Genomic DNA, 56,873 nt, shown 5'->3' on the forward strand with positions numbered 1-56,873 from the left:
TCATCCTGCTGCTGTAGATATTCACTTGAGCACCAAATGTGTATCAATCCGCAAATGGAAATAGTCCCTGAAAAATCCACTATAAACTACTAAAACAATATCTTTCCTTTTGTTTACAATAGTAACAATGGCCTTGGGGATTACAGACACGGTTTGGAAGTTGGAAGTGGGGTTGTCAAAATTGGCAAAAGTGATGTTCGAGTATTTTCTTCAAAACAAACTAAACTATTCCATATCCATTTTTGCACATTATTTCTATAAAAGGGCAAACCAATACAAGAGACAGAACAACTTCTATATTTAGTTTACCCTAAAGTCTTTTAAAAGAGCTATATACCTACACATTCAAAAATAAACAAAAAAAAATTATCCTTTTACCGTAAAAAAAACTTGATGAACCATGGACCATTCTTTTTCTGCGAAATGGTTGGTGCTAGAATGAGAACTGAGCATGCTAGCTAGCTACTAGCCAGCTGCTAAATAAGCTGGCTCGTGAAAATTTAACCAAATAATGCTGCATCCACACATAGTGATGGTCCGCTGACACTTGAAGCTCCGACACATGCGCGGTAGCTCATGAAGCAAACGTCCCGAAGCACTGTGCCGAGGTGTGGTTTGGTCACGTGACTCGTGACGTTCAGCAAAGTGCTTCGAACATCACCGAATCACCAACACTATTGTGGAAGTGAACCGCTACCTCGCTGATCTCTTTCCCCATCCACCCATGAACCTCTTTACCAATGAACCCCAAAACATTCTTTGCCAAAATCCATAATATAATCTGTATTTGCACCAGCCCCGTGTGAAAATGTATGAATGTAGCAGCACTATTTAAATGTTTCATAACACAAAAGTGAAGTCTATATAGGGTAACAGACATGTCAAATAAGAAACATGGTCTTCAATAGTTAATGTCTTTATTAATACTGGCAATCATTTTTTTTTTTAAGATTATTTTTTTGGCATTTTTCATGCTTTATTGAAAGTAATAGATAGAAAGGGGTAGACAAAAGGGAGGATATGCGTCAAAAGGAACTCAGGCCAGATTCGAACCCGGGTTCGCCGCAGCAAGGACTCAGCCTTAATGGTGCGCGCTCTACCAGTGTGAGCCACCGGGACACCCCGTTACAAGCAATATTGTTGTTGTATCCACTCGAAACATACAGTCAACTAGTGTAGTTGAAAACAAATCCATGAACCAATCAATGACACGTCTCGATTGCACTTCATTTTATTGACCACTAGATGTCCTACTGGAGTACTGTGTGTCATTGAAGCTTCTAGTAATGAACCATGTTTTGTATAAAGTGTCGAAGCTTCAACAAAGCCTCGATCAGCCATCACTATCCTCACACTGTTGTCCCAGCATATGAAAGTGCATTGCTATTGCCAAATGAGAGACTTTGTTTGACATTCATTTTCTGTAAACAGTCTGCAACATTAGCAAGCGAGCTAACTAGCTAACCATGTGTCTCCAGAGCTCCTGTCGTCTGTCAGCGGTAGGGAGTGAGGCGAGGGAATGTAGGATGCGCTAGCTAGCAAGCTATTCTTGTCTTATACGTGGTCCAATAAACAGTAAACAAAGTTTTTCCTCAGATCTTCTCCTGACTGGATGTGAGATGTGTATTAAATTAAATCTTGGATGGGTCCTAAGAAGAACACATTATCTTAAACAGAGATCAGTGTGGTCTGGAGAGGAGAAACAGTACCAAGCGTGCTGCCGAAAGTTTTATTTAGCCAGAAATTTAGAGCCTTTCTTCTAATACTATTGCATAACACGTTGAGTTCCTCCAGACCAGACTGAGAATAAAGGGCTTTTGATGAGATTATAGTGCCATCTGAAGTTATTTATGATGGTTTGTGTTGGACAAATATTATGGGAGAGTCATTTGGATAGTGATGAACCTGTCATAGAGGGGGGAAATCATTTTCGTTTCTTAGAAAGAATGCGGGCCCTCACGGCTTTTTAAAAATAAGGCTTCTTACTTAAGATCAGTCTGGGGGATAGATCACAAGAGGTGGACAAACTCCAAGACTAGTATAGTTACCAAAGTTTCACAGAATGAAGTGACAGTTAACCTCATTAACAACTGTTATGATACTTTGTCTGTCTCAACAATTATCTGAAGGATTTTCCACCTGACCACCTCTACAAACTCTAGTTAATGGACCAAACTATGATCTGTCTGCTTCCGTCCATTGCTGTTACACCATTTCCAGGATCCTCTTTGGAACAATAAATTAGATTTGACTTCTGCAGTGCAAAAGAAGACTGGTGGCCTTGTTGAAAAAGCATTGTCCCTCTCCAGAAATGTCTTCAGTTATGCAATAGTTTAAGTTAAGTAAGATATTGAAGTGGAATCTGCAGATGTGCAAACTCAGCAATGACTCTACAGCCATTTTCCTGACAATTTAAAATTGGCTCATATCCACATGTTACACAAGAGAAATGAACTGAAGCATGGTTTTGCAAAACAAAATGCCAGACAAGTGAAGTACCCACAATTGCCTCATTTGTCACACAACTTAAAATCTCTGTTTTATCGCCAATAAAATTGAACACTGGAGATTCAGATTCCTTCAGCGTTAAAGAATTCCTCTCAGTTCATTCAAGATCAGATTCAGGCTGCTCATATTTATGTAAGGATTGTAGGCCTGCAGTGGATGTACTGTATGACATGTGGGATGAATTAATATATTTTTATATTTTTCCTATTTGGTAAAGGTCCATTTCTTTCATGCTTTTGCTCCACTGGCAGCAGAAAAGAGTGATATACTGATGCCAGACAGGATAACTCCACTGCAGTGTCCAAAAACCTGGGAAGATTAGGGTGCAAGGATTTTTTTTTCTAGTGCTGTTCGTGTGTTTGCAGATGGTAGACCTTGTCTGAAAAGTGTCTGGGATATTCTGTCCACAGTGTAAAGCCTCTTGTGGCAAATTTGTAAAATGCATAATAAATAAAATAGATTTTCATCCCCAGAGCTAGATTTTATCTCATGCCTATCCAGTATATTAGGCTATAGCCCAGATACGTAGCCAGTAATGGGCTTTTGCGGCACTGACCCGCCCACTTTACTCACTGGCCCACCCAGCCAAGTTTCATAAAATATATTTTTTTTACAAAAAAATACAAACATGTATGTAAGAAAGGAAATAAATTAATTATTTGTCTTCTGATTCAAACAGAACTGATGAATGAAGTTGTCAGAAGCTTCCGGAACTTAATTAATTAGTTCCTATGGTTCCGACAGGAAGACTGGGCTTTCTAGATTGTTAGCTCTCAGCTGATATAGTTAATATCACCAAAGCAATGGCTGTGCAAAGTTTGTTTATGTGTTATTTTAAGAAAGCAAGAGTTGAGGAAGAAGACAGGCCATTGCCTCCATCAACAGAGTCCAGCCAGCCCAGTTCTTCGGAGTCATTAGCCCACAAAAAGGTTAGCCCATACCCGGATATTTGCTCCATGGCACCAGTGCTATCTCCGGGTCTTTAACGCGGGTTTACTCGTTAATTTGTCTGCTGATTTGAAGCATCTTCACAGCCAAATTTAAAGGTATTTTCCTGCACTGTCAAGAATGGGAAATCAAGGTGCTTCTCAACATAGTGGTACGGAAAGTTTTCTTGGTTGAAGTACAGTGTAAATAAGGACCTTGTTTTGTAGGTCATGAGAGCAGCAAAGGTGGGCCTGTTGCTTTACTAATTTTTTTACTGCTTCATATTTTATTTAAATTTAAATGTTAAGGAATTTAATGTTAACTAATGGTGTGATGTGAATTAGCCATATGGACCAGCTGTGCTTAATTGTTTTGAGTAGCTCATTTTTTTGCACAGAAGCCAAATTTCAACCAGACTTCATTGTATATGGTCGATTTAATATAAATGAAAGCGTGCTCTTTTTCATACTTCATACATCGGCTGGGTGTTTTCATTCTTTGGTTTGCGTTTCTGGCAAATTGGTATGATGATTTTCTGTTACTCATGAACTGACCATAGTACTGAAGCAACAATCGTCCTTAATGTGACAATTCTGTCTGATGCAGGACTATGTTGTGTTGTGCTTTAACACCTTATCTACTGTTTGGGTTTACCTGTCTTGACACTTCATTGCAAATTGACATGGTTTGTCTATACTGTTGTATTGTGCACAGCCTTTATAGAGCTCTGTTGGGAGAGCTTTTGTTATAGGCAGTGTTTTGCTGTCATTTCCTTTGTAATGCATAATGTTGCAAAGTAAAATAGTCACTGTTTTTCCAGTTTGTCTATATTTGTCATTTTTATCGTTTTAAGTTTTTATGAGTCCTTTTTCTGGGAAAAGATGTCCCATTCACTTTTGTACTGGCCCACCAAAATATTATTTCTGACTACGCCACTGCTATAGCCGATAAGCTTAGCTTAAGATTGTATCAGTGTATCAGCTAGCTAAAGTTGTTTTTACATTTTAGATTTTTACCAGATTAAGCAAACGGTGGTGGTTGGTAGATAGTTGACATAGACAGGCTAGCAGTGTTGCCCCATTACTGATCGTTGCTAACCAGGTGCCAGCTATAGCTTCCTATTTATCTTACAGATGTGTGGTATCAGTCTTCTCATTCCACTGTCAGCAAGAAAGCAAATAAACGCATTTTCCAAAAATGTTAAACTATTCCTTAGATGACAGCGTAGGAAGTTAAAATGTCTTACAAGCATCTACAAGCGCTAGCGTCATTGTTTTACACCCACCATTTAAAGTTTAAAATGGGAAAACACTAACAAGAGGAAGTGTAATCAAACATGTACAAATGTGTGGGCCATGATGAGAGCTATGTGTACACTGTAATCAGCAAACATGATAGTAATCATTTTTCAGGTTGACTCCCAGCTAGTTTACTTATGCATCTCAGCTGCAGAGGCAGCCTTTGTTGTGGGGGCTCCACATCCATGCAGACAAGCCGTTAAACATACGAGATGATTGACAGTCAGCAATCAGAGAAAACCGGGGGGCCCCGTTTCTGAAACAGATGCCAAAAATAAATGCGTCAAGCGCAGCTGAAGGAAAAACATTGGAAAGTTTTGCAGGGAAGCTAACCGCACGATAAGCATCTGAACATTAAAAGCAAAGAGACCTATAATTACATTTAGGCTTTAATTTGGAGTTCTGTTTACTTTCACAAGCATCCACAGAGTGCACCTGCCAGAGAGCAGACATGTTACACTCAAACATGACATCACTCCACGTGTCCCCATCTGCCCCTTCCTCCAGCTTCCTCAACGCCTAATGTCAACTCTCAAGCCACGGCAACAATTTTTTCAAACTTTTCCTTCTAGAGGAGGCCGTCAAATCTCCCGTCCTGCAAAGCGTCAGAATCCAAAGAAGTTAGCAATAAAACCATCACATTCCACCGTCTTGGACTTGGCCTCCCTTGACCTGTGCATGGCATCTGAGCCAGGTGTTGTGAGGTTGTGAACACATGTCAGCGTTATGATGGAGGGAATCCCTTCTTTTGAACTTCTCTGGTCTTTCTCGTCCAGCATGGATGCACTACTCATTGTTTCCTGTAGAGACTGAACTGAGATGAACACAGCATCTTATATGGAGCATGTCTGAACTTGAAAGAAAATTACTGTATTTTTATACTGGCTAGATCTGTGGAGAGCAGAGATGAAAACTATTCCACCCTTCCGTGTTTTTACAGGTATATTTACAAATGTTGCGTGTCAGTTGCTGGCTTCAATACCTCTGTGGTTTTAATTACAGATATCCTCTTTATTATAGCTGTTACAGTTTGTCATGACAAGCTATTGCTGCAGATTAAACCACTTTAATTTCGTCTGAGTTAAGGTTAAACAAACTTTTAGAAGTTTTTTTTACCCATGAAGTACCATGTAATCATCCAGTTGAGGTTCAAACACTGATGTTAAGAATAACTGATATTTGAGTTAAATTAGGCTGGATTACCAACTGACAGCATTGTAGTCGAGTCACCAATTCTCCAGTCCGAGTCAGTCTCGAGTCTTGAGTCTGAGTCCGAGTCCGAGTCTAATTCACCAAAGAGGAGTTGAGTTGAGTTATCAATACTTGAGTTGGAGTAAGAGTCCCCACTGTTTATGTCCAAAATGTCACCAAAAAGTGTCTGAGTCAAATCATCATTACTTGAGTCAAATCAAGAGTCATCAAGGTTGAGCCTGAATCGAGTTCCAAGATTGTCTCAAGTTCTCCATTCTGGCACATTCAAAGAGCTAAAATACAAATAAAAAAGGTCTAACAGTAAACATTATGACACAATGTCACATTTCGGAATTGAAATCCCAAAAATCCCGAAATCAACCACTGGCCCCAAAATCCACAAAACTGGGGGAAAAAAATACAATAACATCCCAAAGTCAAGTCTTTTATAATGTTCCATTTCTTTATATGCTTTGTTGAGGAAGTAATTTTATAAATATGTTCTTGAGTCCGAGTCCAAGTCTGAGTCATCGTGCACCAGAATGCATGAATCTGAGTCATCAGAGTGCAAGTCCAAGTCGAGTCACGAATAATTGGGCTTCGAAGCTAACGCCAGACTATATCACAAATGAGATCTAGTCTGGCCACCACCACCTATTCATTTTCCTGTACCTCCAGAGCCATTTATTGGGCACTATGAATGTCTATCATATGCGTCTGTACGTAGCTCTTAGCCAATCGTTATACCAGATGACGTATGTAGAGTGACAGAAATTGATGTTTACATAGCCAGACTAGCCCATCTCTACTTTGAGACTAAAATGCTCAATTCTGCTTCTCTAATGTTTTTCTGCAGCATGTTCTGACTCTGGCTGCTCATAGTCTACCGGCAGTGTGTGTGTGTGTGTGTGAGAGAGAGAGAGAGAGTGTTGCTTGCTGCTTTGCTACTCCAGTTCTCGCTTTCTGAAAGATTATTTATTTTTACGCCTTATTCCCCCCTCATGTCATTCAGCCACACACATCCACTGATTTTATGGGCAATAGACGAGTTGCTGTGTGTCTATTGGTGGCTCCGCTGTCCCCCGGCTCGTAGCCAGATCACGTCACACCTCACAGCAGTGAGCGGTAGCGGGCTAGTTGGTAGATTAGACTTTTGTCAAATCCTGTCGAATGCAAGGCTAAAACATCCTATTTCGTGGTGAAACAGGAGTGTAAAGTCAAACGTTGTTCTTCTTTTAAAATCAACTTTCGCTCTAAACTATTTAAAACGCCGTCTACAGCTAGATCAAAAGAGAGTTTCGCGTCTGCTGCAGCCATGTTGGATCCATAAGAAAACTACAAAACTACAAGCTTACATCTGCAGGTTCGAAATGAAATCGAGCGTGCAAGGCAGTATGGGTATACCCAGTCTAACTCACATGCTTAATTTAGTAATTTAGGCAGGTATAATGTTTATTCTACCATGTTGTACATGCTTACATTTTTAATAATAGCTGAGGCTTTCACAGGTTCATAATGTCATGGGTCAGCCAGAACAGAAGGTGGCAGCAGGGAGTGGAGCTGACCAGCAGCACATGGGATAGAGAAGAAGTTTGTGCAACACCTGAATCCAATCTCATTAAGGCCGCGTTCAGACTGCAGGCAAATCTGATTCAAATCAGATTCCTACTCAAATCCGATTTTTAGGGCTGACTGTCCACACTATTTTTAGCAAGTGTCCAAATCTGATATGGATATGGCTCTGTTCAGACTGGGCCACATTATTAACTGATCTGACAGGTTGCCATAGTAACGGCGTCAGACGTCATATAATTGCGACAGCGACAAGAACAACAACAAACATGAGGGAGGCAGGTCACCTCAGTATATTGGCCTTATCACTGTCCAGTAGAGGTGCAGAACATCTCAGACGCACCAGGGGAGAAACCGGGCGGATGGACGCCCCCGTCGGGCCCATATGAGCCGGGCGCGGCTGCCGGTGGACACCTTGTCTCCGCGCTACCGGCGCTACGCGTGCCGCATAGAGTGATGTCACGGACAGTCAAAACCGATCTGAGTGTTTGGAGCGGTTCAGACTGAGACGCATCTGTCCAAATGCGATCTGAAACTACCTCCCGAAGGTGGTTTTGATCCGGTTTGCAAAAATCGGATTTCATGTGATTTGTGACTGTTAAGACAATTAAGATGACTTTACAATCATACAAAAAAGGAAACATATTGTCAGAAGAGCCATCCAGTTCCAATCTGGATGGGCTAAAAATCGGATTTTGGCTGGCAGTCTGAACGCGGTCTAAGTCTTGTATTTAAAGCCCTAGTATCTGTTGCTTAGTGCTTCTTTTTTATTTAGCTTGGTGACACTGCAACAATTTGTTTCTTAACATTGCTCCAGTCTTTTGAATTTTAGAGCCTTTGCTCCAGCAAAGTTTGCTTAATTTGTTTAACAACCTACAACTTCTAAAAAATAAAGTCCTTTTGATTTTGACTGCTGTCCCTTAATTAAACAATGTAGTCGACACTAAAATTTTGACCTGCTGATGGCATGAAATGGAAAGCATTATCAAAGTCATTACAATTCATCCTAAATGGATCCTGTATTTGATGAAAAGGTTATTATTAGGGGGCCCCCTGACAGGTTATCCAACCCTGAAGTAAGGAGGTGTCACATATCCTTATAATGATTAAAGATTGTTACATTGTGTGGTACAATTAATCCTTCATGAAATGCTGAGATCAAATGCATTCCCTTTACTCAAATTCCAGAGACAAAAACAATAAACCCGTGTTTAAAAAGTGAATCTGGATTTTATGTATTCTGAAAATACTTCAAGCTGTCTTCGGTATGAAGTACAAATATCTTCCATTCCTGCAGAATGTAGACGTACAATATACAGACCCACTGAGCAGCAGATACCAGGCGCTCCTGAGGCCTCCGTAGTAATGAGCAACAGCCGCAAAAGACTCTGTCCTCACCACTGGTTGTGTTATTTCTGTCCTGAAGGCTTGGGGTCAACAAAGTAACTTCTTACCATCTGAATCATCAAGAGCGTGTTCAACAAATGGCGAAAGTTCTTTCAAGCATTACCTGTTTAAACCATGAATAAGGATGAACAGGAAAACTGACAAATCGCTGCAACATTTCCCATCATCCCTCCCTCTGCTCCCCGTTCACAGCCACAATAACACACTCACACCCACCCACCCACCCACACACCCACACACACACACACACACACACACACAAACACATAAACGTACACATGTTTTATGGCAACAAAAAATTTGGATAGAGAGCCAAAAAAGGAAGAAAAAGAGAGCTGAGAACATCTGCAACTGTCCACATAAAAATCTGTTAAAAACATTCTCTTTTATTTGTTCTTGTAACCAATAGCTCCTCACTTCTTTGAAACATGAAAAATTTACTGACGGAGTTAAGTTGTTGACAAAAATGTTATTTATACTAAGTGAATTTGCAAGCACTTTTTTCATCTTTTGTGCAATAGAAGTGCAAAGATTTTCAATTTCTTCAAACATATTTCATTTCAGAAAGAGTAAAGCTGCCTGCCTGCTCCATTCAGCAGAGGCCTGGCAGCAATGAGGCAAATCAGCAGGGAGGGTTTTTTTGCCCACAGCTTCTTCAGCGTCTGCAGAACTGCACAGACTGAGTGATCTCAGCTCCCGGATGAAAATGTGTGAAAACGGTCAAGGGAGTTTGGTGCGCTGTGTTCTGGTCAGGATCAGGTTTGACTGTTGGCTGAACGGTGTTGAGGTGCGCGGGGTGTTTTGATAGGAGCTAAGTGACATGATGCCCAAAGCCAACAGCGGATTATATATCTCGCACATCTGTAGAAACTCTTAAAGAGACGCACCAAGAATTTTGGAAATCCCGAGAGTCCCCATGCACTGAGGCCAAACTAAGCCATCTAGTTGTGTTGTGTTCCCTACACTGAATATTATGTCTGATCACCTCAATATGCATTCTGAGGAGAATTATGATACAAAAATACAACGCAAACATATTAAATTTCAATCGCTTCCACAGCTACATCAGATAAAAACAAAATGACCAAAGGTGCTGTCTGCATGTATGTGGTGGAAAGATGGAGCTTGAAATCACAGAATATTTTCCTCAACACCCTGTCAAAATAAAAGATGCAGCCATTAGGCTGTATTTAAGTATATGTTCCCGTGCTGGCAAAAATACCTGGAAAAAAAACTGAGAATGCCAAACCGAAAAACAGGCAGCGCAAGTACGAAATGTAACAAAAACCGCACACACGTGATTGGCTCAGGAGGATGAAAACGTGCTGATTTTTACTTGAGGTCTGATATATATCCATGATGTCCACATTATATTACATAGTGATGATGCTTTAAATGTTATCTTTAACACAGCCCTCATTTCTGTTCCAAAGTTAGAATCAAAGTTAGAATGCAATAAAAAAAAACCTAAAAATTACTTATAAAGTCAGAAGTTTTCTTCTCAATCCTGGATTATATCGATTTTGTTGACTAGAAAGTGAATGACAGTCTGTTTCATGATTCAGTCTCTACATTTCCCGTAAATAGATGACAAACAGGCTGTTCATCATTTTTAAAATTTATAACTGGCTCAAATCTGATTAATGCAGAAGTAGATCTATGAGTTGGCCTGAACGTCGAGTCCTCAGATGAGGCTGTGAGCCAGCAAGGCATTGACATTTCTTTGCTTTTAAGCTGTGCTGCTTTCACAATATGAATGACACTCCAAAAGAATTACCTGGGAAGATCATTAAATTGTCCTGTTTACCTTGGACGACTCAGAGGAACTCTTTCCTACCATTCTGGCAGGAGACATAAACAGGGATTGCCATTGCAGCAAATCCTTTAAATAATATTATCATACTTCATCCAATTTGTTTACAGTGGCATCAGGGTTGAAATTAAGAGATGGTTAATACATTTTTTGGGGAATATAAACAAGAAAAAGCGCCAGAGGCTGTAATTGCACAGGAAACGTTCTGTTGGTATTATCAGAGTGACTTATAGACTGGTGGCAGAAGAAGGTCGGAACTATGACGACATTCACTGGTTTTGTGTGATGGTTTAAGAACAAAACAAGTTTTTTAAAAGGCCAAGAATTTGTGATCTTTTTTCTTTTACTAGTGTGGATAAAATCTGCAAACCAAAAATGTCAATGCATCAGTCTGTAAAATTGCAATAGTAGCTGGCGATCTTCGTGGCGCCTAAGCATCTCCTCCTTCCTCCCCAGCCATTTTCGCCTCCGGTTGGTGGAACTTTCTGCTGATTGTGTGCATTCGCCCACCGGTCTCTGATTAGGCTCCAGCTTAATTTCAAATCCAGTTGAGGTGTTTCCAGTGTTTGTTCGAAGCCTCAAACAAATCTCCTGGAAATACAAGCTTTCCCATAAACCGCAGGATAGAAAACGGAGGAAAATGTTTCTGCACATGGCTGGCTTGAGGTGGGGGAGAGGCTCAGACAGTAATATATACTCAGTTTGGGTGACACTGCCAGGAACCACTGAACAACAAAAATGTATATTATGTAAAGGACTACTGAACGCCTGTCCTTATATGTGTTTTTTTTGTCCCATAGTGCCTGTGGTTATGTAATGAGCCAGTGATATAACAGTAAAACAGCTTTTCCAGGTAAAATGTCACTGAAGCTATACAAGGACGATAGACAAAAACATTTTCCTGCTAAAATTAGTGTGTTCCTGTTAGAGAATTTGACCAACTATGGTTTGCTTCAAATGATGTACAGAATGCAGTAACGGCATCATTGTTACCATTGGTAAATGAGTATATTGAAACTAAAAAAATAAGTGTTTGCTAAAAAAACAAAAATCAAACCAAAAAATAACTGAAATCTTAATGGACAGTTGTAAAAAGTGTTATTTATTTTTTATTAGGTAAAAGTAAAAATACTCAGTTGCAAGTTAAAATCTTTCAATCAAACAAATAAAGGTGCACAAGTTTTAGCATCAAAATACTCAAACATTCCTCTTCATAATGATATACATTATAATAGTAGTAATGATAATACCCTACATAACACATACTATTTTTTGTATTGTATAATTATTTTAAATTTATAATCTAAATCTGCAAAGTTACTAAGAAATGTCAGATATTCATTTTGTAGCCTTCAGTTTTACTTAAATTTAATAGGTATATTATATTCTTGATGACTGGTAGGTTACGGAGCCCCCCAGGGGACACGGGGGAAAAAAAAAAGATGGGTGAAAAAAAAAAAAAATGATGGGTGAAAAAAAAAAAAAGGGACGGACTTTTGCGAGATCCCGAGATACTTTTGCGAGATCCCGAGATAGTTTTGCGAGATCCTGAGATACTTTTGCGAGATCCTGAGATACTTTTGCGAGATCCCGAGATACTGACGAAAGAAGAGGAGCAATGGAGGAGCGATATTCGCCTATTTTCCGGCCTTCTAACTGGAATAGCGTCACGAAAACCGCACCAATTTCCCCCAGGATGGTTTTATTTTGTACAGAAAGTAAGACTGACATTTCACAGGCTTGATCAACTCCCCAAAATCAGCGAGTCTGGCGAAAGATTAAAGTAAGCGGGCCGAATATACGTCCTAGTGCCCAACGGCAGCCAGAGTGCTTAGGGACCGTCGCAAAAGTGCAACGTCTTTCTTTTCTATTTTTAATAACTCACTTGAAATTCATCTAATAAACACCAAACGACTTCTGATGTGTTCATGAACTCACTGTGGACTTCCCACACCCTTTATTTTCAATACACACCTTTTCAATTCCTTTTATTCAGTGTGTACAATATTTAATCCTTTTATTTTGTAATAGCTCTCTTGTTTATATAGATATCAACACCAAACCACTTCTGATGTGTTCATGAATTCATTGTGGATTTCCCACAACCCTTTATTGTCATTAAAAACTCTTTCAATTTTTTTAAAAGGCATAAGTAATCAGTATATATAATTATTTCATATCTTAGGCTTTTATTTTGTAATAGCTCACTTGATTTTATAGATATCAACACTAAACCACTTCTGATGTGTTCATGAACTCATTGTGGATTTCCCACAACCCTTTATTTTCAATAAACCCCCTTTTTTAAAGGCACAAGTAATATGTGTGTATAGTTCTTTCATATATAAGGCCTTTCTTATTTGATAGCTGTTTGAATCAGTCACAACCCTTTAGTTTCAAGCAAAACCTTTACAAGTTGTTTAGATATAAGGAGCAATAAGCATGTATATTCTATTCATACTTAAGGCTTTTATTTTTTAATAACTCACTTGTTTTTCTACATATCGACTTCAAAACACTTCTGATGTGTTCATGAACTCACTATGAAGCTTCCACAGCTTCTTGCTTTCCTTTAAAACCCTTACAAGATTCTTAGACATCATTCATTTCTTTACATTTCTCATTTTTTATTTTGACTTCACTGTTCTTTTTCTTCAAAATTGCTGCTGTTAATTCAGGTCAAGCATGCAAATTGTCATTCAAGCACGACACATACAACCTTTCAGGTAGTTTAGCATTAATTGCAAGCTGTTAAAGCAAAGTGAATAAACAAAAATATGATTACTACAGCCACAAGTATGCATCTGTACTTGACTATCAGCTCGTGATGCTTTCCAAAACAGAAAATCGAGAACAACTATAGCAAGCAATAGTGAGGAGTTAAAATACTAAGAGCAGTCTTTGTCTTTTGTTGAACATAGTCATATATAAATTGGGCTGCACAGTAATTAAATACGTAAATTACATTTTTATTCATTGTCTTACAGATGTCTTATGATTGGTGACACACTGGAAGGAATGGTATCTGAAATTTAAAGTGTTTGTTTTACGACAATAAAGGATGTGGGGAATCCACAATGAATTCATGAACGCATCAGAAGTGGTTTGGTGTTGATATCTATAAAAACAAGAGAGCTATTACAAAATAAAAGGCTTAAATATTGTACACACTGAATAAAAGGAATTGAAAAGGTGTGTATTGAAAATAAAGGGTGTGGGAAGTCCACAGTGAGTTCATGAACACATCAGAAGTTGTTTGGTGTTTATTAGATGAATTTCCAGTGAGTTATTAAAAATAGAAAAGAAAGACGTTGCACTTTTGCGACGGTCCCTAAGCACTCTGGCTGCCGTTGGGCACTAGGACGTATATTCGGCCCGCTTACTTTAATCTTTCGCCAGACTCGCTGATTTTGGGGAGTTGATCAAGCCTGTGAAATGTCAGTCTTAGTTTTCTGTACAAAATAAAACCATCCTGGGGGAAATAGGTGCGGTTTTCGTGACGCTATTCCAGTTAGAAGGCCGGAAAATAGGCGAATATCGCTCCTCCATTGCTCCTCTTCTTTCGTCAGTATCTCGGGATCTCGCAAAAGTATCTCGGGATCTCGCAAAACTATCTCGGGATCTCGCAAAACTATCTCGGGATCTCGCAAAAGTATCTCAGGATCTCCCAAAGTCCGTCCTTTTTTTTTTTCACCCATCATTTATTTTTTTTTTCACCCATCTTTTTTTTTCCCCGTGTCCCCTGGGGGGCTCCGTAGTAGGTAATAGTAATGGGTTCATCTTTTTTTTTTACTGTACAATATATAACAAGAATATGATATTCATTTTCAGTATATCTATGAACTTACACGAGCTACATCAGAGCTATGGCTTGCTGGCTATTAGCCACAGAGCTTATCTCAAACACAGGTTTTTCATTTAAAGCGGCATAAATAAAATTAAATATGGCCATCAATAGCTATAGTTCTCCTTTTTATTGCTGTGTATTAATAATGGCTGTTTAAAATAGAGCCCCCAGCTGATTTTGTCTGAGGCCATAATGGCGTGATGTAGAAATCACAAACAGGGTGCATCAGAACCATCCAAGTACCCTTAATCCTCCTATGCAGCTTTAAAATGTAAATATATAAAACAACAAACAAATAAACAAACAGATGTCTGCTTACAAAACAAGACATAAAATTCCCAGATGTTCGAGCGCTCAAAACACAAAAATTCACTTTGAATCCCGCGGGATAAACATTTTCCATGTGATCCTGTAATCCCTGTAATCCTCATGGCAGACAAACATCCCAGTGAAATAATTCAGCTTGCCTCTATTATATCATTAATATCCATTTGGTGCATAGGGTGTAATGATATGGCCTGATGCAGGACTGAGTAAGATCCCAGGGGTCCTGGTCCAGTGCAGGTTCAGAGTCTGGACACATTCAGTGTCTGGTGTGCTGGTTTATCTTTTGGAAAATACACATTTCTGATTCTGCTTATTTAGCAAACACGGGTGGGAGTATCTGTTATATTCCACTCTGTCACACTTTGATCTCCATTCAGCTGGCATCACACGTTTGACCACATCTAACCTCCACACTCCCAATGAACAGCTCGGGGCCTTGTGAATCTAAAGTAAAATAGGCAGGTACTTGATATGAAACACATTTACCAGTGTCTAGAAATAATATACTACTGTATATCTCAGCTGATTGAGGCCACTGGATCTCAACTAGTCATCTGAAAAGTCTTGATTTTCTCTATTGCCAAGTCATTCTGTCTAAATAACACTTTTAACGAGTTGTTTAAAGCTTTTACATCGACTGTCCCAAATATATATTATTGGGCTCTTACAGGAAAAAATCCTTTAGCAATGAGTTATATTTTTTGTTTCTGGATGAACAATTTGAACTATGTAGTTAGCACCAGTAACAGCTAAAATGGCTAAACAGAAGAAAAAAAAGAATAAAAGACTCTTCAGAAGATGGTAATATTAGGGATTAATAAAAAATAGCAATAATCACATTATGACTTTTAGCAAGAATGCTGCTTAGACACATTTATAAAACACATTTATATGCCAGGCACAGCACACAGAAATAAGGAGTATCGAAAGAAAGAACATACTGATAACGCTTTGCACATCGCCACATAATTTGGGGGCAAGCAGATAAAAAACTGAAGCACTCTTTGTGCTCCAATTCAAGGCCATGGGGCCCAGGTGGAGACTGATACTGACGAACACTAGACAAGATACAATAGTGTGCTGTTAGCTCCTTTCCTCACAGGGCGGTGACCGGAAGCTGAAGCACCAAGAGGCTAGGACTAGCCTGCATGCCAACGTAATGGGCGGGCCGAGTCTAAACCATGGTGCTGCCCCAACTGTTTTTGACCAATCAGATAGTCGCACATTCATATTATAAAACTCTGTGTAAAAGTAAGTTAGGCATCCTTTTCTGGGAGGTGGTTACAGCTAACTGTTTTGCAGCCTGTGATTTCTGAACAGAGAAGGTCGTTGTACATCATTTTACTCTTTCATTATTGTCTTAAATAAATAGTCAAAAGGATTTTATTCTCCTCTCATCTGTTCTGCAAAAAAAACAAACTCTAACAGTAATTATCTTAAAAAAGGAAAGTAACCATCTCTGAAACCTGAAGTGAACAAAATTATTTTAAAGATGAAATGACTCTACGATCATAAGTAACAAAGAGCCTTGCAGATGTGACTCTTTTACTTTTCGACTATTGGACTACATAATTTTGAGTGGTGAGTTGTCATTCTAGTCTAGGCACAACATCATGTATTTTGGCCTTACAGTACTTCTGTTGTAAGCATTGGCTCAACTTTTTTTTTGTTGGTCTAACCCTTAAAGCTACCAGGGCAGATGGGTTTTAAGCGGTTGATGTTCAAACTGATAAACCTTTGTGTTTGTAAGTATACATTCTGAATTTGATACATTCTGTTTATATTCAAGTTTTACAGAGGGTCCCAACTTCATTGGAATCAGAGTAAAATGTGTACAAGCTCAAGAACAGAAGGCAGTTGAGGGAGTTAGCATATGCTATCCTGTCAGCAGTTTAGCTGGCCAAAGATGGAAACACCTGAGCACAGCTAGGTGTGATCAGGTGTGGTCTGTTGTACCTGCTTTCTTTATGTTTATTGAATTGTTTAAAGTGTGTTTATCTTGTGATTTTTTTTCTTTTGAGTAAAACATTTTTTATTTTAAAGGGAGATAGAAAGAAAGTTTCTGAAATGTAATTAATCAATAATCAATTAATAATATATTATTAGTAGTAGTATTTTAGTTTTGGCAAAGATGTAACTTTACATTATTGCAAATAAAGTTTTTTTATTTTGTTTTTAAATTTAGAATTACATTTTTGACAATGAAGGTTTTTTTTAATTAAAAAAAAAAAAGTAGAATTCAGAATTCTATTTTGGTTTTGATCTTCTGATCTCATGATGACATCACTCTATGGAATTCTGATGACATCACTCATGTCATCAGAACATGTCATGAGAATTCTATCAATACATGGATCATATCTTGTCATTAACTTTCTGGCAACCTTTAATGTAAGAATCCAACTGGAACGTTCTTGCATTTGAAAAGTATTTGGATACATTTGACTGCCAAAATGAATTCCTTAATTTCATCTCTTAACTCCACTTCTGCACCATATGAGGCACAGAAGTGTGATATACTCATCAGCAATTCTACCAACTACCAGATAATGGACTTCAATGGAGAGGGATGCTTTGGCAAAGTTGCCAAGTGTGTCGATTTAAAGACCTCCAAAATGGTTGCGGTAAAGATCCACACAACAAGTGAGGATGACATCATTAAGAAGGAAGTGGAAATGCTAGAAGCAATCAGGGTTCTTGATCCAGAGAAAAAGAACATAGTAAGATTCATGGAACATTTTACGTTCAACAGCCTATCTTGCCTGTCCTTCGAGGTGCTCGACAGGAGCCTTCAGGACCTGATGATAGAGAGAAAATTCGCACAGTGGAGCGTTAATGAAATTCGCCCTGTGACCCGCCAGCTACTTGTAGCACTGGAAGCCCTGAAGGGTATAGGCATTCTTCACACGGACATAAAACCTGACAACATAATGCTTGTCAACCACAAGGATCAGCCCTTCAGGGTGAAGCTGATCGACTTTGGTTTGGCCCTTCCAGAGAGCAAAGTGAGGCTTGGGATGGGCATGCAGGCTAACACATACAGAGCTCCAGAGGTGGTCTTTGGCCTCCCCTTGTCCCAAGCTGTTGACATGTGGGGATTGGGATCTGTCTTGTTGTACTTGTACTTTGGCATGAATCTCTTTTCTAGAGACTATTTATATGACAGGATAAGAACTATGGTGAAACTGCTGGGTATGCCAGAAGACCACCTGGTGAGTGCTGGCCTTTACACCAAGTACTTTTTCATTAAGGAGCAGAAGCCAATCGGTTCGAAGTGGAGACTAAGGTCACAAGAGGAGTTTGAGGAGTTTACAGGCATCAAACCCCAAGTTTTGAGGTCTTGGAGGTCTTCGGCCAACAATTTGGATCAAATAGTGCAGGGATTACCACCTAAAACGGACCCTCTTGAGTTTGAAGATAGGATGGTATTTTTAAGCCTCTTAAAATCCTGTCTACATGTGGATGCTGGAAAGAGAATCACACCCAGTGAAGCACTAAAACACGATTTTGTAACAATGCGTCACCTGGATGATGCTAAGTACACCAGCTCCTATAGAGATACAGCCCGTCAGTACATGACTGTTTGTGATCATTCCTTCAGCGACACTGACTCTGAGATCAGAGATCCCAAATCCGACTCAGATGATGACAGTTCCTTGGACAAAGCTGATCTATGGCTGAAACTTAAAAAGGCCGGATCTGCTTTGTCTGACCATATCAACACTGAGAGAGTTTCAGCCCTCACAGGCTTAGGTGCAGAAGAAGATTCACCCATCTATAGTTTCACTGATGGACATTCAGAAGGTCAGATTTACAGCAAGGAAACTTCTGCCCCAATTCCCACTCAGCCAACTAAAGAAGTTTTAGCTACCATTTCTTCAAATGATGGAGCTGAAGCTGCCATTAGTCCTGCTGATGTGGATGATTACAAGGAGAAGAAAAAGAAGAGGAGGAGTCTCTCCCAGAAGACTTGCAAATTGCACAGAGGCAAGGTAAATGCTCCCGTTAAAGATTCTGCTGCTGCTACCAATTATGACACTATTGATACCGATTGTGTCCGAGGACCCCCAGCTACTAGAAGACTTGATGACGTGGATGAGGTCAAGAAGAAGAGGAGGAGTCTCTCCCAGAAGAGGAGTCCCTCCCAGAAGACTCGCAAATCCCGCAGAGGCAAGCTAAACGCTGAGATTTCCAGCAATGAACCTCCAGCAGGATCTTCAGCAGCCACTAACTTTCATGATGGAGTCACAGACAGAGCTACTCCCGTAAAAGATTCTGCTGCTGTCCGAGGACTCTCAGCTACTAGAAGACCTAATGACGTGGATGAGGTCAAGAAGAAGAAGAAGAAGAGGAGTCCCTCCCAGAGGAGGAGTCCCTCCCAGAAGACTCGCAAATCCCACAGAGGCAAGGTAAACGCTGAGATTTCTAGCAATGAACCTCCAGCAGGCTCTTCAAAAGCCACTAACTTTCATAATGGAGTCACAGACAGAGCTACTCACGTAAAAGATTCTGCTGCTGTTCGAGGACTCTCAGCTACTAGAAGACCTAATGACGTGGATGAGGTCAAGAAGAAGAAGAAGAAGAGGAGTCCCTCCCAGAAGAGGAGTCCCTCCCAGAAGACTCGCAAATCCCACAGAGGCAAGGTAAACGCTGAGATTCCCAGCAATGAACCTCCAGCAGGATCTTCAAAAGCCACTAACTTTCATGATGGAGTCACAGACAGAGCTACTCACGTAAAAGATTCTGCTGCTGTTCGAGGACTCTCAGCTACTAGAAGACCTAATGACGTGGATGAGGTCAAGAAGAAGAAGAAGAAGAGGAGTCCCTCCCAGAGGAGGAGTCCCTCCCAGAAGAGGAGTCCCTCCCAGAAGACTCGCAAATCCCGCAGATGCAAGGTAAACGCTGAGATTCCCAGCAATGAACCTCCAGCAGGATCTTCAAAAGCCACTAACTTTCATAATGGAGTCACAGACAGAGCTACTCACGTAAAAGATTCTGCTGCTGTTCGAGGACTCTCAGTTACTAGAAGACCTGATGACGTGGATGAGGTCAAGAAGAAGAAGAAGAAGAGGAGTCCCTCCCAGAGGAGGAGTCCCTCCCAGAGCAGGAGTCCCTCCCAGAAGACTCGCAAATCCCACAGAGGCAAGGTAAACGCTGAGATTCCCAGCAATGAACCTCCAGCAGGATCTTCAAAAGTCACTAACTTTCTTTATGGAGTCACAGACAGAGCTACTCACGTAAAAGATTCTGCTGCTGTTCGAGGACTCTCAGCTACTAGAAGACCTAATGACGTGGATGAGGTCAAGAAGAAGAAGAAGAAGAGGAGTCCCTCCCAGAGGAGGAGTCCCTCCCAGAAGACTCGCAAATCCCACAGAGGCAAGGTAAACGCTGAGATTTCTAGCAATGAACCTCCAGCAGGCTCTTCAAAAGCCACTAACTTTCATAATGGAGTCACAGACAGAGCTACTCACGTAAAAGATTCTGCTGCTGTTCGAGGACTCTCAGCTACTAGAAGACCTAATGACGTGGATGAGGTCAAGAAGAAGAAGAAGAAGAGGAGTCCCTCCCAGAGGAGGAGTCCCTCCCAGAAGACTCGCAAATCCCACAGAGGCAAGGTAAACGCTGAGATTTCTAGCAATGAACCTCCAGCAGGCTCTTCAAAAGCCACTAACTTTCATAATGGAGTCACAGACAGAGCTACTCACGTAAAAGATTCTGCTGCTGTTCGAGGACTCTCAGCTACTAGAAGACCTAATGACGTGGATGAGGTCAAGAAGAAGAAGAAGAAGAGGAGTCCCTCCCAGAAGAGGAGTCCCTCCCAGAAGACTCGCAAATCCCACAGAGGCAAGGTAAACGCTGAGATTCCCAGCAATGAACCTCCAGCAGGATCTTCAAAAGCCACTAACTTTCATGATGGAGTCACAGACAGAGCTACTCACGTAAAAGATTCTGCTGCTGTTCGAGGACTCTCAGCTACTAGAAGACCTAATGACGTGGATGAGGTCAAGAAGAAGAAGAAGAAGAGGAGTCCCTCCCAGAGGAGGAGTCCCTCCCAGAAGACTCGCAAATCCCACAGAGGCAAGGTAAACGCTGAGATTTCTAGCAATGAACCTCCAGCAGGCTCTTCAAAAGCCACTAACTTTAATAATGGAGTCACAGACAGAGCTACTCACGTAAAAGATTCTGCTGCTGTTCGAGGACTCTCAGCTACTAGAAGACCTGATGACTTGGATGAGGTCAAGAAGGAAAATGTGTTTGAGAAGATCAGTAAATTCTTTCACAGAGTGAAGGCTCTTTTCTGCTGTAAACACCAACAGGACTATTCAGGATATGAAAGTATAGTTGGACCCGGACTGAGCTAAATCAGTTATTTAGAATGACAAGGGCACAGTGGCGCAGTGATTAGCACTGTCGCCTCTCAGAAAGAGGGTTCTGGGCCTTTGCCTGTGTGGAGTTTGTATGTTCTCCCTGTGCCATCCTGGGTTTTCTCCGGGTACTCCGGTTTCCTCCCGCACACTTTTTAGTTTTTAATTTTTTGTAAATAATTTGTAAATAAATAAATAAAATATATATATAAATTAAAATATTAATAAAAGCATGTTATTTTTGTTTAGGAGAAATTAAGAATGCTTGTAGAGTCATGTATAGCATATTTAAAACTGTCTTCAAATCTGACCACACACAGGTCAGACAATTAAGTTGTTCTTTATCCTTCTCTGCATAGAGAGGGATAAAGAGGTGAAGTATGGACTACCTGCAAGTGTGACCTCTGTTGTCGATGTAGGGATATCTGACCATTTCTGTGTCTTTTTTACTATCACTGGTTTTATTCAGTAGGACTTTTCAGAGCAAACTGTGAGGAAGCACCATCTTAACTCTGAAGTGGCTGCAAATGTTATTGATGTTTTAAGCAAAACCACTGCAGATATTTTACCTTCATCTGGTGATTTTATTGTAGAAAGTTTTAACAGTAAACTAAGGCTTGCAATTGACAAGGTGGCTCCCCTAAGATTAAGAAAGGTAAACTCCAAACCAATACCTCCATGGAAAAATTAGAGAATTAAAGGACTACAGAGAAACTGCCGCAAAGCAGAAAGAAATTGGAGAAAGAACAAACTGATGATAAACTATGAAATATTAGGTGAACAATTGTCAATCTATAACAGGGAAATTTAACACGCAAGACAAGCACACTTTTCAAAATTGATATCCGACAACAACAATAACCCCAAATTCTTTTTTTTAGCCATTGAACGTTGAACCAATCCCCAAAGAAGCCGAGCACCTTGTCTACAACTATCAGTTGTGAAGAATTTGCAGTCCACTTCACAAACAAAGTAGATACGATTAGGTTGGATCTAGGTCAGTTCCAGTCTTCGAATAAAAACTCCCAAGATCCTTTGCTTTTATGTGAGGAAAGACTGGAGAAATTTGTCCTGGTTGATGCTGAAATGCTTGGTAAGGTTTTATCCCAGTTAAAAACCTCAACTTGTATTTTAAATCCAATCCCCACGGCCTTAAAAAAAAAGTTTTTAGTATTTCAGAAAAACAGTTGCTCACAATTGTCAATTATTCTCTTCAGACGGGTACCTTTCCCACTAGCCTAAAGACTGCCATAGTCAAGCCTCTGCTGAAGAGAAACAATCTAGATTCCTCAGTTATGAGTAATTAGAGACCAGTATCAAACTTGCCATTTTCAAGCAAAATTTTAGAGAAGCTTGATTTTAATCCAATCCAATCCAATCCACTTTATTTATATAGCACAATTTTAGCAAACACAAGGTTTCCAAAGTGCTGCACAAACAATAAATACATAACACAATACAAAGAGATGTAGTAAACAATAGATCAGTAAGATGCAATAAATTAAAAATGGGATAAAAATAAATAAAATAAAATATAAAATGTACTGCCCGCACAAAATAAAATATGCATGAATACAATAAAAACAAAAAATCATAAAATCAACATAAAATCAACATAAAATCAACACTCTACGTGGTGTTAAAAGCCAACGAGAAGAGGTGGGTTTTAAGAAGAGATTTAAAATGAGACAGTGAGGAGGCCTGTCTGATGTGCAGCGGCAATTCATTCCACAGTTTTGGAGCTGCGATGGCAAAAGCTCGTTCCCCTCTGAGCTTCAGCCTAGCTCTTGGCACTCTCAGGAGAAGCTGGTCAGCTGACCTGAGAGAGCGGGTAGGAGAGTAGGGGTGCAGCAGCTCAGAGAGGTAAGGAGGAGCAAGACCATTTAAAGCTTTAAAAGCAAATAAAATAATTTTAAAATGAATCCTAAAATGAACGGGCAGCCAGTGCAGTGAAGCTAAAACAGGTGAAATGTGCTCATACTTTCTTGTGCCAGTTAAAAGACGTGCAGCAGCATTTTGGACCAGTTGAAGGCGGGCAATGGAGGACCCACTAACCCCCATATAAAGTGCGTTACAGTAATCCAGCCGAGTGGTCACGAAGGCATGGATTACTGTCTCAAAGTGCCGTGCTTGCAGGAGTGGTTTTATTTTTGCCAGCTGCCGTAGCTGGAAGAAAGATCATTTAATCAGTTAAATGATTTTATCAACTCAAACCACATTTTTGAAAAGTTTCAATCTGGTCTTAGGGCCAATCACGGCACTAAGACAGCTCTAGTAAAGGGGGTAAATGGTCTCAGATGGAATAGGGACTTGAAAAACCCAGCATTTTAGTGTTACTCGATTTAACTCCAACAGTTGATCATTCAATTCTTTTAAATAGACTGAATAATTTGTTTGGCATCTCTGGTACTGTTTTTAACTGGGTCAAATCTTACCTGAATGACAGAGACTTTTTTGTAAGTATATGTGACTGTTCATCCAATAGATTTAAAATGAATTGTGGTGTTCCCCAAGGTTCAATTTTAGGACCAACTCTTTTTAACCTTTACATGCTGCCACTTGGGAAGGTCATCAGGAGACACGGCATTAATTTCCATAGCTATGCTGATGACACACAGCTTTACATTGCCGCGTCTCCTGATGACTCAGGGCCATTAGAGACCCTTTTTAACTGTATTTTAGACATAGTGGGGCGGATTAGCTCAATATTTTACACCAATCGTTCACTTTGTGATAAAAGCATGAAATTTGGTAGATGTGTTGGTGAATATGTTTCAAACAAATCTGGATATTGGGCCACCTCAAAAGCGCCCCTAGTAGCCGTGGCAGGCATTTGTTATAAGAATAAATCAATAATGAATAAAAACTGCCCTTTTAATGATACCAACTGGTGATGAATTGTATATTGTTGGAAAGCCTGATTAGTCACCTTTACAACGAGGTACAGCTTGTAAGGATCGTGCATTCATGGAATGAGCAACGGGGCTAAACGTGTGGGTAGCACCCCCCTAAAATGTGCATCCGGGAGGGGGAGGGGGGGGGGGGGGGGGGATTAGCTGAACAATCGTTCATTTTGTGATAAAAGCATCAAATTTGGTACACTCATTGCTGAATACATGTTTAATGAATCTGGATATTGGGCCATCGCAAAAAAAAAGGCTGATGGCTGTGGCGGCCATTTTTATTTGTTTTAGTAAGCTTTCACACCCAACAGCCACTGATACATGTTCCAAGCTAACTAGCTAGCTTAAGTACCTATTTTTGCTATCTTGCTAATTTACTTTTCCGCCAAGGCCCATGATGATTGTTTTTCTCTGTAGCCTTTATGATGTTCATAGTATATTTTATTCACAGGTGAAATAAAATATTTAGACATACCTTGATGGACAGTCCACTGCACTGCTTGTCCCAGGAAGCAAATGCTAGTTTTTTGCTAGATAGCTCGATGGCTAGCCCGATTGTGGTGGGGCAGGAAAAATAACTGAAAGAGTGTCTAATGGATATTTGTTAATTTAATGTGTATTTACACTTTTTAATTTACGTTTGTATATTTAGTTTACATTTTTTAAATATTTTAAGAAATAATTTAAATATTTTTTGTAATTTTAACGAAGAAAATGACTGCTATGGCCACTTGGGGGCGAATTTGCGATGGCCTAATATACAGATTTGTTTGAAACATATCCACCAACACATCCACCAAATTGTGTGCTTCTATCACAAAATAAACAATTCTTGTGATTTATTGAGCTAATCCGCCCCACAGGGGATGCACATTTTTGGGGAGTGCTACCCACACGTTTAGCCCCGATGCTCATTCCATGAATGCACGATCCTTACAAGCTGTAACTCGTTGTAAAGGTGACTAATCAGGCTTTCCAACAATATACAATTCATCACCAGTTGGTATTATTAAAAGGGCAGTTTTTATTCATTATTGATTTATTCGTATAACAAATGCCTGCCACGGCCACTAGGGGGCGCTTTTGAGGTGGCCCAATATCCAGATTTGTTTGAAACATATTCACCAACACATCTACCAAATTTCATGCTTTTATCACACAATGAACGATTGTTCAGCTAATCCGCCCCACTAACATGAAACAATGGATGGCAGAGAATTTTTTACAGCTCATCCAGGACAAAACCAAAGTTTTAATTATCGGTACAGAAGCACAGAGAGAGAAACTAACTATGCAACTCCAAACACTGAATTTTAACCCTTGTCAACAAGTTAAAACCTAGGAGTTATCATTGACTGTGATCTTAGCTTTGAGCCCCACATTAAAAATATTACCAAAACTTTTATCATCTTAAGAACATTGCCAAAGTACGACCGTTTCTCCCTCAAGCCAATACAGAGACATTGATGCATGCTTTTATCACCTGAAGATTTGACTATTGTAATGCTCTACTTTCTGGTCTTCCCAACAAAAAATTTGATTGATTACAGTTATTACAAAATTCAGCTGCTCGTCCGTTGACAAAGACCAGAAAGAGAGCTCATATTTCACCTACCGTATTTTCCTCAATTTAAAGCCGGGCCCCTATTAATGACCGGCCTCATTTAGTAACCGGGTGTAAAAACAATTTCAAGTTCGTGCTCTATTATGTGTTAAACTTCCCAAAACTCTTTTACTGAGCTTTGCTATGAATTTTGTCAAAAAACTGTGTATTCAACTTTATATCATCTACACTAAACAATGTAAAATTGTCCATTGCCAGCAAGTCCATTCTCCACCAACCTTAAAACTGCATAAATGAAAATAACACTCATGACAGAAGATCTAAGATTTTCACATGATTTTGTCAATTTTGTACATTTTTAAATACTATGTTGAAGTGTGACATAAAACTGTTATCCACAGAATAAGTGTCAAATATTCGGTAGTCCATTTCATCACCTGGTTTTAGTAAAGTCCATTCTCAATCAACCTTTACACTTTATGCATGAAAGTGACAGAGGAACCAACATTTTACCATAAAGAATCCACAAGGTATCGATGTTCAAAATGTACTTGATTTGCCAAAACATTCCCTCGTCAATTGCTGAGCTGTGACTCGATGCCGTCCACTTTCACAACATTCGGAGCTCTCCTAGTGAAGGCCATTTTCAAGTCTTCATCCGTCAACTGGATAGTTGAGTATGGAGTGGCAGGAACTATTCAAAACCAGAAGAAAAAAAGACAAGCAAATCAGATTAACATGATAGCCTTTCCACTATAAAATGTAATTTTACACTATATAGAATAATAAGCACATTTATTATCTACCTTGCTTGATTTTTATTGAATATTCTGTCTTTCTTTAGACATTGTATGGCTGAAATTGTTGGTTCTGATTAGAATGTGACAGTTCTGATGTGGAGTTCAGGCCCCATAATGTAAGATTTTAAATATTATTGTGCACAAATGCACTTGATAAGCATTTAATGAGCATTTAAAAAATATAGTTTTCAAATTCAGTTTATGTTGGTACCGAAGAAGTAATTTACTGGGCAATTGAATAATGGTTGAAAGCTAACAATTATATGGGACCATCCAGACAGTATTCAGCACGGCATAATTATCACTTTACTTACCTCTCACAGTATGTATGGAGTCATTATAGTACCAAAATAGCTGCACATGCATACAAAATTCATAAATGCGCAATTCAATTTGTGAATGGTACAAGAATCTGCAAATCTGTATTTAGAAAAACAGTTTGAGATGTACATTTGCAACCATTTGTAAAAATCTGATTACGCACACAAAGATTGAGATACGCATTTGCAGATCTTTTGCTACTATAATGGGTTTAAACATGAAATGAAATATTTGAAATGAATAAAGCATCCCTTTAATTTGAGATGTTTTGTTTTAAAATGTTACTTTTTTCTACCTACAATCTAAGGTTTCCTTAAATCAGGGGTCCTGTCAAGTATGTTTTGTGTTGTGAGGTCAACAAAAGATGCTTGCAGGATAGACATACCTTTATAATAAAGCACTCAATGTTCTCCTTGAAGATGTGTGGCAGAAAGATGAGGGTTGCTCTTAAGTCGATATCTGCAAGACATAAGATATACTTAAAAAAACAGCATTTGTATTTCCAACATTTTTTCTGATTCCAAAGTCTGCAAACTATGCATTTGGTCCACTGCAATTAGAATATGCTCAATTATTTAACGAGATTTATCTTAACGGCACATTCCAATGTCCTTAAGATTAGGCAGCATTATTTTTATTATTTAAAAACAGTACCTGGTAGATCCTCTGTGAGAGCCTCTGGTCTTGCTTCCAGGTAGAGTTTAGACAGTAGGGATTTCCCTCAAGCCAGATTGAGAACCTTTGATACAATACAATACAATACAATACCTTAGACATGCAAAATTAAAATTCTACAACAGTTAGCATTTCCTGTTGATATATTTAGCGCAGCAATTTCAGAAATCACACCCCAAATACATATGTAAAGTACATTACCACTACTATTACCCCTTTCAGTTAATTGTTTATTATTGATGTGAGCAATAAATTATGTCAATGTGGAACAGAGGCAGCAGATAACGTTAAAACTTTTGGGAGGCTGATTTCAAACAATGCGTTGGTTTAGAGCGTGTTTTAAAGACAACTACACGTTTTAATAAGTGTAATTTTATTCATTTTCATTAATTTGTTGGCTTAAGCCCGAGAGCCCCCGCCGGCGTGGGCAACAGCACCCCCTATAAATGAAAAACATCTCAGGGTAGTTAAACAAGCACGAATATAGTCATATAGAGAATAGAGAAAAAACTATTGAAAAATAAATTTGTAAACTGCTCCCGAGGCCACAAATGCCACTCTACATACATAATGTATACATAAAAATGTAGGAAAATTTGTCCTTTCATTCATTTGCTGAAGCTGTAAGACTTATAGTTTGGGCGTGGGACACACTGATGCTGCAGCCACACCCATACGGCCTCATAGACCGCCATGTTAAAAAGGGAAAACTCCTCCTAACAGACACTAGACCACACAAGCACACTGACAGATATTTAATGTATGGGGGCGACCATAGACGGATTATCATGACCACGGGCCCTGGACACAAACTCGCCACGGGCCCCTGCCTACACGCGCAAACAGTGCGCGCGCAACGCCGCTCTTCCCATTACGCACGCAACAACACCAGGCAACGCACAACCACAAAAAATTACTATCATTTTATGTCTGTATTGTTTAGCACCTACAGTGTACAGGATAATAAACACATAGACGGATTATCATGACCACGAGCCCCTGTCTACACACACAAACAGTGCGCGCGCAATGGCGATCTTCCCATTACGCACATAACAACACCGGGCAACACACAACCACACAAACTAACTGTCATTTTAGGTTTGTTTTGTTTGGCACCTGCCACGTACAGGACAATAAACATATTATGGGAGAGACAGCAAGCGTAAATAGCCAGCCATTGCAGTATTATGGACTAAAACACACTTTAATTAAAATATAGGTAACCATCTAAAACAAATCGTTAAAGTAATAAAGGAAACAATAATCAACATCAGTAAAGAGCCACAGCTAGGACCACACAAAACCACAGTGAAACTCACCTAAACCGCAGGCTTTTTCCTGGATTTCTTCGAGGAGAAGTCCTCTATGAGGTCATCAAAGTCCAAGTCTCGAACCAGTCCGGCCTCTATAGCCATGAGTGACAAACTGTTGAGGCGTCTCTGGGTCATTTTTGTCCTCAGTTCATTCTTTGTCCTGGCCATTTGAGAAAAGGACCGTTCTCCCTCGCAGTTTGTGACAGGAAGCGTTAGATACAGTCTTATGGCAATGTACACATTAGGAAATGTTGACTGTAATCCACAATCAAGTATTGTTTTCAGACATTTCGATGGAGACACATTCTGTCCGTCTGATCTGATGAAAGCTCTGAAGTGAATAAGTTCATTTCCAAGATTGCTGTCCAAGTCAGCGGGATAGGCAGAGGCAAGTGTGTTCGCTTTGTCAATTAACTCACGGTCAGATGCGTTTTCCGGCATGAAAAGAACACCAAACAGATCACACAGGTGCTTGTATGCATCAATTCTGTGGCTGAGACAGCTTACTAACTTATTGATAGCCACATTGAATGTTTCTATTTGGAATTTGCTTTTCCCATCAAATACCGCATCTTTTTCTGCGCTCTCATCCTCAAACCGTTTGCGCTTTCTGGTGCACTGGAGGTCATGTTTGTATGTCTGGCACACGCCTGGCACAGCTAAGGCGTCCCTTTCAAAGTCTGTGAAAAGACCTCTCTGTGCTGATACAAAATCACGCAGAGATATAAGAAGGTGCACAGCTGTCATGAGCTCTATGTCAGCTTTTTGGAGTTGTAAACTTGTCAGTTGAAATCGAGCCAGAATTGTATTCCAGAAATTAGTCATAAATGCAGTCTCCAGTTTATTTAATTTTACAGCGAGTGTGCTGGCCTCACTTCGGGTGTCTCTTTTCTCAGTTCCATCTTCAGCTATGCTCTCAAATGCCTCCCTTATTTTAACATAGTTTTGCCAAAGAGCTTTAGTAGAGTCAGCTCGGCAGCTCCACCGAGTGTTTGACAGTGATTTTAATGTTAAGTCAATATGAATATCAGAGTTCCGAAAAACTCGCTCCCACCGGTGAGTGGAGGCAGCGCAGAATGTGTACAAGGATTGTAATAAATCAAAATACTGTCCTACTTCTAGACTGCTTCCCTCTATGCTGTTTACACCCACTAAATTTAGAGAATGGGCAGCACAAGGCACATAGTGGATTAATGGGTTTCTTTGCTTCAAATGTGCCTGCAGCCCATTGTACCGGCCCGACATGTTGCTGGCATTATCGAATGATTGGCCTCTACAATTAGATAAATCCAGCCCAAGATTCTCCACCATGGCAGTCACACAATCTGCCAGACTTTGGCCTGTATGGCTCTGAATTGGCTCAAATGCCAGGAACCGCTCCACTACGTTACCTTGCTTGCTAACAAACCTGAAGATAAATGTTAACTGATCAACATGAGAGAGGTCGGGAGTGGAATCTACAATGACAGAGAAATATTTTGCATCACGGAGCTCTTCTGCAATTACTTGCCTGGTTTTTTCTCCCATCATGTCAATAAACTCTTCACATATTGTTGACGACAAATATGAGACGCTCCCTCTGCCCTTCTGGCCATATGTTTTAATATGCTCTGCCAGAAATGGGTCAAATACGGATATTAATTCTAATATCCCCAAATAGTTGCCGTTATGTGGTGATCCAATGAGCTCGTCATTCCCTCTGAATGCCAGTCCTCTTTCTCCTAAAAACTTGATCACTGCCACTACACGTCGGAGAACATCCTTCCAATATTCCCTCGCATCCCAAATTTGCTTCCTCAGGGCTGAGTCGATTGCGCCAGTTCCACTCATCCTCTGCATCAGTGTCAGCGTGTTGGACATATGGACTGGGCTCCTCTCGTGTTCTGAAATGCGATGTGGATGTTTCCAGTCGCAAAAGCCGTCCACAAATGCATTTTTTGTTCCCGCAAAAAGTTTGCAGGCAAAGCAAAACACATGGCCAGTTGATGGTGAATACATCAACCACTCTCGTGGTGCTAGTTGTCCATTAGGCAGGCGACTGCTCATCATGTCGTTGGTTAAAGAACGAACCCGACCACCTAGTCCGCAGTCTCTTGCCGATGCTGGGTATTTTCCTCTTCTGTTGTGAAATGAAGAAGGCCCTCTTTCAATGAGAACACTCTTTACTTTGTCACTGGATATATTTCCCCAACGCTGGATCAGTAACAGTTTCACACCAGGAGTCTTCATCTTCATCCCTCTGCTGTACGGCACTCTCATGTTCGATCCCGGTCGCCAACATCTCATCCTCCACTGGCGATGTGAGAGGACTTAGCTCTGGCTGGCCTAGCTCGGCCGCCGCCACCGCCCGGCTGCTGCCCGCCGTAGTTCTGCTAGCATTGTCCGGCGCTACAGTGTCTGTAGGAGGCTGCGCCGCGGCTCTACCACCACCAAATGCCTCCGGTAAACTTGAGCTAGTGGTGTTAGCATCCTGCAGGTCTTCCCCACCGTCAGTTGTAGCAGTGGCACCGCTGCTGTGGGTACCATCACCTTGCCCCATTTTTCTGATGAAAAATGTTGAGATGGATGGAATTTGCTGCAACAAAGCGACATCTTTAGCTTCTTTTTCTTTTTTTTGCTTTCTTTTAGCTGATCCACTCAGGGCGCGATTCTCCATTTTGAAAACGCACTGTACGCTTGACCCCCGGCGAACGTAGGTACGTCAATATGTGACGAGGTGAGTTGATTTGTTAATTTTTTTATTTTTTTTTATTGTATACCAAAAAAAAAAAAAAAAAACTCTGAAGGCCAAGGGCCCCCATTGGCTCTGGGGCCCTGGGCACACGCCCACTTTGCCCATGCCGTAATCCGTCTATGGGGGCGACGGGCCAGAGTCAGGCACACTCAATTTATCTAGAAATGTTCTAGTTATATGTGAATATTACATTTGATACTGAATTTGAAAGTAGGGCTAGCCTGTGAGCTAACGTTATATATTTATATCCAATCCTGCTGAGCCATTTGTGCAATTTTAATAGCTAAGACAAGAAGTTACCCCAAGGCGCCATTTTACATTTAACTAATGGACCGCAGTTGTGTATAATGCTGATTTCACCCGAGTGAGAGAAGGAACATTTTTGGAGGAAAGGCCTCCTTTTATATATATATATGTGTGTATATATGTGCCTTTTATATTATTCGACCATAGTTATTAAAAGTTGTATAAGTGTTAGCTGCGTTAGCTGCGTTAGCAGGCGGGCTATGTAACCGTTTTGATTTAGCTAGCGGCTAATGTGAAAAATGTTAGCACTCAACATTTTGTCACCTACCATTACACTGCTGTTACCTCTGAATCTCTGGGCTTCGACTTCAGTCACCATTACACCTGCCTCACCTAACTTCATTAGCAGGTCCTGGTTGTCGGCCGAATAATGTCCTGCTGGGACCAGAGGAGAAATTTCTGGAAACGGTCGGTTTTGTCAAGTGTCAGTACAGCAACCAATCACGTTTGCGCTACACGTGAAATGCACCAATCAAAAGCCGAGCTGTCTAAAGTACCCCAGCAACAGGCAAAGAGCTCTAGCATGTTAGCGTTTGCGAGTTGGCGCTGCGCCTGACGTCATGCGTTTTAACTTTGAATTTGAGACAAACACGTTAAACAAGCTGACTTTGTCCTGATTAATTTGACTGAAAAAAAAGTGTTAATGACAAGCGGAGTAAACGCAGACTTACCTGAGAGTAAAGCTGTCAGCTGTCAAAAACTCAGGAGAGACATCCATGAAGATATATCCACAGCATCAGTGTCCGTTAAATGCTGGCCGGCCGCCTGCTGCTATCACCGCACGCGTTTGACCTGCGAATGGTCTGTCAGGTAGTCACGGGGCTAATTTGAAATTAACGTTTAGGCTTCCCTGCGCTTTGTCTGCCAGGCTGTAGGTAGCTGATTTTACTGTGCATGGTTGACCGTGTGTGTGAATATCATAATAATATACAATATTGACTGGATGATTAGTAGTTTTTCATACCTGCAAATCTGCTAACAAAAAACATTTTATGTCAAGGCTACTCAAAAATGGTTAGAAGTTAAATTCTTTATTGAAGACTGAAGCAAACAGTGAAACCTTCACATTTAAAAAGTATAACTAGGCTACTGCTGAAGAAATACTAAATCATTATTTAAACAATAATTAATATTTAGGCTACTGCCATTTGTAGAGCTTAACACAGTCTAGTGTACCCCAACATGTTGAAGAAAAGGAACATATATGTACCTTTTACCACTTGGGTACATATTTGTACCTTTTTGGGCCATCAAAAAGGTACAAATATGTGCCATGTACAATAACTGGCCCTAGGGGGTACATTAGTGTAGATTGTACCTCGGGGGACAAAAAAGGACTCTTACTGTAGCCCTATTTCTGAGAGTATACTGTCAGAAAACAAGTTAATTAAATTGACAGCACAATGTTAACGTCTCTTTTTAGCCCATCATGGCTGTTTGTCTTAATGGGTCAAATTTTGGAACTCAAATTTGTAATTAAGGAATTATATTCATTTCAGAAGAATGAGAAAACCAGTTTGGTCTCGATTAGTGCTCATTTATGTCTAGGAGATGTAAATGTGACATAAAGGAGATCTCAACTTCAATTTTGCTTTGCTATGGGAAACGTCCTTCAAATAATAGCCTGCCCCTATTATTAGCCGGGTCCCAAACTGATTTTTTTATTAATAGAAGCCCCGGCTACTATTTGAGGAAATACGGTATTTTAAAGTTTCTGCATTGGCTGGCTGTGCGTTTCAGAATAGATTTTAAGATTCTTTTACTGGTTTATAAATCTCTTAATGGTCTTAGTCCAGCCTATTTATCTGATTTACTTTTATCCTATGAACCCTTGAGGACCCTCAGGTCTTCTGGGAGCGTTTTTTTAATAATACCAAAAGTTAGAACTAAAACCCACGGTGAGGCGTCATTTTCTCACTGTGGTATATATTATCATGCTCTACTTCTTAATTATTTATTTATTGTTTTATCTTTTTTTATCTATTTTTTTAAAAGCTTTTTATTATTATTTACTTTTTTCTCTTTTATTTTTTTATCTAATTCATTTCTAACCTGCCTCCAGTGTTTCTGCACTGCTCCATGTTTAGATGGCGCTTACTCAGTTTGTGTTTTGTTTTTACTAAGATGGGTGGGATGGAGGGTTGGGGATGGGCGGAGGGTGTTTGCTTGTTTCTATGTTTTGTTATTATTATTATTATTATTATTATCATCATTACTTTCTCCTTTTTTATGTAAAGCACTTTGTGTTGGGTCTCTCTTGTATGAAAAGTGCTATACAAATAAAGTCTGATTGATTGATTGATTGATTGATTGATTGATTGATTGATTGATTGATTGATTGATAGTACCAGGCATTAACTGGCACATTTGTTTTAACAAATATAATGATAAACACAAAAATAGCTCATGAGAGTTTAATGTAAGAGCTGATATCTAGCCATTTTCCATGGTTTTCTTGATAATAACCAAAATCATTATCAATATACAATAAACTCGTATGAGCTATTTTTGTTGTTATCATTATATTTGTCCGAACAAATGTACCTTTAGTTGTACCAGGCATTAAATGAACAAGAAAGCAAGGAGAAAACAATGGTGGTCTAATAATTTTTTCCATGACTGTACATCATCATGTTGGCCGTGTGGTGGTCGTTTTGTTGAAAGATCACTAACGGTCGAGAGGACTCATATCGTTACTGGGCTGTTTATGAGGGTATTGCTGATAAGGTAGCAACTAGCAACTCGAGTAATACATGTGTGCGGGGCAATTTCACCTTATGAAACTTAGGAAGTGGCGTAGGTAGTAATGAAGAAAGTGGTCAGCTGGACACTCTCGGAGACGCATCATACAAACAGGTGTAAACCCCAATGTGTCTCATCTGTCCACTTGTAATCCAATCGACCAAGAAACATTTTAAAACCAAGTGTAAACAGGATCATAGTTATGTTAAAATGTGAAGTTCAGCGATGTCTAAATCACATTGTTTACTCTTGTTTTCACATGGGACACAAACCCTGTTCTCCTGGGTGAAAGTACAAAATTTATAGTCCGCAGTCCGGAAAATATGAAATCTTAAAGTCACTCCTCGGTAAACAAAATGTGATAAATCTGCATTCTGTTCGAAAAGAATGAGAAAAGAAAGAAAGCGTTCACCACTAGTAGGTGGTACAAGCAATATTACTATTTTTTTAATTCTTTAATATAAATGTCTGAATATTTGTATTATGTGAATAAACAAACGCATCTGTTAGAAATGCTCCAAGACAACTGTCCAGGCACTGTCATCACTTAGCTGTTCATTATGGCACTCCTCCACCCCACCTCCAGTATTCTTCCATGCCGTTAACAAGAACAGAGCAGTCATTTAGTTTCCATTCCCACGCATTTAACGTCTTTGTAGTGAAAGAGAAACAATCTTATCAAGTACCTGCAAAAACTCACTCCAAAAATCTGCAGTTCATTTGCAGCTAATGTGGCCGCTGTGATGATTTGTTCCTTACGTGTATTTCGTTTCCACTGTTTATCATCTGCATTATTCATCGCACATGACTTCATAACTGGCACAAGACAACAAACAGCAAATAAACTTTGATTTTAGCAAATGCTCCGTGAACCGACACCTTTAACATAGCATCAGGGGAGAGGGTTTCACAGATAGGTCATCAAATATATCTGATGTTCTACATTCACTTTTCTCAAAGTTGATTAAAAGTGAAGGAAATTATTGTCCAAAGGGGTTTAGCGGTCAGTTCAGATTATCTCAAAATGTCATAGTCAATGTACAAGTCAGGCCCAACATCACAGATTTATTTTTGCTTACAACAAAAGGCCAGGGAAAGTCACACAAGGAAATAGAAAACTTTTGTGCGGGAACAACAGTATATTGTTAAATCTACCACACTGTTGGATAACGATTTGGTCCCACAGATATCCCCCAGTCAGTCTCCTCCTAAATAACACAATTCAATCCTCTGTGGTGAAACCCCCCACCCCCCCAACCCCATAGAAACCCCAAACATTTCTCATTTTAACTCACCCTGGACATGAGAGGCAGGTGAATGCCAAAAAAGAAAATGAAATATCTCTTTGAGCCCTGTGGATTTTTTTGTATGAATTTTACTGCTCTGGTCCTTAAATGTTTGCATAACCAATCAAAACCATTCACAGAATTACAGCCCTGAAAATCACAAGTGGTCATTGTTGTCGATCAGATAAGTGCCCTTACTCCTCTGTTGTTTTATCTATGATGCTCTTATCAAATTCTTCAGTTATACCGGCCTGACGACTTATTAACCGCAGTCATTGCTACATTTTGACTTATATAAAATTGTAACAATATAAAACTTTGACATTACCAACTTTGGCACCTTATTAAAAAGATGCTGATTCAACTATAGAATAGAATAGAATAGAATAGAACTTAATTGCCATTTGCATGGGTACAGATAGTAAAAGTACACTGGAATTTATTCAGGTTCCTTTCAGAGTCAGCCAAGGTACCAAAATATAATAATAAAAATAAAATTATACAATAAAACAGAATATAAATAACAATGTAAAAATACAAAGGTATAAATTACAAGGTACTATGCACTCCTTCCCTGACTATTTGAATTCAAGCCATTAATCTAAAAGTTTTCTAATGCAACTAACTGCAAACTGGTAACAGATGGAGGAAATTTCCATACTAATAATATTATAAATATCTGAAAATAAACAGGATGAGATGGCAGCTGCAGGATATTAAGAGAAACCTTCATTATATGAGCATGTGATGCCGTATTTTGTTGAGTCTGTCAGCTTGTTTTTGAGTCTGTAGTCTGTGTAGTGTTAACATGCAGACATTCTGTTTAGTGTCCTTGCTAGTCGGGGTCTACTTGAGAAGTTTTCATGTGTTTGGCATATGTTTTTATGAAATGTTTTCCTTTTTGCAGTGTTTGTGCCTCAACAATTCAGGCAGCAACTATTTGGCTTCTTTATACGGCTCTGTTGCCTTATGTTTCTTTGGGACTCAAAAACTTCAGGGGGACCCATTACACTCATTTTTATGTTTAATGTTCAAAATACAAGTTATTTTTGTCATACAGCCCATGGCGGCTGCACTTCTATAAGACGTAGCGCAGGTCTCTTTAAGTTCCCTTATCTCTGATTGGCTGCCTTTTCTGGGCTTTCCACATATTTGCTTTCGCCAACTTTACCACGGTCATGGTATAACTGAGCATAGCAGAACTCTATACCATGAACAAACAAACACCAATTAAAGCTTCTAAGTCAGAAACAACGAAAATATAGCAGATATACTGTATCATCCAAAACTGGGGAGAAATAAGCAGCGTCGGCAAGCAAGATAGCATATTTCCCTGACATTAGCATGTAGCTACATGTAACATTGCTTATAATGTAAACACTGCAGGAATATGCCTGGAGCAGATTACCATAGCCAAGAGTAGAGAAAAAAAACTGTTGGAAAGTGTCCTTGTCTAAAGAGCCTGCCATGTTGCACTGCCATGTTTTTTATAGTTGCCCAGAATGGACAAAACAAACAGTGGCTCTGTTCATGTAATGCTGCTTCACCCATTTTTTATCTTCTGGTTTTAAAGCTTTAAGCCCCCTTCTGGCAGTACAAATACACTGACGATGTTGACCTTGTCTCAGCTCCTCACAGCTGATAGAAAACATCTACACAAATTTCCAAATAGACTTTTTTTTTTATATAAACTGCTCACATATTAGGAATCTTTCTTGCCTGAAAAATGGAGAAACTTAATAACAGCTTACTTTAAGCTTAAAAACAGCTTTTTTGACAAGTAAAGGATAATAAAACTGTAAACGCCAAACATAGTTTGACGCAACTGACGCAAGATTTACAATTTGGAAGCAGCCTAGTTCAGGCACAGAATTAGGTAAAGAGACGTTACCTGAACGCCACTGTGGGTTCTCTACATGCTTGGAAAGGGAGGGATGGGGGGAGGGATATTCAGTAATCTGCAACCTTACTGCTGGATGCACAGAATCATACTTCCAGGACCTTTATTGTTGAAAGTTCACCATGGCTGACACCTTTGACAATCTCAAACACAGTTTTGCAGGATTTTTGTATTATAAGATTTTTTGGGGTTTTTTTGTCCACCAGGTGTTTATCAGGCAGAAGGAAGAACAAAAGATCCTCTCTCTAGTATAAAATAAACAACAATATGCCTTATTATTCCATTCATTCCACTTTTGGTTAGCTCTGTGGCTCAGTAAATCTGGGGAGGACGAGCCCGGTGGCGTGACCACCCTGTCGGACAGATTAGCATGCTTATAGCCAGGAGCAGCCTGGCAGTAATTCAGACTGTCAGCTGTGGCCAGGGCACATCTTTCTGCTAATGCTGGGGGATTATCACTGACTTATGGACGAACAGAAGAGAGAGAAAAAAAGAAATCACAACTGCCTCTGCAGCTCCATAATTCATCTGTAATTGTAGCAGCCGCGATGACTATCACTAATAGCTACAGATGTTGTTAACATGGTGTATGGTGTCTGCAGGATGATATCATTGTTGAAATCAAGCTGAATTCATTCGCCTGCCACAGACGAGTTATGCTTTTAATAACGAGAACATTTAAACAGGTTTCAAGAGGAGATGAAGTACGTATGAGGAGTGTTAGCTTTAGTAAACTTTCAAAGATGTATTTACGCTGGACCTAACAGCTTTTTACTCATTTCTGCTTTATTAGAATATAATGGAAAGGGAAAAAATACAAGAAATGATGACAAAGAGGATGATGAAAGTGTGCTGATGCTTGCCAGTTTCATACACACGTGCCATTCCACCAGGATGCCTCATTGTGGTAACATTTTTGAGAAAACCTTTAATCTTCACTTAATAAAGCAGGATTAAATGCAGTAGCCGCATTAGTCTGTGTCTCTCCAGCTCGCAGGCTTCCTCCTCTCAACTCTCAGGCACATGTGTTGTGAATTAGCCTGCTGGCAACAACTGTAATCTGGAGTCTTCCTCCGATGGACGTGGCCCAGGCAGACTTTTACTCATCCCCTGCTGACAGATCTTAGTGGAAAGTCTGTGTCCAGTTATGCTGTAAAAACACTCAAAGTCCAAACTTGACCAGAAATGATCAGCAAGAGAAACAGGTCAGTAGCTATGATACCACCCTGACATCAGGATGGGATTATTAATGTTGTTACTGTACATCAGAGCTTGAGGGGAAGAGAGCTCTCTTTATAGGAAACACAAATATTTCACCTTACGCAGACTGCCTGTCCATTAAACTAACCTGTCAGCAGTTATCAACGCTAGTGATAGCTACATTATTTCCTTGTTAGTTTTATTGTAACTTTTGCCTGATCTGTACGTCAAAGCACCTCATTAATAAAAGCTCCTTGTAGCATGTGTTTCCAATTATTCCCATCATCCACTCGCCACCGTGGTGCGTGATGTGGTGTCTTTGAAAATTCGGTGACAGCTTTATGGCCATGTTGTGAGATGCGCAAATGAGTAGGTGAGTGATGACTTATGTTCAACACACCCAGGGCCCCAAGGTTGTTCAAATGCTCTGTGCAGCCTCCAGAAGATTATAGCTCCTCCAGACACCTGCTCCTGCTGATTTACTGTTTTTAAAGTGCAGCTTACCAGAATTCATCTAATTTACTCCCAGAGTTACTGTAAGATAATGAGCGACTATAGCCAGCCAACTGAGTAAGACATGAATGTCACTGATGTCACCTTACTTGTAAGTACAGCTGCTCCTTTGGCCCAATCAGGGTGGGAATAAATAGGATAAATGACAGTAGATTCTGACAGTATCTTCTGTCAACACCAGCTTTATACTGTATAAAAAGTTCCTTCAGCTCATGAAATCCCTGCAGCATGACTGATATGATAAAGCCGCAGAAAAGATGCACTATAGGGCAGTACCATTACTATGTTTACCGTCAGTAAATGGCTTTGAAACACATTATAACCATACAGATCTACAAACTTCAGACTGCTCAGTTACAACTCGACACTCAGCTTGGTTTATGAAGAAGACCTCATGTTACAGGATTCTTTCCAACTTTCTTCATGATAACAACACCTGCTGATCCATATTCACCTTCATAGAGCTCTTAAGTCTAATTTCCACTGGGTGCAAAATATTAAACATGGAACCGTACAACAAAATTAGGCTACCTTCACTGTAGTAGACTAACTCACTCCGGCCTGTGTGCACAGCCTGAGAGCAGGACGAGAGCTTGATGATCCGCTAAATGGGCAGCAAGTCCCTAAAAGCGTCTAAAAAGTTGGTGCTTTTAATTAAACATTTGTGACTGTAGCTTGGGACGCCAGGCCGAATGCTTAGTGTCTACCAGTAGTCTAGTACCAAAAATTTGGAATTTGTGACTCTGTGAATGAGAGCGTGATTGTCTGTCTCTATGTGTCAGCTCTGCAATAGTCTGGCGACCTGTCCAGGGCGAACCCCGCCTTTCGCCCAATGTTAGCTGGGCTCCAGCCCCAGCAACTGGTGTGCGGATAAGCGGTTAAGGATAATGAATGAATGTATCTGAGTTTGTGAGAATATGTAGAATATTCTTACAGACATTCCTGTAATTTTTTGTAACGTCCCCGGTATTTTCAGATTATGTTAATTTATCAAGATCTGATCACAAGTGGTCACTAAAAATTCCTTTGATTCTAGTATGGAGACAGTGGTTAAGTACTTTGTTATTTTGTTATTTTGTCAACTTGAATGAAGCAGTTTTAGATATCACATCAAATATGAAGCCATTATCGCAATAAGACAATGGTTATAGGGATAGTGTTGATTGTGTGGGGTTGTATTAGGTACTTACCCACATCAGTGTATTAACCTGCAGGAGATGATGGTCTGTGTGTTCTCGATTTGGAGAACCAAACGCTTGCTTCAGGCAGAAACAAATGAATGTTTTGCTGCAGACCGGGACTGACACAAAATGTATTTTAACCACCTAAACAAAGCCACACCATACGAAATGTACCTTTTTATGTGTTCGCTATATTTACATGATGTCCGCCAATTTTTGTTGCTATCCACAGCCGTTTCGTTTGGCACCACTTTTGCTCAACCGTAGAACTCAACCTTATTCTTACGCATTCTGACCAAAACATAAGCTTCGCGCACTGCTGCAGATCAGCTAAGTGCACTTCTGTGTAAGAACATGGAAGTTCTACAGTGTACAGTGATATCTTTTACAACTGAATCAATCCATTGTATATACTGTGAAAAAAAGTACCTCTCTGGACTCACCTCTCCAGACAAAACATGAAAATAAACCTCAAGTATGTCAGATGACAGATAGAAGAAGACAGCAACATGTACATTACACAGCATGCACAACGTAAAAAATGTTAACTCTGAAGTTTGTGAGCATCCCAAACGTCTCTTCCACTGCTTCCCTCGATGGCCGTAACTCAGAATATCCATCCTGGCAATCACTGGGAGCAGTATGGTAATTTCATTTCTGAATCTTATGGCAAACCGCAACGCAGAAACGATCTGCGCTTGTCTGCCTTTCTCCCGTTACATGATGGTTGCTTGATGTCTACATGAACATGTGGCAACACTTAGAGATCTTTTTCCACTGGTGCGAGAATCTGTCATGCATTTTTTTTTCTTTCCACTTCATGGAGTTCAAGGCCCTTAGGGTTTACCAAATAGTATGGAAATGTAAACTTGTGTATTCTGAATATAAGTTGTTTACAAAGACACTGTGATTGCAGCATCGCTTCAGAGTCAAGCAGACCAAAGTGTACCAACAAGAACATCTTGTGATGGATAAAGATATTATTTACCTTGATCAATATCAATATCTTCATGTTTGATACTTAAAGCATTGTACTGTCTGTTGGATATTTATCGTTTTGAGTATCCAGTGTGCCATTTGTACTGTCATCTTGCTGTTCACTTCACCAAGTCAATTATTTTGTATGACCAAGGGACCTGGAAAGTGAAGCCAATGCAGAAGTGCCTCAAGCCTGCATTCCTTCGAATGGCCAGCAGGGGGCGACTCCACTGGTTGCAAAAAGAAGTCAGATTGTATAGAAGTCTATGAGAAAATTATCCTACTTTTCACTTGATTTATTACACCAATAAACATTTTCCTAATTACTTTTTGGTCTCCATCTTGAGTTTTAGTCTTCTTAAATACAGCAAGATGCTCATTTTGTAAATCATAGCCCCATATAGAGTAAAATTCTTTAATATTGACAGGTCTATATCAGGGCTACCTGTCAATAAGATAGAATGGTGGCAATGGTTATACAGGCAAGTTGCACATTTAAATAGCTGTGAAATTGTTTTTTGGTATCGGCCATGATTTTTGTCTTCAAACTTTGACCCTTTCGCAACGTTTGCACATCATCAAAGCTAACGGTACATTTGGTTGTACTAAAAGACGCTCTTAGGAGTCACATTGTATTATAACAGTGATTTCGATCTGTTCACCGAGGCAACATTTGGTCCCTATATATGGATCTGAACGCCTGCCAGACAGTTAGACTATGTTTTGCATTGTAATCTTATAATTGAAAACTAAAAAGAAAAACCAATCTCTTTAAACAGTGAAAGCTTATTTATTACTTAAAACACATAAATAATAATTGTTCACATGATTAACCGTCCTGTAAATATTATGATAAAATAGTTTGCTTCGGATCATGGAAACAGTATAACTATTGTTTGAACTTTCGGAGATTGGTTTAAGTAATCTTTATTTTTAAAATATAATCCTGTTATTGAATAAATGGAAGCTTCAGGGAGTGTTTAGTTTATTGATATTGATACATAATGCTGTTTTCATATAACAACTGTGTTTAAACACAAACAGCAGCTTTACAGGCTTGCAGTATTGTAGGTACTGTAAAGCATGTGGATAATGATTTATTGCTATGAATGTGTGTGGAAGGCATCTCATCTGTGGACATTATGAGTCACAGAGCCCAGATGGCTGTAAGATCCTGCCTCTACAGGTAGTGAGGCCCGGCGGTGGCAGAACTGGCTGTCTGGGAGAGCGGCACCATGGAAAGTGTGGTTTCGTGGTTCATTTGAAAGGACAACAGGGCAAGGCCAACAAAGGCACCTTTAGTTTTACTGGAGCTTTGGTTACAGAACACTTAGGCGAAGTCTGAATATCTTAATCCTGGAAACCCCTCCGACCTGTGGATGCCTAGATCCATAGTTCTTGATTCATGCATTGACTATTCTATCAATAATTTTTCTCTAAATCATGTGTCAACCTATGTTTTTACGGCCTACAATATATAGGTTATACAGTAGGTTCCCCTACACCCACTCCAGATCTTTTATTTTGAAAGAGCTGCCTAACTATGCCTATATAATAACAAGTGTAATATAATTTATGCACTCAGTTTTGAATTAAGTTGCTGTTTAAGGCTCTGTGGTGTTTAAATACATTGAGGAAAATGTTTGTATGAAGTGAGAGCGGTCATGGTTGCCATCATAAAGTTAGCACCACAAAAATGAGCTGTTGCCCTCAAGCTCTCTCTCTTTTTTTTTTTTTTATGAAACAATTTCCACCTATAAAATCAAGTTCCAGGAAACAACAGCATTGTTTGGAGTCAATGAATCAGAGGAATATGAGATTTTACAAGGCTGTGCAGCCGCTCATGGAAAGCAAAGTCAAGTAGCTGTTAATGCACGATGAAGACCAATGAACTATATAGTATTTACATTACATTGTTGTTGCAGTACAGTAACAGTTTATGTTAATTATTTCTCTCTAATGAAAGACTGTATGTTATGAAACTTCATATCCTCACAAGTCCACAAAGCCTGATATTAGGTCACCGTAGCAAACTGTCGCCTGCACTAATTGAAATCATCTTTTAGCAGCGAGACCAACTATGGCAGCTTTCATAAATCATCTACTTCATGTAACTACTGTATTTATTTTGTCTTTTCGTTTTACATATCAAGTTTAGAAGCCATGTCCTGTTCATTTTTCCCAGAGCTTAAGGCACTTATAGGCCACTCTCTGTATTTCCACCGGGTTGTCACACTCTGCTACTTTACTGTTGTACATTAAGAAATAATTGGATCATTATTAATGCCTGTACTCCATTTAACAGCAATAATAATAATTAAACACTGTCAGTGGACCATGGACTGTTCCAGAAACTCAACTATGTTTCTACAACTGTGTCTGCTGTGTACTTTGTAGGATTTAATCCATTAAAACATGAAGTGCTACAACAAATTATTGATATATTAACTTTCTATGTAATCCTATAACTTGGTATAGAAGTAAAGCCAAAGACTTAAACCTGCATTATTCTACAATTCTACAATGTCATTTAGCAGACACTTTTATCCAAAGCAATGTGCAAATGAGAGTTAATACAACACAAGCAAGGATGAAGTCAAGAAAAATAGCAACAGGAAGTGCTGTGGGTTAAGTTTGAGAGTCTCCAGTCTCTTCTTAAAGATTGAGAAGGACTCCACTGCTCCAACACCGGGGCACTATGAGGAGGAGAAGAGTCTGGTTTGAGACACAGGAGGAGCCAGACGTCTTTCACTCGAGGAGCGTAGTGGACGGGAGGGTTTGTGGACCTGAACAAGGGAGTTCAGATAAAAAGGGGCTGTGCCCATTGCTATTTTGTAGGCAAGAGACATTATTTCAGATTATTTCTAATGACCATCAGGGGCGACTCCACTAAAGAGTGGGATTGTATAGAAGACAATGAGAGAATTACCCTACTTCTCACTTTATTCATGACCTCAGTAGCAAACCTTTGCTTTCTTTTTTGGTCTCAATCTCTAGATTAATCTCTTTTTTTACTACAGCATAATATTCTTTTGTACAAAGCCCACTTAATGTTAAGCTGGGGAACATTGGACCCACAGATCATAGATACCATAATTTCCGTAATCAATACATCTGTATTCCACCAGGTGCATCTACCCCACATTCCATCCCACATTCTGGATGCAATACAAACCAGAAGCGGCTCTCCGTTCTGCTCCACTGAAAAACATTTTTGATGGAAGACGGGGAGCATTGCACAGGTCAGACAGGAAGTGGAATGGCTCGAGAATCCAGTAAATTTTCCAAATGAAAACCCTTCTTACTAGCATCCAAACCTTTTAAATCCTGATCGTATCGTAACACATCACATCCGTGCCCGGTGGAATACAGATGTTACACCTGCTTGGCATCAACATGTTAGCATGCTGAGGTTAGAATGCAGCTCAAAGCCTTACAGAGGTGCTTTGACCTTTAGACAGGTTTTGATCTCTGTCTGTCTCTGAAAAAATAACACGAAGCATATATTCCTAGAGGCCTGGCAGTCTGTCACCAGATGAGGGCATCTCCTCCGATGTTTTTATCCAAAACTCACAAAAGGAGAAGTTTATTGCAGAAGCTCTGACACTGATTTAAGCCAGGGCAGAAATCATAATCAATTAGGCTTTTGAGTTAAAAAGGTTCTGGAAAATGTAGGGAAGTACAACATTTAAACACTGTCAGTGGTTCTGGGCCCCACACACTGCAAACTCTCTGAGGCTGTATTTCTCCTTTACCATCTATTTCCCATTGAGTGCACAACAAAACATTCAGGCTTAAGCCCAACAGATGCTAAGATAACCATCAAAGACCAGGTTGTGTAAAAACCAATTAAGTAATCAAGACTAGACATTTCTCAAACCCAAAACTCAAGGCAGGAAAGCTGGTAGTGTTTGCCCTTGACTTGAGCACAAATTCAAACACTCTGTGCTATTTTCAGCATTAAAACCTCCTTCCTAATGCTAAATTAAAGAGTGAGTCAGGATGTGCTATTTACGCGGGGTAATGAGAAGCATTCCCCGACACTGTAGCTGACTGAAAGCCAGCAGGCTGCTAACCGCACTCTGAATGTACACGTGATGTCATGTACGGATGGATACAATCATGAGGCTTCAACTCTGCTCCTGTAGCCTCTGAAACATTTGGTCACTCAGGCCTTTTTTGAGCATGCAAACCACAATTATAATACGCAGTAATCCTCCATAATAACGATAACAGGAGGAGGTATTAGATTTTACAGCCTGTGGCATTTCGGCCATGAACAATACTGAGGATCTCTCCCACACAGTGACTCTTTATCCTTGTCACACAATGCAAGTGCAATGAGGTGCTGACATTTCTGCTAAACCTATAATTGCATGGTTGTCATGCTGGTCACTTAAACAGAAGGTTCAGATGTGAAGTGATCAACTTTCTGGCGTGTTTCATCCAAGTTTCCTTTTATGAAAGTATCAAGACACAGACCTGTTTTAGTAATGATGACTTCAAACTATGTAACAAGCTGAGACGGTCAAAAGGTCAGAGAAGAATTAGGCTCAGACCACCAGCACAGGAAAGTGTTGTTCTTTGTTCAGTTGAGTAACCTTTGTGGCCACGGTACCCATTAAACCCTGAGTATGAGCTACAACTGCCCTGAAGCTCACATGTTGCTGAGTGGCACTTTTGTGGTTGTGGTTAATGGGTAGACGGTGCTCAGAGGAAAAAAAAAAAAAAAAAAAAGACAGAGGATTGGTCATGCCTCTCGTTCTCTGTGTCGGAGCCAAAACACCAGGGATTCCTCCGTCCTGGGTGCCATGGCTCTCATTGTTAACTAGTGCTGTAATGGCTCGTAATTGCATTCGTGACTGATTTTCCCATTGTTTAAATGCTGAAGTTAACAAAATGACTGTCTGGGAAAAAACCCAGCACACAATAATGCATGTAACCCAGGGCAAGGCTTTTACTCACTCTTGGCAGTCATGAATGCATTTCAATACACATGAAGTAAAACTGTTTAGGATGACTCCTAAGCTACAAAATATTCCCCTGAATCCCAATATTGCTGAGGTTATGAAATAGTTGCATGCAGAGGAAATATGATTCAAAAGAAGGATAAGCTGAATTTTTTACGCATTTGAGCAACAATCTTATTCACCTCTCATCCTCAACATATGTGAAGTGAATGGATTTGAAAGTTTGTTGATATTAGTTACATTTCTATAAGGATTTTATTTCTTATACAATTTGTGATATTGTGTGTTTACTTTTATAAATATTTTTTATTCATATAATTCATTTAATTTGCACTTTGTAGTTTGTTTTTAATAAAAAAAAATATTTTTATTGATCGCCCTGCCCATCTTTGAATAGATAAGGCAAAAATTACCCAGTACTAATAAACCAACATTTGCATTCATTTTGAAGCTCTATTTTGGTCTCCACCAATGCTGAGGAAAATATCTGACTCAAATGCTACATTGTCTTTGTCCAAACTGGAAACAATATTCAATACATTTCATGGCTTTAATGAATATGAACCAAAACAATAAATAGTCACATGGAGGAAATATGATTCAAAAGTAGGATCATTTCACAGTTGGTCGATATTAATGACATTTGTATAAGGATTTTATTTCTGATACAATTTTTGATCATGTATGTTTTGTATGTATTTTCATTGATTATTTTGTTTTTGTTGCACTTTGTAGTTTAATAAAACACAAAAAAAACAAAAAACGGTAAATCTAATCGGACATTTTAATTTTATCTATCTATCGCCCAGTACTTCTTTTAAACAAAACGCAACCAAACAGTTGCCTATTTACATACCCAGTACTTACACAGCAACATTTGCATTCATTTTGGAGTCGTTTTAGGAAACGCTATCTTGGTCTCCACCAATCCAGAGCAAAATATCTGGCTCTTTAACTGCTGAATGCTTTGTCTAAAAATTGTTTTTTCTGTTGGTCCATCAGCTAAAGCAACCACTTTCACATTTCACACTGTCAATTGATTCATTGTTAATATAAAAAAATATTGATAAGTTCAGCTTTAAAGACATTTACAGTTTGGATTTGTCATGTAACCCAAAAAACTTCAGTAACCCCAAACTATCCAGCATGAAGACAGTTAAACCAATTCTACTCTGCTTCTCATGGACTCAGATAACCTCCGTCTTCATGCTGAGTGAGTAATAGGTCTAAAAGACTCTAATTACATGATAGCACCATTTACACAGGTGCTGTCCTGTTTTATTAGGGGAAGCAAAGGAAAAAAGCACAAAGCTGAGCGTTGGATTGAAGAAAAATGATTACTATCATGTTGGGAGGAGGTCCTTCCTTCCTCTTCCTCTCCTAAAAGCATATGGGAGCGCCAGATCTTCTCAGAGAGCGACCTCAAGTCCCGCCGGCGTCATCCCTCAAAAAGAGGTTTAAAGTAATTAGGAAAAAATTCTGGTTGTCTTTTGCTTCTGTGCCATTAAATGGTATTGGCTTGGAAGAATGTGATCTTTCACCCTCTGTTCACTGTAGCTTCAGCTAATTTGAGAAAGGAGAATAGCAAGAGCATTATGGTTAGAAACAAAAAACGTAATAATCTTGATTCCTGGCAATGGTTCTGGGAGTGTGGGTCTTTGTACCCCCATAGTTTATGGTGTAATGCTGGGGTGAGCTTTTTAATTTTCCATCAAAGACAAACCCCAAACGTCCAGAGCCATCGCATGAAACAGGAATTGGTTTGCATGTAATTACCCACAGGAAAGTTCACAGTCTCTCTTCTTTTGCATCGTTGCCATGTTCCCAGACATTTGAGTAAAGCATTAATCATATACTACTCAGGTCAAACAGGACACAGAGGTACTTACCAAAACAATTTATGACAGCATGAAAGCTAGACAAAACTGCCCTCTACTTTTTGTCAAAAGAAAACTTGTAATTTGGCTTCTGTTTTTGCTTTGCATCTACCTGCTATGTAGTTATTTTACTGGCATGATGTTATCTTGGAAGTTAAAGAATCGCCCATACCTTATTCTGACAAAAAATGACCATTTAGACATCAACAAGACTTGCAGCCTTTGACGTAAGTGTCTCTGACAGAAATCATGTAATTCAAGCTAAACCTAAATTTGCCAAAAACACAACTAACCCAAGCCTGGGAATAATAAAAAGCCATGTGAGAGTGAAAGAGCCGAATGAATGAAGGCCATTGGCCCCGTGGTTCATTTGGTACCATGCTTTACCAAAACCAAACCCAAAATGATAGAAAGCACTTGAGCCTGGTTTGACATCATTATGTAAGATCGGTGCCAAAACAATATTCACCCTTCTGCTATTTCTGGTTTCCCAAAAAAAGAGGTTTTACTGGAATGATTGCGGAAAATGACACAACAGGAACGTCTTAACTGTTTCCAATGATTCATGATTTTTTTCTCTGAAGTTTGATGTGATAGATTGTAATTACAAAGCGTCTATAAATGACCAGTTACGAGATGTTTTGACGGGGTGGAAAGAGGGGACAAATGCAATAAAAATGTGAGATACACAGCTGTGTTTCATAGGTACACATGCAAATTTGGGCCAAGGAAAAATAACAAGAGAAATACACTGCATATCCTGAACTTTCTGATCAAATCCAACAAAAGCACTGGTAGTCCTGAGCACCAGTCCTAATATAAGACACAAAAAAGTGACTACAGCATCATTATCATCCGACAGATTGCCTGGCCTTTCCCCCCTCTACCTAAATAAAGAGCAAAAAGAAAGAACTCCCTGCTCCCAAAGGCTGGAAGTTAAACTTTCATAGCAGATGGAAAATGTGAGTGGATGAAGAGCAAACAGTGGAAAAATTTCCGGCTATGGTTTGAGCATTTCTAATTGAAGCAGACAGTGCCCGACTGCACAGACAAGGATCCCATTTTCTGTACATACTTCACAGCAGGCATGGGAGCCTTTCAGGCCACGAATAAATAAATCAATAACAACTTAAAGGTGTAAAACCACTGCAGAGCGCCAAGGCAGACCTCCACTGCCACCCTGTTTAAGAGAAAGCAGACATTTTGACAAAGAATCCCATTAAAGAAAATGAAAAAGAAAAACATCTCTGCTGTTTTTTTGGCTTGTTTTTTTTGGCTAAATGACAAACAAAATGGATAGTGGGTAGAGAAAGTAAATGAAAGATGACCCTTGTTGTGTCTCTTCACAAGTCATCCCTTCATACAAATTAACCAGGTTTGTTTTTCCGAGCTCGGGCTTTCCTCACTCTCAGGTAAACTTGTTTTTGTATCATCATAATTTTTTCCATCACTCATAAAAAAATTGTACCGTCTTCTCAAAAGTGTTCCACAGCATATGAATGTAAGGACTATATTTGCTGCTATATTTTTACCATAAAACATAATAAACTTGAGCATCAATTGGATTACCACTAAAAAAAAAAATATGCACAACTCAGCTGTCTCAATGTGCCAGTGGAAATAATTTGATTTGATTTAGGTGACATAACAGTTCAGAACTCCTGATTTTATTATTGAAGTACTGGTGTTTAAAACCTGCTTGGTAAGACCAGCTCCTGCTTACACTGGAGAGGTTTCAATCTTACTTTATACTTTCCAAAAACACTCCTCTTTCCAACAAAAACTTCTGATCAAAAAAGGAGCCCAACACATGTGTCTGTGTCACACACTCACAAAGCATTAATTTTTTTGCTGATGACTGATTACAGATGTAGTATTAGACCCACACAGCATTACAGACAGGCAGTGGCTAAAGCTTAAAGCTACCATATTAAAGACATTTTATCAGGTATATCTTAAGACATCATTATTTTTATTTTATTTTCACCAATGCTTTTCCTAATATAACATGTCAAGAGGCCTTCTGTAACAAAGGCCTACTGTTATCTCTCCTTCTCTCTGTTTACATCAGCCCAACACACTAACAGAGGCCCACATTTAAAGGTGTCCTGTGGAGCTTTTCTTGTAAATGTTATGTAAGTTATGTTTACATTTTGGGCTTCCTGTGTATCACCTTGACACCTAACAAATGTGATGTGTTTTTGCATTAACATAAAACTCTTTAGAATGAAACCTATATTGTTTATATCCATGTTGGCTATTTATTTGCACATAACCGCCCTCAACTGTCAATCAACATGAAATAATGTAGTGTGTATCATCACCAATTCAGCGCAATCATAACACAAAAAAATTGCAACTAAATAATAAAACTAGATTGCTCAATAGTACTATTTATGGTCAGAAACTCTAAGGCAATTAATACTGTGCGAGGTAATGGTTCACAAATTTGCAATAATTCTGACACATCATGGACTCTTAACATGAGATGGCATAAGGGCCTCCAAACTTCAGTTTTGGACAGTGATGGTGTGTCTGTTGCTACTAGTTAGATGCACAGCTGCTTTTCAAAATAAAAGTCTGTGCTCACAGGCAACAGTTAACTATGAAACCAACTGACTAAGGTTAGGGTAAAGCCTTGAAAACAACTGCTGCACTTAAATACTGTCAAAGTATTATAGGCCATTGTCAAAACGGCCTATATGAGCGTTTGGCGGTACAGATCCAAGTGGACGATTCTGAAAATAGCACAAACATCATCACAAGGTGCGTTTCCACTATAGTCACAACAACAAGTGCCATTTTTAAAAGCCGGCAAATTCGCGAGTAGTCACAACAATAATTTTATTCTCAAAAAGAAGAAGATGGAGCAGCAGAATAATACAACAACAAGCAGAGCATAAGATCGGTAGACCGACGAAGAGGTACGGTCGAAACTATCGCTTAGCCTTTTTTTGTAATGCGGACAACGTCAAGTGAGCGGCCATTTGAGAGGGCGTGGCCTGAAACTTTCCCAGCAGCCACTTTTTACTCTAATAGAAACACGCCTTTACATACACGTATGGTTCTGCTGTTTTTTTGTATTTTTTTAAAAGGCTGCAGTTTTAGTGAAGTTAGGCTACAAAACCACTGATCTAGGTTTAGGCAAAAAAAAATCACTGGTGAGGCGTTATAAAATAAATTTAAACAGTAAATAAATGTATGTTAATGTCAGAAGTGAAGTAATCACGAAGACGACGTAACTACCAGAAGTGACATAGTTACGTGAAAACGTGATGCATGGAAGTTCAGTGACGTTTAAATCACATTGTTTACTTTTGTTTTCACAATGGACACAATCACCGTTCTCCTGGGTGAAGATTCAGGATCTGTTCAATCCAACCACCACCACTCGGACCCGCCCAGAGTGCAACTTCCATATTTTATACTTCGCCTTCATAATAACTACGGTCGCTAAAGGCAGGAGAGGCCAGTCTCAAACGTAAATATGGGTAAGGAGACCAGTCTGAGATATGATCTGCAGGATCAAAGTGTTGGGTTTGATTTACCTCTCCACAACCACTCCTTAACGCTCTTTACATTGTATCCATTACTCAAAGCATTTAATATATTTGGGTTTACATTGGGGGCATTGCGGTCCCTTAACCTTGGAACACCTACACTGTTTCCTAATCTTTTCCTTTTTTATTTCTGGTATTTCCACACACGGTGTTTAATGCACAATGACATTGACTCAATCAGTGATCAATATCTCCCCCAGGAGGTATCAGGAGGTACAGTAGAAACTTTTTGCTGCCATTTAGACAGCCACCACTAACATGCTATGCTATGTTATGTTTATATCTTTTTATTTCATGACTCTGAATAGAATAAATACTAACCCTGTGAGGTTTGGACAGCAGAGCTGGCAGCGTGGATGAGAGACAATACCTTATGTGTGACTAATCTTTTTCTGTCTGTCTCTAACACACACACGCACACACAAATACACAGATTGACTGGACTTTCCCAGTCGCTTGGAGGCAGCACTGCTCCTCCAACAAGAAATGTCTGAGTGGCCGTCATCATAAACCTGGCCTCAGTGGCCCAAACAGTGTGGCTCGCAGCCAGAGGATCCCACGCTCTGGTGGAAGTCCGCCTGCTGACTCACTGCAGAAGGACACTCAACAAACCCTCAGCCTTGACTCGCAGACAAACCAACCGAGGGGTCTCTCTACATCCATGTTAGCATCCAAAGAAAGCAGCTGCACAGATTAATAATAATAAACTACTCCTTACAGAGGTTAAGGATGTCTGGGTGGTGTGGTGCATCCAAGGACCCGACTTTGGGGTATTTCCAGCTCAAGCATAAACGCTCACACTGCTAAAAGATCAGCGTGAGTCATAGTGAATGGACTTATTGTTCTTTTGCTGTTTAACGTCAATCTGTGGTACTTAAATCATTTTTAAGAGAAAATTATCCATAATGTGCTGTCAAATTACTGCCGTATAACTGCCATAAATGTTGGAGTTACATAATATCCAAACATTTGTTATCAATTACCCATCTATCAAGGATTAATATTAGCATCCATGTCATTATCACAATATATTTGGAGTTCTGTGAAAAATGTTTTTTATGAACTGTAGAAAGAAGACCTTCAATCATGAAAAGTTCACGGCAGTCCCACTGAGACAGAGAGGGCATTTGGTTCAGATTGGAGGGAGACATGCTCTTCAATGTTCGCCAACAGATTACTACAGTTCTGAAGCCCAGTATATCACATCATACACTATCACATCCTTGTTGAAAATAGACTTTGGGCAGATGCTACTGATGGTCTGCGAAAGTAAGACCGCCGTCATTCAAACAAGAAGCCCAGAATCCTCTTCCAAACAGAGAAAATCTGTCAGCATGCCAGTTTCAAAGGCAGACAATCATTCTCTCCGTCTTTATTAGGGTATAATGTCTAAAGAAGATGAACAAATGGAAAAGTAGGAACATTTTTATCATGATATTGTCTTAATCTGCAGACAGGAAGATGAAATCACCTTGTCCTGAAGCCGCCTGTGTTTGCAGGTGTTCTTGTAAAATAATACAGGAGGCAGGTTACCTCAGAGGAATCCCCCGGATTAGCGTGGAACTAGCCTCGAATCACGCAAGGGCCTATTGATGACTTCCCTCGTCAGTCTGGGAGAAAAGTGATTATCATCTATCTGCACAGAGACCAAAGTGAAGCCAGAGGGGGGAGGGATGCAGTGTATACTTCCACTTCACTCTTTCCAGTCTAATCCAAGCTGTTGTACACAGTAAACCCTCGTGGGGTGGAGGAAACTAAGAAACAAAACCAAAGACATCTGCTGAAATCTGGCTGGACCTCCAGTCACATCATTGAAATACTACAGCTAGCATTGGGTAATGGAGAACACATGGGCAGCAGTGTGTTTTCATAGATAGGTGAAGGATGACAGTGGATCCGGTAAATGAATGACGAATGGGAGGGAAGATGCCATGTATTTAGCACTCTTCTGCCTGCGTACGATGTGACCATGCCCAGAGCTCCATGTGAAGGCTCAATCTTTCATATTCTGGCTGTCACCGAAAAAAACAAAGCCCAAATCTGAGTCATGTTCTCCACAGCCGAGAAATTCCAATTCAAACCCTATTATAGTGTGATTGCCATTTTTGCACCAACGTTAAAAATGCCCAGCACCATTAACTCCTAAACCCAATTGAAAAGTCTGTGTATAAAAGACGTATAATGTGCAGTAAGGTTGTTAGGACAATATAATTATAGTACATGCAGACAGTATATGACATATACAATATGTATAGTTCAAAGGAAAACTTTTTTTTAAGATTATTTTTTAGGCATTTTTATGCTTTATTGACAGTGACAGAGTGAAAGGGGGTGATAGAGGGGAAGAAATGCGGCAAAGGGAGCTCAGGCCGGATTTCAACCTGGCTCTGCCGCAGCAAGGCCTCAGCCTACATGGCAAGCACTCTACCAGTGTGAGCCACCTGGACGCCCCCCAAAGGAAAACTTTTGGGAATATCTATCCGTTAAGTATGAAGCTACACCCAGGAGAACGTAAGCTTAGCTTGTTCCAAAACTTAGTAATTATTTCTCTGTATCACATTTGTTGAAAAGTTAAATTAGTTGTCAAATGTCAAACTTGACAACATGTTAATTAGTGAAATTTACAGTTTACCTTTTGACTCAAAAATTCCAATAATGGGAAAAATGGGCTGCATGAAGTCTGGTTACTGGAACAAGCCATCAGTGTCGGCACTCAAAGCAACCAGGCCTTTAATAATGCATACTTTCAGCCTTTTTGTATATTTGTGCATATTTTATAAATATGTTATGTAAAAATTCACCCCTATCCCCTCATACAATTGTCATGAATGGGAAAATGAGTTAAAGAGACCAAAACCAGGCTGTAAACATGTTTATTTCAACTGTACAATTGGTCATTTTAACATGGGGTTCTATTAGGATTGACTGTATATAAAGATGACAGCTCCCCAAGTGAAGCCAAAACATTCTGATCTGACCTGATGGCCGGCTAAAAGATTTTAAAGTAACTGTGAAATAAATCTTGGACAAAGATGGTTTCTTCCACTACAGAAAGTTTTTATGATGCTGATGTATGTTCCAGTTTTCACTCTTCTCGTAACTTTGCTTTTAATTTGATACTTGATGCTAAAAAACAAGGTTGTAACATCATAATTGACCCCTGCTGATCAGTACTGTGCAGACTTTGGCTCCAAATAATATCACCAGCGCCAGAAGGCCGCTCCAAGGCAGTATCAAGATATTTTTTTTCAACAGTGGGATTGACTCGCTTCAGGAGCCAGCCCCAAGTGGTCATTTGAGGAACTGCAGTTAATGGCATTTCCATGTTGGTTTTTACTTTTCAGCTGCAGATGTTGCTACATTGGACAGACACAAGATCAATCTCCTCCTCCAAACTTTGGAAAGAAGGCAAATAAGCATGTAAATGTACAACTGTCTCTTTAAGAGCAATTTGATATACATTTATTACAGCTAGAATGGTAGAAAAATCTGACTTGACAGAAATGGAAGCATGTGGCTTTAAAGTTTCCTGTTTTCCATGTCTTTGTCTTTGTTGGCTCATGAGAACAATACAGCAGAAGGTGGTAGCTGCAGATTGAATCACGCTGCCTGCAAGTAGCAGCTAAACAGGCCCACAAAACCACAAAATAAACTCTGTGGAGGAAGAAGGTCAGACCCGTGAAACGGCTCAGTCCAAGTTACCTAACCACGGAGTGCAGCCTCTTGCTGTTACATGGACATGAAAACATCTCTACAAAAATAATCAGTGGGTATATTTTTTTTCCACAATTTTCCGATTATTACCCAGGTCAAAGTCGAAAGAGAAACAAGGAAGATTGGACAGATGATATAATACAGGCTCTGAGCCAGATTTTATATGGTGCACACCTTAAACCACAAAGTCACCAGGACAAGTTAAATGAGTCAGGATCAGTTTCAGTGGGCAAGTTGTGTAACAAACCTCTCTGATGGAATCGCAGTGAAAACAGCCCAGAGGGAAGCGTTAAACCCAGAACCTAAACAAAGGAAAATGGGAGGTTTGCAGACAAGAAAATCACCTCCACTCTTGGGAGTCTCTGGTGTCTCCTGCCTGTAACTAAATTCTGCCTGAGTGAAGGAAAGTTTGGACCTTTAAGTCATAAAAGCATGAAGACAAAGTCAAATTCTATACAGAAAGCAATGGATAAGCCCATGAACCCAAACTAACCCCCAACTACTATACAGTTCTGCCCAAAGCTCAAGTCATGGTACATATACAAAGTAGAATAGATTCATTTTGACAGAACAATGGGAGAGCCTGAGGGGTTTCATCAGGTTATCATCTTACCTTACACTTGGTGCCAGTGAGTGAAGATCTGCTGGAGAGACTGAAGACTTTCAATTTAAATAAGATTATGTTTCAAGTGATAGTTGGATGAAATGTCTATTCTGTTAATGCCTTGATACTATATCATAGCCACCTACCAAAGAAAATCCAGATAATTTAACATTGAGGCGCTGCAAAGACGAGTTCTTGAAGGCTCAGACATGCAGATAATTTAATGTAGAACAAATGTTTCATATCAGGGGATGTGCGCAGAGGGAGAAAATATTCCTGTGCTTTTTTTTAAAGGATAAAACTGCCACTGTCAATAAATCACATGAAAAAAACAAAACCTACAATACTTGACTTACTACTGGCACGATGTTTTATAAAAACCTGGTGGAAGGGTCCAGAAGAATCCATTATATTTTGTGAGTGGATCGGAGTCAGGGGTTGGGTACACAATTTAAAAACCTTGGAATTTATGGA

At 39.6% G+C, this 56,873-nt stretch overlaps 1 long non-coding RNA gene across 1 annotated transcript; it reads right to left on the reverse strand.

Moving 5' to 3' along the window:
* Positions 1 to 25,798: 25,798 nt before the first annotated feature.
* LOC131987698 (uncharacterized) lies at positions 25,799 to 32,637 on the reverse strand. Its single transcript, XR_009395823.1, has 5 exons — positions 32,546 to 32,637; positions 32,143 to 32,249; positions 27,498 to 27,582; positions 27,229 to 27,302; positions 25,799 to 26,416 (listed from the first exon to the last, which is right to left on the reverse strand). It is a non-coding gene; the product is annotated as an uncharacterized LOC131987698 (long non-coding RNA).
* Between the last annotated feature and the right edge of the window lie 24,236 nt (positions 32,638 to 56,873).

This window comes from Centropristis striata, chromosome 16 (genome assembly GCF_030273125.1).
Source record: "Centropristis striata isolate RG_2023a ecotype Rhode Island chromosome 16, C.striata_1.0, whole genome shotgun sequence".
Taxonomy (NCBI): Eukaryota; Metazoa; Chordata; class Actinopteri; order Perciformes; family Serranidae; genus Centropristis; species Centropristis striata.